Below are 72089 nucleotides of genomic sequence, written 5' to 3'. Positions count from 1 at the left end.
AAGAAAAGCACAAAAACAAGAAAGTTTAACTTCTAAGGAAATTTTGTTTTAAAGACAAAACTTGAATAAGACTAAAGCAATGAAAAACACTTTTAAAGACTCTATGGAAAGCATTTGAACAAGCCAAGATTATACCTCAAATTATGCATACACCAAGAAAGATCATAACCAAGTTAAAACATGGAACTAATTTGCCAATATCACCCAAAATCCAAGTATAAAATTTGGTAGCATAACACCTAGTAAAAATGGCCAAATGGATTCACCAAGCATTGTAAAAGCTCTCGGCCAAACTGTTTTTGATCTTGAAAACACTTTTTCTTTTCAAAACTAGGTACTTAAAATGATGAGAAGGATGTTTTAGGGTGTCTTGAACACTTAGTTCCTTAAAATTAGGTCAAAATCAATTTCAAGGAGCGTACAACAACACAAGGCATAGATCTTAAGCAATAGTTCAAAAACTTAGAAACAAAAACAAGAAAACTCAAAGAAGCATATGACAAGAGACTCAAGCAAAAGTTAGACACATTTAAAGACTCAACATGACATACACAAAGACACAAACATGTAGCTATCATGCATTTAAACTCATGGATTTGAGGCTCAAAGACTAAGCATCCAAAGACATGTTATCCAACCACATTTAGGAGCTTAAAGAGGTGCAAAACCGAAGCCAAAATTGCCACAACATAACCTGAAAACGTTGTTTTTCGTATTCTCGGCAGCTCTGACCTTTGCTCACTCATTTGATCATAACTCACTCCACAGAACTCCAAATGCGTTGGTTCTTTTTTTTCTGGAAACTAGACACAAAGAGCTTTCTTTTGACACTAAAAACGTAATTTTTGGACTGCTGAGCTGGTGCAGTTTAATCTTTTAAAATCGTGAACAGTTTCTGCCAGCACTATTTTTATGTGGACCATTCAAAGATAGCTACACAAGACAAGGTTAGAACATGAAAACACCATATTCAAGATAACCTAGGCTCTAGATACCAAATGATGAAGGATTATCTTGTTCCTTTTTATGATTATTGAATATGGTGTGAGTTGATTAAGAAAGCTAAGTGAAATCCCCACTGGACATTAAGATAGCAAGCTATCTAGATGTGAAGGTTCCTTTCACAAAACTCAATAGAAGAAGATAATGGATTGATTCAAAACAAAAAGGAAATGGAAAGCACATAAACCATAGAAAACCAAGAACAATTAAAGGAAGAAGAAAACATAAAATGGAAAGGAAAGAAATGGTAAAAATGTGAGAAGCACGCCACTACAAGGCTAGGCTAGCAGCCATGACAACCTTGAAGATGAGTGGATGTGTGCCGCCACTTGCTATGCAAGGTAAGGCTTAAAAGTATTCACTCCCAAGGGAGGAAACTCTCACAAATGGTTGAGACACAAGAGTGTTTTTACTTCAAAATGTTCAACCCTTTTACATGTCTAGGAGCACCCCTTATATAGAAGAGTTTAGGGGCGTCTAAGCAAATAAAAGATACCTAAGGATGTCTCTACAAAAACCTAACCCTAGCTTCTAGAAACTAGGTCAAATAAGGTTACAAAAATAAGAGACAAAAGAGCTAACTATGGTGTGTGCAAGGCTAATTTCGTTCTAGGACAAAAGGAGACCAAGAATGTGTCTCATATGTCTCTAGAAAGTGGCCATAGTGTGCTAAAAACAAAGGAGACCAAAGGTACATAGGTACACTTGCTTTATGCCTTTTTCTTTATGCTTTATGCCTTTGTGCAGTTTATATTTCTTCTTTTGTATTTTCTCCTTCAGCCTATGTTGATCCTTACTGGCTTGTCCTTGTGTCATAAATTTCAACTTCATTTCATGTCCCTCATGCCACAAAACGAACGTTCATCAAGATTGAGTGTTTTAAAATGAAGCCATGCCCATCTCAAAAGAAGATGACAAGAGTTTGTGGGAGCAATATCACATAATACTTCTTTCACACATTGTCATGTACTGAATTTGATCCTTGCTTGATTCAGATCAAAGCTTGGTGGTAACTAGAGTTTCTCCACCAATCTTTGGCTTACATAATTGTTGTCGCTTTCGTAAACAAATGCAACTAAACATGGGTGGGCTTCGATTAAACACCTTGCTTCTCTACTTCCTTTTCCATCATCTTTATCTTTTCTTCCTTTTCTTTTTCTTCAATTTCCCTTCCTTCTGCAGTTTATATTTCTACTTTTTCTGTTTTCTCCTTCAGCCTATGTTGATCAGTACTGGCTAGTCTTGGTGTCATAAATTTCAACTTCATTTCATGTCCCTCCTGCCTCAAATAAAGGGAACGTTCATCAAGATTGAGTGTTTTAAAATGAAGCCATGGCCATCTCAAAAGAAGATGACAAGAGTTCGTGGGAACAATATCACATAATACTTCTTTCATACATTGTCATGTACTGAATTTGATCCTTGCTTGATTCGGATGAAACCTTGGTGGTAACTAGAGTTTCTCCACCAATCTTTGGCTTAAAACATTGTTGTCGCTTTTGTAAACGAATGCAACTAAACATGGGTAGCCTTCGATTAAACCTTGTTTCTCTTCTTCATTTTCCATTAACATTATCTTTTCTTCCTTTTCTTTTTCTTCAATTTCTCTTCCTTCTGCAGTTTATATTTCTTCCTTTGTATTTTCTCCTTCAGCCTATGTTGATCCTTACTAGCTTGTCTTTGTGTCATAAATTTCCACTTCATTTCATGTCCCTCATGCATAAAAAAAAAGGAACGTTTATCAAGATTGAGCGTTTTAAAATGAAGCCATGCACATCTCAAAAGAAGATGACAAGAGTTTGTGGGAGCAATATGACATAATACTTCTTTCACACATTGTCATGTACTGAATTTGATCCTTGCTTGATTCGGATGAAACCTTGGTGGTAACTAGAGTTCCTCCACCAATCTCTGGCTTACAACATTGTTGTCGCTTTAGTAAACGAATGCAACTAAACATGGCTGGCCTTCGATTAAGCACCTTGTTTCTCTACTTCCTTTTCCATCATCTTTTTCTTTTCTTCCTTTTCTTTTTATTCAATTTGTCTTCCTTCTGCAGTTTATATTTCTTCTTTTCTATTTTCTTCTTCAGCCTATGTTGATCCTTACTGGCTTGTCCTTGTGTCATAAATTTCAACTTCATTTCATGTCCCTCATGCCACAAAGCGAACGTTCATCAAGATTGAGTGCTTTAAAATGAAGCCATGCCCATCTCAAAAGAAGATGACAAGAGTTCGTGGGAGCAATATCACATAATACTTCTTTCACACATTATCCTGTACTGAATTTGATCCTTGGTTGATTCAGATCAAAGCTTGGTGGTAACTAGAGTTTCTCCACCAATCTTTGGCTTACAACATTGTTGTCGCTTTCGTAAACATATGCAACTAAACATGGGTGGCCTTCGATTAAACACCTTGTTTCTCTACTTCCTTTTCCATCATCTTTATCTTTTCTTCCTTTTCTTTTTCTTCAATTTCCCTTCCTTCTGCAGTTTATATTTCTTCTTTTTCTATTTTCTCCTTTAGCCTATGTTGATCATTACTGGCTTGTCTTGGAGTCATAAATTTCAACTTCATTTCATGTCCCTCATGCCTCAAATAAAGGGAACGTTCGTCAAGATTGAGCGTTTTAAAATGAAGCCATGCCCATCTCAAAAGAAGATGACAAGAGTTCGTGGGAGCAATATCACACAATACTTCTTTCACACATTGTCCTGTACTGAATTTGATCCTACGTTGATTCAGATGAAAGCTTGGTGGTAACTAGAGTTTCTCCACCAATCTTTGGCTTAAAACATTGTTGTCGCTTTCGTAAACGAATGCAACTAAACGTGGGTAGCCTTCGATTAAACCTTGTTTCTCTACTTCCTTTTCCATCAACTTTACCTTTTCTCCCTTTTCTTTTTCTTCAATTTCTCTTCCTTCTGTAGTTTATATTTCTTCTTTTGTATTTTCTCCTTCAGCCTATGTTGATCATTACTGGCTTGTCCTTGTGTCATAAATTTGAACATCATTTCATGTCGCTCATGCCTCAAAAGGAACGTTCATCAATATTGAGCGTTTTAAAATGAAGCCATGCCCATCTCAAAAGAAGATGACAAGAGATCGTGGGAGCAATATCACATAATACTTCTTTCACACATGATCCTGTACTGAATTTGATCCTTGCTTGATTCGGATGAAAGCGTGGTGGTAACTAGAGTTTCTCCACCAATCTTTGGCTTACAACATTGTTGTCGCTTTCGTAAACGACTACAACTAAACATGGGTGGCCTTCGATTAAACACCTTCTTTCTCTACTTCCTTTTCCATCGTCTTTATCTTTTCTTTCTTTTCTTTTTCTTCAATTTCCCTTCCTTCTGCAGTTTATATTTCTTCTTTTTCTATTTTCTCCTTCAGCCTATGTTGATCATAACTGGCTTGTCCTTGTGTCATAAATTTCAACTTCATTTCATGTACCTCATGCCTCAAGTAAAGGGAACGTTCATCAAGATTGAGTGCTTTAAAATAAAGCCATGCCCATCTCAAAAGAAGATGACAAGAGTTCATGGGAACAATATCACATAATACTTCTTTCACACATTGTCATGTACTGAATTTGATCCTTGCTTGATTCGGATGAAAGCTTGGTGGTAACTAGAGTTTCTCCACCAATCTTTGGCTTAGAACATTGTTGTTGCTTTCGTAAACGAATGCAACTAAACAGGGGTGGCCTTCGATTAAACACCTTGTTTCTCTACTTCCTTTTCCATCGTCTTTATCTTTTCTTCCTTTTCTTTTTCTTCAATTTCCCTTCCTTCTGCAATTTATATTTCTTCTTTTTCTATTTTCTCCTTCAGCCTATGTTGATCATTACTGGCTTGTGTTGGTGTCATAAATTTCAACTTCATTTCATGTCCCTCATGCCTCAAGTAAAGGGAACGTTCATCAAGATTGAGTGCTTTAAAATGAAGCCATGCCCATCTCAAAAGAAGATGACAAGAGTTCGTGGGAGCAATATCACACAATACTTCTTTCACACATTGTCCTATATTGAATTTGATCCTTGGTTGATTCAGATGAAAGCTTGGTAGTACTAGAGTTTCTCCACCAATCTTTGGCTTAAAACATTGTTGTCGCTTTGGTAAACGAATGCAAATAAACATGGATGGCCTTCAATTAAACGCCTTGTTTCTCTACTTCCTTTTCCATCCTCTTTATCTTTTCTTCCCTTTCTTTTTCTTCAATTTCCCTTCCTTCTGCAGTTTATATTTCTTCTTTTTCTATTTTCTCCTTCAGCCTATGTTGATCATTACTGGCTTGTCTTGGTGTCATAAATTTCAACTTCATTTCATGTCCCTCATGACTCAAATAAAGGGAACATTCATCAGGATTGAGCGTTTTAAAATGAAGCCATGCCCATCTCAAAAGAAGATGACAAGAGTTCGTGGGAGCAATATCACACAATACTTCTTTCACACATTGTCCTATACTGAATTTGATCCTTGGTTTATTCAGATGAAAGCTTGGTGGTAACTAGAGTTTCTCCACCAATCTTTGGCTTACAACATTGTTGTTGCTTTCGTAAACGAATGCAACTAAACAGGGGTGGCCTTCGATTAAACACCTTGTTTCTCTACTTCCTTTTCCATCATCTTTATCTTTTCTTCCTTTTCTTTTTCTTCAATTTCCCTTCCTTCTGCAGTTTATATTTCTTCTTTTTCTATTTTCTCCTTCAGCCTATGTTGATCCTTATTGGCTTGACTTGGTGTCATAAAGTTCAACTTCATTTCATGTCCCTCATGCCTCAAAGCGAACGTTCATCAAGATTGAGCGTTTTAAAATTAAGCCATGCCCATCCCAAAAGAAGATGACAAGAGTTTGTGGGAGCAATATCACATAATACTTCTTTCATACATTGTCATGTACTGAATTTGATCCTTGCTTGATTCGGATGAAACCTTGGTGGTAACTAGAGTTCCTCCACCAATCTTTGCCTTACAACAATGTTGTCGCTTTCGTAAACGAATGCAACTAAACATGGGTGGCCTTCGATTAAACACCTTGTTTCTCTACTTCCTTTTCCATCAACTTTATCTTTTCTCCCTTTTCTTTTTCTTCAATTTCTCTTCCTTCTGCAGTTTATATTTCTTCTTTTGTATTTTCTCCTTCAGCCTATGTTGATCCTTACTGGCTTGTCCTTGTGTCATAAATTTCAACTTCATTTCATGTCCCTCATGCCACAAAGCGAACGTTCATCAAGATTGAGTGTTTTAAAATGAAGCTATGCCCATCTCAAAAGAAGATGACAAGAGTTCGTGGGAGCAATATCACATAATACTTCTTTCATACATTGTCATGTACTGAATTTAATCCTTGCTTGATTCAGATCAGAGCTTGGTGGTAACTAGAGTTTCTCCACCAATCTTTGGCTTACAACATTGTTGTCGCTTTCGTAAACAAATGCAACTAAACATGGGGGGCCTTCGATTAAACACCTTGTTTCTCTACTTCCTTTTCCATCAACTTTACCTTTTCTCCCTTTTCTTTTTCTTCAATTTCTCTTCCTTCTGCAGTTGATATTTCTTCTTTTGTATTTTCTCCTTCAGCCTATGTTGATCATTACTGGCTTGTCCTTGTGTCATAAATTTGAACATCATTTCATGTCGCTTATGCCTCAAAAGGAACGTTCATCAATATTGAGCGTTTTAAAATGAAGCCATGCCCATCTCAAAAGAAGATGACAAGAGATCGTGGGAGCAATATCACATAATACTTCTTTCGCACATGATCCTGTACTGCATTTGATCCTTGCTTGATTCGGATGAAAGCGTGGTGGTAACTAGAGTTTCTCCACCAATCTTTGGCTTACAACATTGTTGTCGCTTTCGTAAACAAATGCAACTAAACATGGGTGGCCTTCGATTAAACACCTTGTTTCTCTACTTCCTTTTCCATCATCTTTATCTTTTCTTCCTTTTCTTTTTCTTCAATTTCCCTTCCTTCTGCAGTTTATATTTATACTTTTTCTGTTTTCTCCTTCAGCCTATGTTGATCATTACTGGCTAGTCTTGGTGTCATAAATTTCAACTTCATTTCATGTCCCTCCTGCCTCAAATAAAGGGAACGTTCATCAAGATTGAGTGTTTTAAAATGAAGCCATGGCCATCTCAAAACAAGATGACAAGAGTTCGTGGGAACAATATCACATAATACTTCTTTCATACATTGTCATGTACTGAATTTGATCCTTGCTTGATTCGGATGAAACCTTGGTGGTAACTAGAGTTTCTCCACCAATCTTTGGCTTAAAACATTGTTGTCGCTTTCGTAAACGAATGCAACTAAACATGGGTAGCCTTCGATTAAACCTTGTTTCTCTACTTCATTTTCCATCAATTTATCTTTTCTTCCTTTTCTTTTTCTTCAATTTCTCTTCCTTCTGCAGTTTATATTTCTTCTTTTGTATTTTCTGCTTCAGCCTATGTTGATCCTTACTAGCTTGTCTTTGTGTCATAAATTTCCACTTCATTTCATGTCCCTCATGCATAAAAAAAAGGAACGTTTATCAAGATTGAGCGTTTTAAAATGAAGCCATGCACATCTCAAAAGAAGATGACAAGAGTTTGTGGGAGCAATATGACATAATACTTCTTTCACACATTGTCATGTACTGAATTTGATCCTTGCTTGATTCGGATGAAACCTTGGTGGTAACTAGAGTTTCTCCACCAATCTTTGGCTTACAACATTGTTGTCGCTTTCGTAAACAAATGCAACTAAACATGGGGGGCCTTCGATTAAACACCTTGTTTCTCTACTTCCTTTTCCATCAACTTTACCTTTTCTCCCTTTTCTTTTTCTTCAATTTCCCTTCCTTCTGCAGTTTATATTTCTTCTTTTTCTATTTTCTCCTTTAGCCTATGTTGATCATTACTAGCTTGTCTTGGTGTCATAAATTTCAACTTCATTTCATGTCCCTCATGCCTCAAATAAAGGGAACGTTCATCAAGATTGAGCGTTTTAAAATGAAGCCATGCCCATCTCAAAAGAAGTTGACAAGAGTTCGTGGGAGCAATATCACACAATACTTCTTTCACATATTGTCCTGTACTGAATTTGATCCTTGGTTGATTCAGATGAAAGCATGGTGGTAACTAGAGTTTCTCCACCAATCTTTGGCTTAAAACATTGTTGTCGCTTTCGTAAACGAATGCAACTGAACGTGGGTAGCCTTCGATTCAACCTTGTTTCTCTACTTCCTTTTCCATCAACTTTATCTTTTCTCCCTTTTCTTTTTCTTCAATTTCTCTTCCTTCTGCAGTTTATATTTCTTCTTTTGTATTTTCTCCTTCAGCCTATGTTGATCCTTACTGGCTTGTCCTTGTGTCATAAATTTCAACTTCATTTCATGTCCCTCATGCCACAAAGCGAACGTTCATCAAGATTGAGTGTTTTAAAATGAAGCCATGCCCATCTCAAAAGAAGATGACAAGAGTTCGTGGGAGCAATATCACATAATACTTCTTTCATACATTGTCATGTACTGAATTTGATCCTTGCTTGATTCAGATCAGAGCTTGGTGGTAACTAGAGTTTCTCCACCAATCTTTGGCTTACAACATTGTTGTCGCTTTCGTAAACAAATGCAACTAAACATGGGTGGCCTTCGATTAAACACCTTGTTTCTCTACTTCCTTTTCCATCAACTTTACCTTTTCTCCCTTTTCTTTTTCTTCAATTTCTCTTCCTTCTGCAGTTTATATTTCTTCTTTTGTATTTTCTCCTTCAGCCTATGTTGATCATTACTGGCTTGTCCTTGTGTCATAAATTTGAACATCATTTCATGTCGCTTATGCCTCAAAAGGAACGTTCATCAATATTGAGCGTTTTAAAATGAAGCCATGCCCATCTCAAAAGAAGATGACAAGAGATCGTGGGAGCAATATCACATAATACTTCTTTCCAATGATCCTGTACTGAATTTGATCCTTGCTTGATTCGGATGAAAGCGTGGTGGTAACTAGAGTTTCTCCACCAATCTTTGGCTTACAACATTGTTGTCACTTTCGTAAACGACTGCAACTAAACAGGGGTGGCCTTCGATTAAACACCTTCTTTCTCTACTTCCTTTTCCATCGTCTTTATCTTTTCTTTCTTTTCTTTTTCTTCAATTTCCCCTTCTTCTGTAGTTTATATTTCTTCTTTTTCTATTTTCTCCTTCAGCCTATGTTGATCATAACTGGCTTGTCCTTGTGTCATAAATTTCAACTTCATTTCATGTCCCTCATGCCTCAAAGGGAACGTTCATCAAGATTGAGTGCTTTAAAATGAAGCCATGCCCATCTCAAAAGAAGATGACAAGAGTTCGTGGGAGTAATATCACACAATACTTCTTTCACACATTATCCTGTACTGAATTTGATCCTTGGTTGATTCAGATCAAAGCTTGGTGGTAACTAGAGTTTCTCCACCAATCTTTGGCTTACAACATTGTTGTCGCTTTCGTAAACAAATGCAACTAAACATGGGTGGCCTTCGATTAAACACCTTGTTTCTCTACTTCCTTTTCCATCATCTTTATCTTTTCTTCCTTTTCTTTTTCTTCAATTTCCCTTCCTTCTGCAGTTTATATTTATACTTTTTCTGTTTTCTCCTTCAGCCTATGTTGATCATTACTGGCTAGTCTTGGTGTCATAAATTTCAACTTCATTTCATGTCCCTCCTGCCTCAAATAAAGGGAACGTTCATCAAGATTGAGTGTTTTAAAATGAAGCCATGGCCATCTCAAAAGAAGATGACAAGAGTTCGTGGGAACAATATCACATAATACTTCTTTCATACATTATCATGTACTGAATTTGATCCTTGCTTGATTCGGATGAAACCTTGGTGGTAACTAGAGTTTCTCCACCAATCTTTGGCTTAAAACATTGTTGTCGCTTTCGTAAACGAATGCAACTAAACATGGGTAGCCTTCGATTAAACCTTGTTTCTCTACTTCATTTTCCATCAATTTATCTTTTCTTCCTTTTCTTTTTCTTCAATTTCTCTTCCTTCTGCAGTTTATATTTCTTCTTTTGTATTTTCTCCTTCAGCCTATGTTGATCCTTACTGATGAATATCATCCTAAGGACTCATAGTTTGGGCCATTGACTAGGCCATTCCTTTTATTTGTTTTTTTTTAAATAGATTAATAAATGTATAGGATTACTATTTCTGTGGTGTAGTTAGTAATTTTCATGGGTTTGTATTCTAGGCCCAATCTTTAAAAATACTGTTTCATTATTTTCCTTGTATTTTGTTTGGGTACCGTAGGTCTGCTCCACCAGCACGAGAAATACATCAGCGTGCAATGTTGGGACTGAAGTATATCAGGGACGCTTCACCAGCTTGGGCCTGCAACGAGCAGCCCACCTTCACTTTTATGTTTCTCCAACGCGTTCCAGCTAATAGATGCACACAAGACCCTTGCTTCCACAAGACACACCTTCGAAAGGGTTCTTTTTCTCCCACACAGAGAGCCTTCAACATTACAACCCTTAGTTGCTAGGGTTTTTGTTTTCTCTCTTCACGCGTGCCACCCTTAGCTAGGGACTTTGTTCACGCTTTCCTTCTTTTAGTTTTTTTTGTCGTTTGGTTATTTCTGTTTCATTAGGGTTTTCGAGCTGCCTTTCTTTTCTATAAAAGGCAGGCTCTTTTGTTTGTAATGGTTAACTTTGAATATATATGAGAGTGATTAGCCTTTTAGCTTCTCTCCTTTCACCTTCAGAGTTCAACTAGAACCAGAGTTAGGGTTCTCCTCCTAACTTTGCTTCACCGTCAGCACCGAGCTCCATGATCAGTAGCGTCATTTGTTTCCATCGTTTCTTCACTTCCGCTGCATCTTTCACCGATCATTCACCATTTCCGCTGCGAGAACGAGAGTTTGGCAACGTTCTACCGAACTGGCTCTCATCATGTGGTAATCAGAGTTCCAGTTTCCAGCTTGGAGCATGGAGGTCTTCAAAGATGAGTATCTCTGTTCATTTTCTTCTTCAGATGTTTGCTTCTATCTTGTCCTTAATTTTGATTGAGTTTTTGCGTCTTTGTTGAATCTGTGCCGTGGTGAATTTAGTGCTGAAATTGATTCATTGCTTTGTTCTAATTTCCTGAATCAATACTGATGATATGAATGTCTTTAAGCTTCCTACTCTGCCGTTCAAATGCATGTCAATTAGGTCTAATTTTAATTTCTTTCCTAGCTTTCAGTTTTATAATCTCGTGTTTTGTCTTCAGGAATGTTTAGTTGCTTTATTTGTCACTGAATTCCATAGTAGTAGTCCTTATGTGTTGCTTTCTTCTAATAGCCGAACTGTCATGTATTGATGATTAGTTTTTGCATTTTGTTGAGTTCTGATTTGTTCTTAGATCATGAACAAATAATCTGCAATTCTTGTTTCTATGTGTTTTCCGCTGCCAATTTGTTATTTCATTTGTTGTTTTGCTTCCAAAATTGCTCTCTGTGCTTTTGAATTTTTGTGTCTGTTCTGCAGTGTGTATCTGGTGGCCAAGGATTGTTGTGACCAAAGCATTTCATGCGTATTCCATCACAGTCTAATCTGATTTGTATCAGAATTTATGTGTGGAAATGCAAGCTTAGTCATGTGAATGCATAGGCTATGTTAGATCTTGTGTTGAGCAGCTTGTCTTCATTACTGGAGTCATGTTCGTGCTTGATAAATGTTTTTAATGCTATTGCTGGCCTAGTATATTTGTTTAAGTTTGAGTGCTGTATCAGTCTGCCATTCAGATTTCAGATTTGCTTTAATCAACTCATACACATTTTGAAAATATTGCTTGGTTGTTGGAGTTGTTTGAATCTGAATTCCAAACCGCAGTTGTGTCTATTTGCTTTGAATACCAGTCCTTGTGTTCATTTTTTTTCCAGTACTGGTTTAATATCCATTGTTCTTCCTTTCCTCCATTTGTCTACTTGGCCATGTGTGTTTAGCCCCAGCATGAAAAAAAAAATACTGCTCTGGTTTAATAGTTGCATTTGACTTCTTCATGATCTATTGAGTTGAATCAATTGTTCTAGTGATGTTTTTTATTTGTTCACTGAACTGAGGCATGATGAGTCAGTTTTCTATTCCTTCATGTGGCTTGATAACATTGTGACGTGAACATTGGTTTCACTGTTAAACATTGGATTTGCCTATATCAGTTTCAGTGCCCTGCATCCTTTCACTGATTCTTGTTGCATTAATTTTTCTTGATGTCTTAGATTCAGCTTTGCCATGTAATTTGTTGAGCTGCAGCTGCTGTTTTCTCAGATTGTGATCATTGAAATTGCTACTTGTTGCTCTGTCATAAATTTAGTTCTGCTATATCAATTTTTGTATTGCAGTTTCTGTGTGGTAAGCTTCTGTTATAAGATTTTCACTGCACTGGCCAAGCATACTCTGGTTGCCTTTTGTTGTGTCTTGTTTCTTTGTTTCTTTTTTGTTTCTTTCCAATTGTTTTTGAGTTGAATCATTTCAATCTGTCATATGCCATTGACCATTTGAATGGAATTGGATAATTGCTTTGAAGTGAACTGTGGTTTAAAACATTAGTTGCATATGTGATCTATGTGAGTTGAAAAGAAAATCTGTAAAAAAAAAAAACAAAGAAAGAAAATATGATGAGAAAATCTGAAAGAAAGATATTGTTTGAGTTATTTGGGTGAAAAGAAAGTGAGGCAAAATAGTTCACAACTTTACTCTTGAATATCCATTTCAAATACAATTTGCTTATGTTCTTGATTCAACTAGTTTTGTGTCTTTTTGATTTTAGTTTTGTTAATCTTGTTCTAGACACATTCCTTAGGTTTTACTTTGTGTGCTATCCTTTGTTCCTTTGCCTTTTTTTCTTGCTTGTCCTTCTTGCTTATTCAATTGAGTTTGTCCATTTAATTCTATCACTTGATGTTGTCCAACTCTTCCATTTGAGCTTTTCTTGATTTTCTGATTTGTTATTCTTATGTGGAAGACTGTGAGTGATTTTACTTCAGTTGGCATGAAACTCACTGCTTTGGCAACTTTGTAGGTGATTACCTTTCTCTTGAAGGTAGAGCTGCAGGATGAATTGTGAAAAAAAAAACATTGAGATAGCATTCCGAGAGGACTTGTGCAGTGAGCTGGGACTTAAAGAAGGAGTGCAAACACGTGAGAGCATCCATTTTGTGGCTGGACTGAGAGAAACAGAGAAAAATTTGGGCTTGAGTGAGAGTGCTACATTAAGACAACACACTAGCCACACTAGTTTTAGTTTCTGTTTTCTCTCTGCAGTATCACGGACTTTGTTGAATTCCTTCTAAGTTTTCTGTTTTGTTTTTTTGTTCATTTGGCTTAGGTGGGAAAATGCTTTAGAGCAATTCCATCCTTAGCATTTAATTGTAATAGTTTAAGCGTGTTTAGTGTGAGGTTCAAGGGGTTCCAAAGGCCACTTGAATCTTCACTTAGGATTTTTTTTCGTCTAGTTTATGTTTTCAGTCTTTATGTTTTATGTTTTCAATGTCCAGGTTTTGTTTTGTGTGATTTGTATGCTTGTATTTCTGTTTTAGGTCCCGTGATATCTAGGTGACATGTGTTTACCACCTAGTAGATCTTCTTTTGGTCTTTAGATTTCACTTTGTTCACACACTTTGTCAAATTGTTCTTACAATCTGTTTTTATTTGAATTTTTCTTGAGAATTTTTGTGAAAGACTTCTAGAGATCTCTGGCTAGGAAGGGCTTGGTTCCTAAGCTTGTTCATGTGACTCACCTCCCTTTCCTAGGAGTATCTCTAGAACTCTTTTTCACTACTTTCTCTTTAGAAATTCATCAACTTTGTGAAAAAAAAAAAAAATTTTGTTTTAATAAGTGTTTTTAGCAAAATGAGTTTTCATTCGTACAGTGAATTGCATTTAGGTAGTCATTGTGAGGATAAAATGCATCATATACCTGAGAGTACATTTCCTTTCTTTGTTGAGGACATAAATGCATTATCATACATATCTTGGGAGAGGGAAATAGATGATTTGGTGCATTCATTCCATCTTAGACATAGTAAATACTATTTTCTTACTTTGTGCATTTCTAGTTTTGTAGGACATGCAAGAGAGTGGTGGAAATATAGGCAGTCTAGAGTGGAAAAAGGAAGAAAATCTCCTATTCAAAATTGGAGTGAGTTGAGAGCATGCATGAGAAGAACATTCATATCACCTTCTTTTGATTTTGATCGTGAGATAGAGAAAAAGAAAGAATAAGAATTCAGAGAAGAGAGCAAAAAGAAAGAGAGAAATTTGAGCAAGAATTGAGAGAAGAAGAGGAACAACTGAGAAAAGAGAAGAAGGAAAAAGAGAGAAAAGAATTTGAAGACAAAGAGAGAGTAAGACAAGAGAAAGAGTTTAAAACAAAAGAGGAAGAGATTGAGAGAAAAGAAAGAAAAGAAATCATGCTTAGAGAAGTAGAGACACAACATCCTACAATTTCTTGTATAGACTTCAAGGGAGTAACTCCATCTTTCAACTCTCCCTTATTTGTCATTAAAGCTTTTGCCTTAGTTCTCCCGAATACTGTTTTTTCTCCTTCACCAATCATTCCATACTCTTCAAAAGATTTGCAAAAATCAACCTTTGACTTAGAGTTATCTTTTAGGTAACAATTAAGTCAAAGGGAAAAACAATATTTTTGTGAAGTGGGCCTCATTGAAAATGTTTCCAAATATAGAAGCCCATTTTCATGTGTCTTAAAAGAATATACTCTGCATGGTATTCAGTATTTTAATAAAAATTTATTTGATGATTCTTGCAGAAGTGTTTTTGATCCTGGAGGAATCAAGCTTTCAAAGCTGTGGGCCTTAAAGAAGCCTCTTGATCTGAGGACAGATCCTCTTCAAGAGGGAGGGGATGATGAATATCATCCTAAGGACTCATAGTTTGGGCCATTGACTAGGCCATTCCTTTTATTTGTTTTTTTTAAATAGATTAATAAATGTATAGGATTACTATTTCTGTGGTGTAGTTAGTAATTTTCATGGGTTTGTATTCTAGGCCCAATCTTTAAAAATACTGTTTCATTATTTTCCTTGTATTTTGTTTGGGTACCGTAGGTCTGCTCCACCAGCACGTGAAATACATCAGCGTGCAATGTTGGGACTGAAGTATATCAGGGACGCTTCACCAGCTTGGGCCTGCAACGAGCAGCCCACCTTCACTTTTATGTTTCTCCAACGCGTTCCAGCTAATAGATGCACACAAGACCCTTGCTTCCACAAGACACACCTTCGAAAGGGTTCTTTTTCTCCCACACAGAGAGCCTTCAACATTACAACCCTTAGTTGCTAGGGTTTTTGTTTTCTCTCTTCACGCGTGCCACCCTTAGCTAGGGACTTTGTTCACGCTTTCCTTCTTTTAGTTTTTTTTGTCGTTTGGTTATTTCTGTTTCATTAGGGTTTTCGAGCTGCCTTTCTTTTCTATAAAAGGCAGGCTCTTTTGTTTGTAATGGTTAACTTTGAATATATATGAGAGTGATTAGCCTTTTAGCTTCTCTCCTTTCACCTTCAGAGTTCAACTAGAACCAGAGTTAGGGTTCTCCTCCTAACTTTGCTTCACCGTCAGCACCGAGCTCCATGATCAGTAGCGTCATTTGTTTCCATCGTTTCTTCACTTCCGCTGCATCTTTCACCGATCATTCACCATTTCCGCTGCGAGAACGAGAGTTTGGCAACGTTCTACCGAACTGGCTCTCATCACTTACTAGCTTGTCTTTGTGTCATAAATTTCCACTTCATTTCATGTCCCTCATGCATAAAAAAAAGGAACGTTTATCAAGATTGAGCGTTTTAAAATGAAGCCATGCAAATCTCAAAAGAAGATAACAAGAGTTTGTGGGAGCAATATGACATAATACTTCTTTCACACATTGTCATGTACTGAATTTGATCCTTGCTTGATTCGGATGAAACCTTGGTGGTAACTAGAGTTCCTCCACCAATCTCTGGCTTACAACATTGTTGTCGCTTTAGTAAACGAATGCAACTAAACATGGCTGGCCTTCGATTAAACACCTTGTTTCTCTACTTCCTTTTCCATCATCTTTATCTTTTCTTCCTTTTCTTTTTATTCAATTTGTCTTCCTTCTGCAGTTTATATTTCTTCTTTTCTATTTTCTCCTTCAGCCTATGTTGATCCTTACTGGCTTGTCCTTGTGTCATAAATTTCAACTTCATTTCATGTCCCTCATGCCAAAAAGCCAACGTTCATCAACATTGAGCGTTTTAAAATGAAGCCATGCCCATCTCAAAAGAAGATCACAAGAGTTCGTGGGAGCAATATCACATAATACTTCTTTCACACATTATCCTGTACTGAATTTAATCCTTGGTTGATTCAGATCAAAGCTTGGTGGTAACTAGAGTTTCTCCACCAATTTTTGGCTTACAACATTGTTGTCGCTTTCGTAAACAAATGCAACTAAACATGGGTGGCCTTCGATTAAACACCTTGTTTCTCTACTTCCTTTTCCATCATCTTTATCTTTTCTTCCTTTTCTTTTTCTTCAATTTCCCTTCCTTCTGCAGTTTATATTTCTTCTTTTTCTATTTTCTCCTTGAGCCTATGTTGATCATTACTGGCTTGTCTTGGTGTCATAAATTTCAACTTCATTTAATGTCCCTCATGCCTCAAATAAAGGGAACGTTCATCAAGATTGAGCGTTTTAAAATGAAGCCATGCCCATCTCAAAAGAAGATGACAAGAGTTTGTGGGAGCAATATCACATAATACTTCTTTCACACATTGTCATGTACTGAATTTGATCCTTGGTTGATTCAGATGAAAGCTTGGTGGTAACTAGAGTTTCTCCACCAATCTTTGGCTTAAAACATTGTTGTCGCTTTCGTAAACGAATGCAACTAAACGTGGGTAGGCTTCGATTCAACCTTGTTTCTCTACTTCCTTTTCCATCAACTTTATCTTTTCTCCCTTTTCTTTTTCTTCAATTTCTCTTCCTTCTGCAGTTTATATTTCTTCTTTTGTATTTTCTCCTTCAGCCTATGTTGATCCTTAATGGCTTGTCCTTGTGTCATAAATTTCAACTTCATTTCATGTCCCTCATGCCACAAAGCGAACGTTCATCAAGATTGAGTGTTTTAAAATGAAGCCATGCCCATCTCAAAAGAAGATGACAAGAGTTCGTGGGAGCAATATCACATAATACTTCTTTCACACATTGTCATGTACTGAATTTGATCCTTGCTTGATTCAGATCAAAGCTTGGTGGTAACTAGAGTTTCTCCACCAATCTTTGGCTTACAACATTGTTGTCGCTTTCGTAAACAAATGCAACTAAACATGGGTGGCCTTCGATTAAACACCTTGTTTCTCTACTTCCTTTTCCATCATCTTTATCTTTTCTTCCTTTTCTTTTTCTTCAATTTCCCTTCCTTCTGCAGTTTATATTTCTACTTTTTCTATTTTCTCCTTCAGCCTATGTTGATCATTACTGGCTAGTCTTGGTGTCATAAATTTCAACTTCATTTCATGTCCCTCCTGCCTCAAATAAAGGGAACGTTCATCAAGATTGAGTGTTTTAAAATGAAGCCATGGCCATCTCAAAAGAAGATGACAAGAGTTCGTGGGAACAATATCACATAATACTTCTTTCATACATTGTCATGTACTGAATTTGATCCTTGCTTGATTCGGATGAAACCTTGGTGGTAACTAGAGTTTCTCCACCAATCTTTGGCTTAAAACTTTGTTGTCGCTTTCGTAAACGGATGCAACTAAACATGGGTAGCCTTCGATTAAACCTTGTTTCTCTACTTCATTTTCCATCAACTTTATCTTTTCTTCCTTTTCTTTTTCTTCAATTTCTCTTCCTTCTGCAGTTTATATTTCTTCTTTTGTATTTTCTCCTTCAGCCTATGTTGATCCTTACTAGCTTGTCTTTGTGTCATAAATTTCAACTTCATTTCATGTCCCTCATGCATAAAAAAAAAGGAACGTTTATCAAGATTGAGCGTTTTAAAATGAAGCCATGCACATCTCAAAAGAAGATGACAAGAGTTTGTGGGAGCAATATGACATAATACTTCTTTCACACATTGTCATGTACTGAATTTGATCCTTGCTTGATTCGGATGAAACCTTGGTGGTAACTAGAGTTCCTCCACCAATCTCTGGCTTACAACATTGTTGTCGCTTTAGTAAACGAATGCAACTAAACATGGCTGGCCTTCGATTAAATACCTTGTTTCTCCACTTCCTTTTCCATCATCTTTATCTTTTCTTCCTTTTCTTTTTATTCAATTTGTCTTCCTTCTGCAGTTTATATTTCTTCTTTTCTATTTTCTCCTTCAGCCTATGTTGACCCTTACAGGCTTGTCCTTGTGTCATAAATTTCAACTTCATTTCATGTCCCTCATGCCACAAAGCGAACGTTCATCAAGATTGAGCGTTTTAAAATGAAGCCATGCCCATCTCAAAAGAAGATGACAAGAGTTCGTGGGAGCAATATCATATAATACTTCTTTTACACATTATCCTGTACTGAATTTGATCCTTGGTTGATTCAGATCTAAGCTTGGTGGTAACTAGAGTTTCTCCACCAATCTTTGGCTTACAACATTGTTGTCGCTTTCGTAAACAAATGCAACTAAACATGGGTGGCCTTCGATTAAACACCTTGTTTCTCTATTTCCTTTTCCATCATCTTTATCTTTTCTTCCTTTTCTTTTTCTTCAATTTCCCTTCCTTCTGCAGTTTATATTTCTTCTTTTTCTATTTTCTCCTTTAGCCTATGTTGATCATTACTGGCTTGTCTCGGAGTCATAAATTTCAACTTCATTTCATGTCCCTCATGCCTCAAATAAAGGGAACGTTCGTCAAGATTGAAAGTTTTAAAATGAAGCCATGCCCATCTCAAAAGAAGATGACAAGAGTTCGTGGGAGCAATATCACACAATACTTCTTTCACACATTGTCCTGTACTGAATTTGATCCTAGGTTGATTCAGATGAAAGCTTGGTGGTAACTAGAGTTTCTCCACCAATCTTTGGCTTAAAACATTGTTGTCGCTTTCGTAAACGAATGCAACTAAACATGGGTAGCCTTCGATTAAACCTTGTTTCTCTACTTCCTTTCCATCAACTTTACCTTTTCTCCCTTTTCTTTTTCTTCAATTTCTCTTCCTTCTGCAGTTTATATTTCTTCTTTTGTATTTTCTCCTTTAGCCTATGTTGATCATTACTGGCTTGTCCTTGTGTCATAAATTTGAACATCATTTCATGTCGCTCATGCCTCAAAAGGAACGTTCATCAATATTGAGCGTTTTAAAATGAAGCCATGCCCATCTCAAAAGAAGATGACAAGAGATCGTGGGAGCAATATCACATAATACTTCTTTCACACATGATCCTGTACTGAATTTGGTCCATGAATGGTAAAGGAAAGTGGTCCTTCCTAGTGGCCTGGTTTAGTCTTCTGTAATCAATACAGACCCTCCAGCTATTCTGAATACGAGTAGGAATCAACTCGTTCTTCTCATTCTTGACCACGGTGATCCCAGATTTCTTGGGGACCACATGTACAGGACTCACCCAAGTGCTGTCAGAAATAGGATATATAATACCTGCTTGTAGCAACTTGGTGACTTCTTTCTTCACAACCTCCATCAGCTGAGGATTCAGTCTCCTCTGAGGTTGCCTCACTGGCTTAGCATCCTCCTCCAAGAGTATTCTGTGCATGCAGAAAGAAGGACTAATACCAGGAATATCTGCCAAAGTCCAGCCTATTGCTCGCTTGTGATCTTTGATAACCTGCAATAGCTTTTGTTCCTGCTCGTCAGTAAGCAAGGCAGATATAATAATAGGGAGTTTCCCATCCCTCTCAAGATAAACATATTTCAAATGAGATGGTAAAGGTTTCAACTCCAAAGTGGGTGGTTGTTCCACAGATGGCAACATTTTACTACCTAAGGTAATTTCAGCCACCTCAGCATCACACTTGGACGCCACAGAGGTATCAAATAGTGACACCGCGTCCTCAACATCACCTGTTTTGCAATTTTCTCTTTCGTCTAAAATTGAGCCCGAAATATTCGAAAAAGAAAAATCTAAAGAAGAAGAAAAACCAGATAAAACGTCCAAAAGCATAATTGTTCACTACATTACTCAATAAATCAATACAAAACAAAGAATGGTCTTCAATTGGGTGCTTCATGGCTTCTAGCACGTTGAATTGCACCTTCTCATCTCCTATCTCCATAGTCAAGGATCCTGCATGCACGTCTATCTTGGTACGTGCTGTCATCATGAATGGTCTTCCCAAGATAATTGTGGTTGAACCCATTCCTTCATCATCCTTCATATCCAAGATGTAGAAATCTGCAGGAAAAATTAACTTGTCCACACGGACAAGCACATCTTCTAGCACACCTGCAGGGTTAACTGTGCTACGGTTGGCCAATTGAATGACCACACCAGTAGACTTAAGAGGTCCAAGATGAAGTGAAGTAAAAATAGATAAAGGCATTACATTAATAGAAGCTCCTAAATCTAACATAGCATTGTCAAACTTAGTACTACCTATAATGCAGGGAACAGAAAACATACCTGGATCCTTACACTTTTGCGGCATTCTGACTGCAGGCTTCTTGATTAAGCTAGAGACGTTTCTTCCCATGTTCACTACCTCTTTGTCCATAATACGCCTTTTATGTGTACATAATTCTTTGAGAAACTTGGCGTATTTAGGAATTTGTCTCACAGCATCCAACAAAGGAATGTTCATCTCCACTTTCTTGAAAGTATTCAGGATTTCTTTGTCTAACTCCTCCATCTTTTTAGTTTTTGGTTTCAAACGGTTTGGATAGGGAGGAGGAGGAGAATAAGGAGAAGGATTTTCAGAGGAAGTATTAGGGGATACCAACCTGGAGTTATCACTGGGTGCAGGCATCTCAGATGTTGCTTGTGTTGCTTCATCAGATCTTCCTCTTTCATCATTAGGTACAACTTCATTGTCCTTATCTTCATCTTCTTGGGCATCACCAAGACCTTGTATTTGCTTTCCCGATCTTAAAGTAATAGCACTTACATTTCGCGGGTTGATTACAGTTTGTGCAGGCAAATTGCTCGAGCCTTGTTGAGACTTCATCTGATTTAACTCATTTGCCATTTGTCCAATCTGATTTTGCAAATTTTGATTGGTTGCTTCCATTGTCTGTTTCAACTCATTGATTTGTCCCTTCATCATGTCAGCCATCATTTTCATCATTGCCTCCATGTTTGAATCACCAGAGGTTGCCGCTAGTTGTGGTTGTTGCCTCTGTTGAGGTGGAACATAGACTTGTTGGTGTTGAGGCTGTTGATTTCCCCATTTCTGGCTGGGATATTCCTTCCAATCTGGGTTGTACTTGTTGGAGGACAGATCATGGTTGTATTGCTGCCGAGGTGGTCTATTATTGCCATAGATGTTTGCAGCATATGCCTGAGGTTGTTCATTGTCTAACGTCCCTATCTCTTTTAACATAGAACAAGCCTCTGTAGGATGATTAGTAGAAGTACAAATTCCACATAAAGTAGAAGGGATAGGCTTTTTCTGTAAGCCTGTCAAGGTCCTTACCATGGCTGCCAAGTCATCCAACTTCCCTTCTAATTTCTTGTGATCTGCAACATATGAAGCTTCTACTCCATGGTTTCCCTTCAATAAAGTTATATAATTACTCCTTGTGGAAAATTGTTGATGGTTTGACGCCATAGTTTCAATCAATTGTCTTGCATTTGTTGGCGTTTTGTCCACCAATGACCCTCCACTTGCAGCATCTATCATTTGTCTATCCATGATACTCAATCCCTCATAAAAGTATTGAATGAGGAGATGCTCGTTTATTTGGTGATGAGGACATGAAGCACATAACTTTTTGAATCTTTCCCAATACTCGTGAAGACTTTCTCTTTCTTGTTGCCTTATCCCATAAATATCTTTGCGAATAGCAGCAACTCTAGATGCTGGAAAAAACTTTTCCAAAAATAATCTTTTCAGAGTCTCCCAAGTATTGATGGATCTTGGCGGAAGGCAGTATAACCAATTCTTAGCGACATCTTGCAATGAGAATGGAAAAGCCTTAAGCTTGATATGTTCCTCTGTCACTGTTGTAGGTCTCATGGATGAACAAACAACATGAAATTCCTTCAGATGATGGTACGGGTCTTCTCCTGCTAATCCATGGAATTTGGGTAAAAGATGGATTAACCCAGACTTAAGCTCACATTCTCCATCTGGATATTGGATGCACATGTTTTGTGTAATTGCTGCATCTGGTGAAGCCAATTCTCTTATTGTTCTTTCTTCCATTCTATCTTCTTGAATTTCTGGTTCAGGTGATGGATCAGAAGATATGTTAATCACCGGAGGTGATTCTAGCGGTACACTTTCAGTGGTAGGTTCATCTGATGATGGTGCTCCTTCAGTAGAACACCTGAGTTCAAGTCTCCTACGTGATTTACGCAAGTTCCTTTCAAGTTCTGAATCAAGTTGATAAAATTGACCCGAATTGGCCCGAGTCATGCACTATGCAAGTCCACCTGAAAGTGTTTCCCTGTGTGTTTTTTTTTCTTCCTATTCTTGTTTTGGAGAAAGATTTCAAGAAAGAAATGAGTTAAGATGTCGTTGGGTCTACTCCCAGGAAAGAGAGGTGCGTCACAGTGGACAACTTAAATACCAAGTCTTTCCTAGACAGAGTTTTCCAAACTAGTCTCAAAAATTTCTTAAAAGAAATTCTTAATCAAAACAAAAATAGAACTTTGCTTGGAATATATTAACAGAAAACTAGATACTACAAAATAACAAACTATATCAAACGTATATGCGTAAAAAAAAATAAAATAAAAAAAAATAAAATAAAATAAAATAAAAAAATAAAATAAAATAAAATAAAATAAAATAAATAAATAAAAACAGAATCAAAATAAAAGAAATACTAACCGTATTCCCCGGCAACGGCGCCAAATTTGATATCGCTGTCGTTAGGCGATCAAATTACCACTACTTTAGCAACTTCAGTATTGCCAGTTTGTAGTGAAGAAAATAGTTAGGGTTAAGATAACCCTGAGTCGTCTCACAACGAATACGGAATTGATCTCAAATATTTGATTCTCAAAAATGCAATTAAAACTAGCAACTATAAAATAGGGGGGTTTTGATATGCAAAGATAATGACACGGAAGATTGTAAACACAATAATAGTAAATAGGTTAATTCCACTGCTTTTTCTAAATAAGATTCTTCATTGGTTATCTAGAGATTATTGTTAAATTAATTATTGTTGTTGTTTTACAAATCAATCAATGTAAAGACTCAATTCATTTGTTGGCATCCTCACTTTTAATCAAAGTACAGTCTCAATTAAAAGTGAGAATTATTAGATTGTCCATAGTAAATTCAATCAAAGTACAGTCTCAATTAATTTTACTATGCCTAATCATGTCTATTCCTTTGTTTCTTTACCAAATAGAAAACTTAATTAATCAAAGTAAAGTCTTGACTAATTTTAGTTAAAGTAATTACCTCTAATCAAATTAAAGTCTCAATTATTGGCAAAAACTTATTTAATCAAATGAAAGTTTCAAAACAAAATCAAAGTAAAGTCTCAATTTAATTTAAAAACCTTTTAACTCATATGATTAGCATGCATGTAGATTTAAAATCATTATTTTCTATTCAATTTAGAAGCAAAGGACATAGATAAACAAAAACCACAACAATAATCAAAATAACAAAACATATAAATTTATCTAACCTCAGAATCCATTTAAGAAATTACAGTGGAATCAACCCTTAAAGCTTAGCCCTCCATGGCTTTGATGGAATACATGATGATATGAAAGAAAGAAAATAAAAGAAAGAATGAGAGATGTGGTGGAGATGGTATCTGCCAAAACCAGAGAGTTCTAAGTGTCTAAGCTGTAAGCTGTCAATTGTCAGTCCCCTCTTCTGCTCCCTTAAGTCTCTTTATATAGGCTTCCACTGGACTTTGGGCTTTATCTGTCAGTTGCTAAAATCTTTTATTTTTATTTAATTAATTAGCAACTTAATTCCTGTCCAATTTCCAATTCTGCCCCTCTTATTTAAGCATTTTTACAAAATTGACCAGAATTGACTGCTGACTTTGACCAGTTGACCAGAGTTGACCAGTTGACCAGTTTGACTGTCCTATCAGACGCTGACACGTGGCGCAGAGTACTCTCTCTCCAGAATTAGGGTTTCTCTCACACTTTGGCTGCCAAGATGCAATGACGGCGGCTTCTGCCGTTTTCCGACGAGGACGCGGTGGTGGAGGCGTGAACACTGTTGTTGTTTCGCATTTTTAGATCTGTGGAAGTTCAGTGGTTGTTCATCTCCTTCCCGGCGCTGCGTTTGATCTGCAACAGTGCAGAGACGAGTGTGGCTGCTGGTGGTGGCTGACGGAGCTGCGCAGGTCGCGCTGGCGGTGTGCTCGCGGTGGTTGCAGGTGCGCGAACAGTGGCTGCTGCAGTTGCGTGAAGGTTGTAGGAAAGACAGAGGCGGCACGGTGGCGCGGTGGTGCGAGAATGATGGCGCGCTGTTGCAGTTCTGTGTGGAGATGGTGGTGGCGCCGCCGTTGCTGCAGAAGTTGCTCGCGAGGGAGTGGTCGACGAACGGTGCAGTTGATGGAACGTTCATGGTGGCTGCGGGAGAGATGGAGGAGTAAATGGAGGTGCGGTGGTTCTGCAGGAGATTGTGGCGGAACTCCGGCGAGTTGACGGTGGAAGGGGCTGCCATGGCTGAGGCACGAGGAAGAAGAACTCGCTCCATGGCTGCTGCGTGATCTGTGGTGGCCGGAAAAGGTGATGGCGGCGGCGGCTGCCATGGTGGGTGGAAGGAGAGGAGAAAATTAGGGTTAGGGTTTTGGGAGATGAAGATGATGACGTGGCAGAATCTGACACGTGGCTTGTTCTGGTTGGCTAATTTTAAGAGGTGGGGATTGCCACATGGCATGATCTGGTTTAGTGGAGTTTAAGTGGTAGGAGGGGTGCAACTTAGTGAAAACTGGGGGTGTAGAACAGGTTTTTGTGGTCCACTTGAGCAAGGAGTGTGCAAATAAAAACTGGGGGTGCATTTAGCTCCTGATTTATTCTTTTTCAAAATTTCTTGATTTTGGACTTATTTTGTAACTTTGAATATTTCAAAATCACACTATTAATTGACCAAAAATAAATTCCAGCTGCATTAACAAACGTTAAAATATCCAATAATATTTTATGCAACTAAAATCAATTTTTACGCCACTTTTACCAAACTTACTCAATAAATCCAATAATCACAAATCCTAATTAAATCAATCTTTAAGCACAGAAAATTCAATTAAATCCCCAAATTTAAATATTAAATGACGGCAAAAATTGGAACTCATCACTCATGCCTCAAAGGGAACGTTCATCAATATTGAGCATTTTAAAATGAAGCCATGCCCATCTCAAAAGAAGATGACAAGAGTTCGTGGGAGCAATATCACACAATACTTCTTTCACACATTGTCCTGTACTGAATTTGATCCTTGGTTGATTCAGATGAAAGCTTGGTGGTAACTACAGTTTGTCCACCAATCTTTGGCTTACAACATTGTTGTCGCTTTCGTAAACAAATGCAACTAAACATGGGTGGCCTTCGATTAAACACCTTGTTTCTCTACTTCCTTTTCCATCATCTTTATCTTCTCTTCCTTTTCTTTTTCTTCAATTTCCCTTCCTTCTGCAGTTTATATTTCGTCTTTTTCTATTTTCTCCTTCAGCATATGTTGATCATTACTGGCTTGTCTTGGTGTCATAAATTTCAACTTCATTTCATGTCCCTCATGCCTCAAATAAAGGGAACGTTCATCAAGATTGAGCATTTTAAAATGAAGTCATGCCCATCACAAAAGAAGATGACAAGAGTTCGTGGGAACAATATCACATAATACTTCTTTCACACATTGTCCTGTACTGAATTTGATCCTTGCTTGATTCAGATGAAAGCTTGGTGGTAACTAGAGTTTCTCCACCAATCTTTGGCTTACAACATTGTTGTCGCTTTCGTAAACGAATGCAACTAAACAGGGGTGGCCTTCGATTAAACACCTTGTTTCTCTACTTCCTTTTCCATCATCTTTATCTTTTCTTCCTTTTCTTTTTCTTCAATTTCCCTTCCTTTTGCAGTTTATATTTCTTCTTTTTCTATTTTCTCCTTCAGCCTATGTTGATCATTACTAGCTTGTCTTGGTCTCATAAATTTCAACTTCATTTCATGTCCCTCATGCCTCAAATAAAGGGAACGTTCATCAAGATTGAGCGTTTTAAAATGAAGCCATGCCCATCTCAAAAGAAGATGACAAGAGTTCGTGGGAGCAATATCACACAATACTTCTTTCACACATTGTCCTGTACTGAATTTGATCCTTGGTTGATTCAGATGAAAGCTTGGTGGTAACTAGAGTTTCTCCACCAATCTTTGGCTTACAACATTGTTGTCGCTTTTGTAAACGAATGCAACTAAACAGGGGTGGCCTTCGATTAAACACCATGTTTCTCTACTTCCTTTTCCATCATCTTTATCTTTTCTTCCTTTTCTTTTTCTTCAATTTCCCTCCCTTCTGCAGTTTATATTTCTTCTTTTGTATTTACTCCTTCAGCCTATGTTGATCCTTACTGGCTTGTCCTTGTGTCATAAATTTGAACTTCATTTCATGTCGCTCAGGCCTCAAAGGGAACGTTCATCAATATTGAGCGTTTTAAAATGAAGCCATGCCCATCTCAAAAGAAGATGCCAAGAGTTCGTGGGAGCAATATCACACAATACTTCTTTCACACATTGTCCTGTACTGAATTTGATCCTTGGTTGATTCAGATGAAAGCTTGGTGGTAGCTACAGTTTGTCCACCAATCTTTGGCTTACAACATTGTTGTCGCTTTCGTAAACAAATGCAACTAAACATGGGTGGCCTTCGATGAAACATCTTCTTTCTCTTCTTCCTTTTCCATCATCTTTATCATCTCTTCCTTTTCTTTTTCTTCAATTTCCCTTCCTTCTGCAGTTTATATTTCGTCTTTTTCTATTTTCTCCTTCAGCCTATGTTGATCATCACTGGCTTGTCTTGGTGTCATAAATTTCAACTTCATTTCGTGTCCCTCATGCCTCAAATAAAGGGAACGTTCATCAAGATTGAGGGTTTTAAAATGAAGCCATGCCCATCTCAAAAGAAGATGACAAGAGTTCGTGGGAGCAATATCACACAATACTTCTTTCACACATTGTCCTGTACTGAATTTGATCCTTGGTTAATTCAGATGAAAGCCTTGTGGCAACTAGAGTTTCTCCACCAATCTTGGGCTTACAACATTGTTGTCGCTTTTGTAAACAAATGCAACTAAACATGGGTGGCCTTCGATTAAACACCTTGTTTCTCTACTTCCTTTTCCATCATCTTTATCTTTTCTTCCTTTTCTTTTTCTTCAATTTCGCTTCCTTTTGCAGTTTATATTTCTTCTTTTTCTATTTTCTCCTTCAGCCTATGTTGATCATTACTGACTTGTCTTGGTCTCATAAATTTCAACTTCATTTCATGTCCCTCATGCCTCAAATAAAGGGAACGTTCATCAAGATTGAGCGTTTTAAAATGAAGCCATGCCCATCTCAAAAGAAGATGACAAGTGTTCGTGGGAGCAATATCACACAATACTTCTTTCACACATTGTCCTGTACTGAATTTGATCCTTGGTTGATTCAGATGAAAGCTTGGTGGTAACTAGAGTTTCTCCACCAATCTTTGGCTTACAACTTTGTTGTCGCTTTCGTAAACAAATGCAACTAAACATGGGTGGCCTTCGATTAAACATCTTCTTTCTCTACTTCCTTTTCCATCATCTTAATCATTTCTTCCTTTTCTTTTTCTTCAATTTCCCTTCCTTCTGCAGTTTATATTTCTTCTTTTTCTATTTTCTCCTTTAGCCTATGTTGATCATCACTGGCTTGTCTTGGTGTCATAAATTTCAACTTCATTTCATGTCCCTCATGCCTCAAATAAAGGGAACGTTCATCAAGATTGAGCGTTTTAAAATGAAGTCATGCCCATCTCAAAAGAAGATGACAAGAGTTCGTGGGAACAATATCACATAATACTTCTTTCACACATTGTCCTGTACTGAATTTGATCCTTGCTTGATTCAGATGAAAGCTTGGTGGTAACTAGAGTTTCTCCACCAATCTTTGGCTTACAACATTGTTGTCGCTTTTGTAAACGAATGCAACTAAACATGGGTCGCCTTCGATTAAACACCTTGTTTCTCTACTTCCTTTTCCATCATCTTTATCTTTTCTTCCTTTTCTTTTTCTTCAATTTCCCTTTCTTCTGCAGTTTATATTTCTTCTTTTTCTATTTTCTCCTTCAGCCTATGTTGATCATTACTGGCTTGTCTTGGTCTCATAAATTTCAACTTCATTTCATGTCCCTCATGCCTCAAATAAAGGGAACGTTCATCAAGATTGAGCGTTTTAAAATGAAGCCATGCCCATCTCAAAAGAAGATGACAAGAGTTCGTGGGAGCAATATCACACAATACTTCTTTCACACATTGTCCTGTACTGAATTTGATCCTTGGTTGATTCAGATGAAAGCTTGGTGGTAACTAGAGTTTCTCCACCAATCTTTGGCTTACAACATTGTTGTTGCTTTTGTAAACGAATGCAACTAAACAGGGGTGGCCTTCGATTAAACACCATGTTTCTCTACTTCCTTTTCCATCATCTTTATCTTTTCTTCTTTTTCTTTTTCTTCAATTTCCCTCCCTACTGCAGTTTATATTTCTTCTTTTGTATTTACTCCTTCAGCCTATGTTGATCCTTACTGGCTTGTCCTTGTGTCATAAATTTGAACTTCATTTCATGTCGCTCAGGCCTCAAAGGGAACGTTCATCAATATTGAGCGTTTTAAAATGAAGCCATGCCCATCTCAAAAGAAGATGAAAAGAGTTCGTGGGTGCAATATCACACAATACTTCTTTCACACATTGTCCTGTACTGAATTTGATCCTTGGTTGATTCAGATGAAAACTTGGTGGTAACTAGAGTTTGTCCACCAATCTTTGGCTTACAACTTTGTTGTCGCTTTCGTAAACAAATGCAACTAAACATGGGTGGCCTTCGATTAAACATCTTCTTTCTCTACTTCCTTTTCCATCGTCTTTATCATTTCTTCCTTTTCTTTTTCTTCAATTTCCCTTCCTTCTGCAGTTTATATTTCTTCTTTTTCTATTTTCTCCTTCAGCCTACGTTGATCATTACTGGCTTGTCTTGGTGTCATAAATTTCAACTTCATTTCATGTCCCTCATGCCTCAAATAAAGGGAACGTTCATCAAGATTGAGCGTTTTAAAATGAAGTCATGCCCATCTCAAAAGAAGATGACAAGAGTTCGTGGGAACAATATCACATAATACTTCTTTCACACATTGTCCTATACTAAATTTGATCCTTGCTTGATTCAGATGAAAGCTTGGTGGTAACTAGAGTTTCTCCACCAATCTTTGGCTTACAACATTGTTGTCGCTTTTGTAAACGAATGCAACTAAACATGGGTGGCCTTCGATTAAACACCTTGTTTCTCTACTTCCTTTTCCATCATCTTTATCTTTTCTTCCTTTTCTTTTTCTTCAATTTACCTTCCTTCTGCAGTTTATATTTCTTCTTTTTCTATTTTCTCCTTCAGCCTATGTTGATCATTACTGGCTTGTCTTGGTGTCATAAATTTCAACTTCATTTCATGTCCCTCATACCTCAAATAAAGGGAACGTTCATCAAGATTGAGCGTTTTAGAATGAAGCCATGCCCATCTCAAAAGAAGATGACAAGAGTTCGTGGGAGGAATATCACACAATACTTCTTTCACACATTGTTCTATACTGAAATTGATCCTTGATTGATTCAGATGAAAGCTTGGTGGTAACTAGAGTTTCTCCACCAATTTTGGGCTTACAACATTGTTGTCGCTTTCGTAAACAAATGCAACCAAACATGGGTAGCCTTCGATTAAACCTTGTTTTTCTACTTCCTTTTCAATCAACTTTATCTTTTCTTCCTTTTCTTTTTCTTCAATTTCTCTTCCTTCTGCAGTTTATATTTCTTCTTTTGTATTCCTTCCTTCAGCCTATGTTGATCCTTACTGGCTTGTCCTTGTATCATAAATTTGAACTTCATTTCATGTCGCAAATGCCACAAAGGGAACGTTTATCAAGATTGAGCATTTTAAAATGAAGCCATGCCCATCTCAAAAGAAGATGCCAAGAGTTCGTGGGAGCAATATCACACAATACTTCTTTCACACATTGTCCTGTACTGAATTTGATCCTTGGTTGATTAGATGAAAGCTTGGTGGTAACTAGAGTTTGTCCACCAATCTTTGGCTTACAACTTTGTTGTCGCTTTCGTAAACAAATGCAACTAAACATGGGTGGCCTTCGATTAAACATCTTCTTTCTCTACTTCCTTTTCCATCATCTTTATCATTTCTTCCTTTTCTTTTTCTTCAATTTCCCTTCCTTCCGCAGTTTATATTTCGTCTTTTTCTATTTTCTCCTTCAGCCTATGTTGATCATTACTGGCTTATCTTGGTGTCATAAATTTCAACTTCATTTCATGTCCCTCATGCCTCAAATAAAGGGAACGTTCATCAACATTGAGCGTTTTAAAATGAAGCCATGCCCATCTCAAAAGAAGATGACAAGAGTTCGTGGGAGCAATATCACAGAATACTTCTTTCACACATTGTCCTATACTGAATTTGATCCCTGGTTGATTCAGATGAAAGCTTGGTGGTACTAGAGTTTCTCCACCACTCTTTGGCTTAAAATATTGTTGTCGCTTTCGTAAACGAATGCAACTAAACATGGGTGCCCTTCGATTAAACGCCTTGTTTCTCTACTTCTTTTTCCATCATCTTTATCTTTTCTTCCTTTTCTTTTTCTTCAATTTCCCTTCCTTCTGCAGTTTATATTTCTTCTTTTTCTATTTTCTCCTTCAGCCTATGTTGATCATTACTGGCTTGTCTTGGTGTCATAAATTTCAACTTCATTTCATGTCCCTCATACCTCAAATAAAGGGAACGTTCATCAAGATTGAGCGTTTTAAAATGAAGCCATGCCCATCTCAAAAGAAGATGACAAGAGTTCGTGGGAGGAATATCACACAATACTTCTTTCACACATTGTTCTGTACTGAAATTGATCCTTGATTGATTCAGATGAAAGCTTGGTGGTAACTAGAGTTTCTCCACCAATTTTGGGCTTACAACATTGTTGTCGCTTTCGTAAACAAATGGAACCAAACATGGGTAGCCTTCGATTCAACCTTGTTTCTCTACTTCCTTTTCCATCAACTTTATCTTTTCTTCCTTTTCTTTTTCTTCAATTTCTCTTCCTTCTGCAGTTTATATTTCTTCTTTTGTATTCCTTCCTTCAGCCTATGTTGATCCTTACTGGCTTGTCCTTGTATCATAAATTTGAACTTCATTTCATGTCGCTCATGCCACAAAGGGAACGTTTATCAAGATTGAGCATTTTAAAATGAAGCCATGCCCATCTCAAAAGAAGATGACAAGAGTTCGTGGGAGCAATATCACACAATACTTCTTTCACACATTGTCCTGTACTGAATTTGATCCTTGGTTGATTCAGATGAAAGTTTGGTGGTAACTAGAGTTTCTCCACCAATCTTTGGCTTACAACATTGTTGTCGCTTTTGTAAACGAATGCAACTAAACAGGGGTGGCCTTCGATTAAACACCATGTTTCTCTACTTCCTTTTCCATCATCTTTATCTTTTCTTCCTTTTCTTTTTCTTCAATTTCCCTCCCTTCTGCAGTTTATATTTCTTCTTTTGTATTTTCTCCTTCAGCCTATGTTGATCCTTACTGGCTTGTGTTGGTGTCGTAAATTTCAACTTCATTTCATGTCGCTCAGGCCTCAAAGGGAACGTTCATCAATATTGAGCGTTTTAAAATGAAGCCATGCGCATCTCAAAAGAAGATGACAAGAGTTCGTGGGAGCAATATCACACAATACTTCTTTAACACATTGTCCTGTACTGAATTTGATCCTTGGTTGATTCAGATGAAAGCTTGGTGGTAACTAGAGTTTGTCCACCAATCTTTGGCTTACAACTTTGTTGTCGCTTTCGTAACCAAATGCAACTAAACATGGGTGGCCTTCGATTAAACATCATCTTTCTCTACTTGCTTTTCCATCATCTTTATCATTTCTTCCTTTTCTTTTTCTTCAATTTCCCTTCCTTCTGCAGTTTATATTTCGTCTTTTTCTATTTTCTCTTTCAGCCTATGTTGATCATTACTGGCTTGTCTTGGTGTCATAAATTTCAACTTCATTTCATGTCCCTCATGCCTCAAATAAAGGGAACGTTCATCAAGATTGAGCGTTTTAAAATGAAGTCATGCCCATCTCAAAAGAAGATGACAAGAGGTCGTGGGAACAATATCACATAATACTTCTTTCACACATTGTCCTGTACTGAATTTGATCCTTGCTTGATTTAGATGAAAGCTTAGTGGTAACTAGAGTTTCTCCACCAATCTTTGGCTTACAACATTGTTGTCGCTTTTGTAAACGAATGCAACTAAAGATGGGTCGCCTTCGATTAAACACCTTGTTTCTCTACTTCCTTTTCCATCATCTTTATCTTTTCTTCCTTTTCTTTTTCTTCAATTTCCCTTCCTTCTGCAGTTTATATTTCTTCTTTTTCTATTTTCTCCTTCAGCCTATGTTGATCATTACTGGCTTGTCTTGGTGTCATAAATTTCAACTTCATTTCATGTCCCTCACACCTCAAATAAAGGGAACGTTCATCAAGATTGAGCGTTTTAAAATGAAGCCATGCCCATCTCAAAAGAAGATGACAAGAGTTCGTGGGAGCAATATCACACAATACTTCTTTCACACATTGTTCTGTACTGAAATTGATCCTTGATTGATTCAGATGAAAGCTTGGTGGTAACTAGAATTTCTCCACCAATTTTGGGCTTACAACATTGTTGTCGCTTTCGTAAACAAATGCAACCAAACATGGGTAGCCTTCGATTAAACTTTGTTTCTCTACTTCCTTTTCCATCAAATTTATCTTTTCTTCCTTTTCTTTTTCTTCAATTTCTCTTCCTTCTACAGTTTATATTTCTTCTTTTGTATTCCTTCCTTCAGCCTATGTTGATCCTTACTGGCTTGTCCTTGTATCATAAATTTGAACTTCATTTCATGTTGCTCATGCCACAAAGGGAACGTTTATCAAGATTGAGCATTTTAAAATGAAGCCATGCCCATCTCAAAAGAAGATGACAAGAGTTCGTGGGAGCAATATCACACAATACTTCTTTCACACATTGTCCTGTACTGAATTTGATCCTTGGTTGATTCAGATGAAAGCTTGGTGGTAACTAGAGTTTCTCCACCAATCTTTGGCTTACAACATTGTTGTCGCTTTTGTAAACGAATGCAACTAAACAGGGGTGGCCTTCGATTAAACACCATGTTTCTCTACTTCCTTTTCCATCATCTTTATCTTTTCTTCCTTTTCTTTTTCTTCAATTTCCCTCCCTTCTACAGTTTATATTTCTTCTTTTGTATTTTCTCCTTCAGCCTATGTTGATCCTTACTGGCTTGTGTTGGTGTCGTAAATTTTAACTTCATTTCATGTCGCTCAGGCCTCAAAGGGAACGTTCATCAATATTGAGCGTTTTAAAATGAAGCCATGCGCATCTCAAAAGAAGATGACAAGAGTTCGTGGGAGCAATATCACACAATACTTCTTTAAGACATTGTCCTGTACTGAATTTGATCCTTGGTTGATTCAGATGAAAGCCTTGTGGTAACTAGAGTTTCTCCACCAATCTTGGGCTTACAACATTGTTGTCGCTTTCGTAAACAAATGCAACTAAACATGGGTGGCCTTCGATTAAACACCTTGTTTCTCTACTTCCTTTTCCATCATCTTTATCTTTTCTTCCTTTTCTTTTTCTTCAATTTCCCTTCCTTTTGCAGTTTATATTTCTTCTTTTTCTATTTTCTCCTTCAGCCTATGTTGACCATTCACTTTGAAGCTCTTATCTGTGGACTGGCTTTTGATTTCAACTGCACCATAAGGATAAACATTAGTGACAACAAAAGGACCAATCCACTTTGATCTCAACTTACCCCCCATGAGTCCAAGTCTGGAGTTATACAGTAAAACTTGCTGACCAACAACAAACTCCTTTCTAGCAATGGAGCTATCATGGAATCTCTTGGTCTTCTCCTTGTAGAACATAGAGTTCTGATATGCCTCCAAACGGATCTCATCCAACTCGTTCAACTGCAGCTTCCTTTCCTCCCCAGCTTGATCAAGAGAGAAGTTGCATGACTTGACAGCCCAGTAGGCTCGATGCTCTATCTCCACTGGAAGGTGGCATGGCTTACCAAAGACAACCCGATAAGGAGACATCCCTATAGGTGCCTTGTAAGCAGTCCTGTGAGCCCATAGAGCGTCCTCAAGTCTATTGCTCCAATCCTTCCTGTTGGGCTGCACAATCTTCTCCAAGATCCTCTTGATTTCTCTGTTTGAGATCTCAGCTTGCCCATTAGTTTGGGGGTGATATGGTGTAGAAAGTTTGTGCACAACCCCATACTTTTGAAGCAAAACCCCCAAGGATCTATTGCAAAAATGGGTGCCCTGGTCACTAACAATAGCTCGAGGAACTCCAAACCTGCAAAATATGTGAGACCTAACAAAGTCCACAACAACTCGAGCATCATTAGTTCTAGTGGCTTTGGCTTCCACCCATTTTGAAACATAATCAACAGCAAGTAAGATGTAAATGAAACCAAAAGAGACAGGGAAAGGGCCCATGAAATCTATACCCCAGACATCAAACACCTCACAAAATAGCATGGGTTGTTGAGGCATCTGTTGTCTCCAAGAAATGGCTCCTCCTGCTCGTTGGCATTCCTCACATGTGCTACAAATCCTCCACGCATCTTTGAAGATGGTGGGCCAATAAAATCCGCAATCTAGCACCTTACGAGCTGTCCTTTGTGTGCCAAGGTGACCACCAGGTGCAGATGAATGACAAAATTTGAGGACTGAGTCAATCTCATGGTCCGGAATGCATCTCCTGGTAACCTGATCACTGCATATTTTCCACAGATAGGGGTCATCCCAAATGTAATACCTAGCATCGCTCTTGAGTTTATCACATTGAGCTCTGGATGCTAGGGGAGGAAAAACAGAAGCAGCAAGATAATTAACAATGTTAGCAAACCAAGGTGAGGAAGAAGTAGAGAGTGTCAACAAATTTCATCGGGAAAGTCATCCCGGATCGATGAAGCGTCATCAGTAGACCTCTCAATCCTGCTTAGGTGGTCTGCAACCAGGTTTTGTGCTCCGCTCCTATCACGGATCTCCAAATCAAATTCTTGGAGCCAGAGCATCCATCTTATCAGCCGAGGTTTTGATTCTGCCTTCTTCAACAGGTACTTAAGAGCTGCATGGTCAGTAAACACAACAACAGGAGAACCAAGCATGATGAAGGCATGACCACCTCCTTAGAAGCTCCATCAAGAAGGATCACTAGAAGCATGTCTAGAGGGGAGTCTTCTATTCCATCACCTTTATCTTTGTTTTGCATTACTTTAGTTTGAATTCCCTAAGTTGGTTTCTAGTTGATTTATTTTGGTTGACTTGTTGACTTTGATCCAAATTTGACCTTTGACCAAGATTAGATTAACTTAAACAAACATGTTAATCCTTGTTTGTCTTGTTTTGTAGGTAATTAAGAGAAAGTAGAGCATGGCTAGGTGGCACTTGGTGATTGGAGCACTTGGATGAAGTGGAAGAGAGAGGAAAGCAAAAAGCATAAAGCAAAAGCAAAAGTAGACATGTACCTTGTCTCCTTTTGCCTTTGTGGTTTATGCCTTAGAAGGTCACTTGGTCTCCTTCCTCTTTTGGCCTAGAATCCTCATGGGAATGCCTCCACCAATCATCTTCCTTCACTTGGCCAAGACTCACTCTCACATTAGGTTTAGGGTTTGCTAGTTAATCCTTTTTCATGTTTTTGTATTTGCTAAAGGACCCCTATGAACTCCTATTTAAAGGGTGCTCCTTGTCTTGTAAAAGGGTTGATCATTTTGTTTCTAAACTATTGTGTTTCAACCTTTAAATTTTCGTGAGCTCTCCTTCCTAGAAGTGAACTCACCTTTGCCTTATCTTGCTTGCAAGTGGCGGCACCATCACTCATCTCTAGGGCTTGGTTGGCTTAGATCCCCCCCTATGAGTGGCGTGCTTCTTCCATGCTTCATCTTCTATGCTTTCCATTTTTAATGTTTCTTCTTTCATTTTGGTTCTTTAAGTGTTGTTAATGTTGTGTGAGTTTAAGCTTGAATCCAACTCTCTTCTTCCTTTCATGAGCTTGAGAAATGAACCTTCACATCTAGATAGCTTGCTATCTTAATGTCCAGTGGGAATTTTCAAAAAGCTTTCTTAAATAACTTCACCATATTCATAACTCTAAAAGGAAACAAGATAATCCTTCATCAAAGCAGATAAGATCGAAACTTTTCAAGTGCAAAAACTACCGCAAGGAGCTCTTTTTCTATTGTGGTGTAATTTGATTGGGCAACATCTATGTCCTGGAGGCATAGTAGATTACCCTCGGCTGCTTATCAATCCTTTGAGCTAGAACAGCCCCTAATGCATAGTTGGATGCATCACACATAAGCTCAAATGGGGCTGTCCAATCAGGCGCCTGAATGATTGGAGTTGTGGTCAGGGCCTTCTTGAGGCAATCAAAAGCCTCTTTGCATCCTTCATCAAAGATGAAGTCAACATCCTTTTGCAATAGGTTGGACAGTGGGAGGGCCTTCTTACTGAAGTCTTGAATGAAGCACCTGTAAAACCCTGCATGGCCAAGAAAAGAACGAACCTCTCGTACAGAAGAGGGGTAAGGCAATTGTGAAATAATTGAGATCTTGGCAGGTTCAACTTCAATGCCCTTTTTTGAAATTATGTGCCCCAATACTATGCCTTGTTCTACCATGAAATGACATTTCTCAAAATTGAGAACAAGGTTAGATTGGATGCACCTGTTTAAAACTCTGTCCAAACTATCCAAACATGAATCAAATGAGGACCCATATACAGTAAAGTCGTCCATAAACACCTCTATGCATTTTTCTAGAAAATCACTAAAAATGCTTAGCATGCACCGCTGGAATGTGCCAGGGGCATTGCATAGGCCAAACGACATCCTCCTATAGGCAAAAGTGCCAAAGGGGCAGGTGAATGTGGTTTTCTCTTGGTCCTCAGGTGCAATGTGAATTTGAAAATAACCAGAAAACCCATCAAGAAAGCAATAGTGGGACTTACCTGCCAAGCGCTCAAGCATCTGATCGATAAAAGGCAGGGGGAAGTGGTCTTTTCTGGTTTCTTGATTTAGCCTTCTGTAGTCAATGCAAACCCTCCAATTATTTTGCACTCTTGTTGGAATTAGCTCCTCTTTTTCATTCTTGACTATAGTGAGGCCAGTCTTCTTTGGAACAACATGGATGGGGCTAACCCACTGACTGTCAGAAATGGGGTAGATGATCCCAGCTTGTAGAAGCTTGGTCACCTCCTTCTTTACAACATCCGAGATGACAGGGTTGAGTCGCCTTTGTGGCTGTCTCACTGGCTTTGCTCCATCTTCCAACAATATCTTGTGCATGCATGTTGATGGGCTAATACCAGGGATGTCAGCCAATGTCCATCCAATTGCCTTCTTATGCTTCTGAAGAACTTGCAACAACCTCTGCTCTTGTTCAGCAGTGAGGGAGGTGGAAATGATGACAGGCAGTTTGTCCTCCTCCTCTAAGTAGACATACCTGAGGTTGTCTGGCAGTGGTTTTAACTCTAGAGTACTGGATGCTGGCTAAATATCAGGAACTAGAAGGGAAGGAGAAATGGGTTCCACAGCTTGTACTTGAGCATAACAATCAGATGTATATGTACTTCATGCAACATGGTTAGTGCAACCTGATTGTATAACATCAAAGTGAATAGGTACAACATCCAGAGAGTCAAACTCTGTACATTCAACATTATCCTCATCATATTGAGCATCATCAGAATCAGAATCAGAATCAAGAACATCAATGCATGCAAATTCAGATAACTCAGACACGGATGAATGTTTTAATGTATGCAAAGAGTGGAAATCAGAAATCAATCCATCAACAGCATCATCAATAATATCCACGTGAAAAACAGAATGATCCTCAGAAGGATGTTTCATGGCATCCAGAATGTTGAATCGCACAACAATATCATCAAACTCCATAGACAAAGTACCTGCATGGACATCAATTTTGGTTCGTGCAGTTTTCAAAAATGGTCTGCCTAAAATGATTGGTGCAGAACCATGTGAAAATCCCTCTTCCATATCAAGAATGTAAAAATCAGCAGGGAAAATCAATTCACCAACACGAACTAAAACATCATCAACCAAACCTGCTGGGTGGGCAACGCTTCTATTTGCCAACTGAATCACCACACCCGTAGGTTGCAGGGGTCCAAGAGAAAGAGATTTAAAAATAGATAGAGGCATAACATTTATTGAGGCACCAAGATCAAGCATTGCATTTTCAAATTTATTGTTACCTATGATGCAAGGTACACAAAATGTACCTAGGTCCTTGCACTTCTCAGGAATCTGAGGAACAGATTTACCTATCAATGCTGACACGTTTCTGCCCATGCTGATCTTTTCGTTTCCCTTTAGCCTCCTCTTGTGCGTGCATAGCTCCTTCAAGAACTTTGCATATCTAGGAATCTGTTTAATGGCATCCAACAGAGGTATGTTCACCTCAACCTTCCTAAAAGTTTCCAAGATCTCACTGTCAACCTCTTCCATCTTTTTGCTTGGAATGGCTCTTGGAGGGAAAGGAAGAGGTATGGAAGGTGCAGCAGTAGAGGTGGAAGGTGTAGAAGTCGCACCAGATATGGAAGGACCAGCTGCATGAGCATCACGCTTTCTCTGAAGTGTGGCAGGGTCGGCTTCCTTTAGAGGTGTAGGCTCGGAAGTGGGAACTTCAATATTCTTCCCAGATATCAAAGTAATGGCACTCACATTCCTAGGATTTTCCACCGTCTGTGATGGAAGCTTGTCAGAATTCTGAGCCTGTGCCTGGTTTAGTTGAGTGGCCATCTGCCCCATTTGATTTGTCAAACTCTGGATTGAGGCCCTAGTCTCCTGCTAAAATTGCATATTTTGAAGGGTCATCATCCTGACTAACTCCTCCAATGAAGTAGAAGAAGAAGGTGCAGGTGCTGCAGCAGGAGCTGGTGTGGGTACAGGTGGAACAGGAGCAGCTTGTGGTGCAGGTGCAACTCTTTGTTATGGAGGTGGTTGCACATTTTGAAATTGTTGGGGCTGCTGGTTACCCTGGTTTCCCCATCTCAAATTAGGGTGATTCCTCCATCCTGGATTATATCTGTTGGTTGACAAATCATGGTGGTTTTGTTGTTGCTGTTGGGGCCTATTGTTGTTGAAAATATTTGCTGCATAGGCCTGAGGGGTATCCACTGGTGTAGAAGAAGAAGCCTGTTGTTGCAATGCTGGGCAAGAGTCTGTAAAGTGATCAACAGATGTACAAAGGCCACAAACTCTTGCAGCTGGAGCTCTCTGATTGGAAGCAAGTTGGTTGACCAGTGTGGTAAGAGCATCAATCTTACTCTCCAACTTCTTCGTGTACTCGGCTGCTCCTACATCATGAACACCTCTAACAACTATGGCATCACTCCTTGTGCCAAATTGTTGAGAATTTGAAGCCATGTTCTCTATTAATTGTCTGGCTACAGCTGGGGTTATGTTACCAAGGGCACCACCACTTGCAGCATCAATCATATTTCGATCCATGTGGTGCAAGCCTTCATAAAAATACTGCAGGAGGAGATGTTCAGAAATCTGATGGTGTGGACAGCTTGAACAGAGATTCTTGAACCTCTCCCAGTACTCATAAAGGGTCTCCCCAGATTACTGCTTGATGCCAGAAATCTCCTTCCGTATGGCTGTTGTCCTTGAAGCAGGAAAGAACTTGGCAAGGAACAATCTCTTCAGGTCATCCCAGCTTGTGATGGACCTGGGTGCTAGGTAGTACAGCCAGTCTTTGGCATTACCCTCCAAAGAATGAGGGAAAGCCTTCAAGTATACATGGTCCTCTTGTACATCTGCAGGCTTCATGGTGGAACAGACGACATGAAACTGCTTCAAGTGTTTGCACGGGTCCTCACCTGCAAGACCATGAAACTTTGGCAACAAGTGTATCAAACAAGTTTTCAGCACATATGGAACCTCCTCCTTAGGGTATTGTATGCATAAACTATCATAAGTGAACTCTGGTGCAGTGAGCTCACTCATGGTTCTCTCATGAGGTGGAGGAGGTTGAGCCATGTTATCAGTATGAAAATGCTCAGAATATACAGTATGCTCAGAATGCAAAGAATGAGGAGTGTCAGGAATGTGATGAGAATCAGAAGAATCAGGAAATGTCACTGAATATTCAGCATGCAAAGATGGATTCCTAGGATGCCTACTTCCTCTGTGGAATGTCCTATCAATCTCAGGGTCAAATGGTTGTAATTCACTTGGGTTTCCCCTAGTCATGCACCAAAAAGCACTAATTGTAGTGATATTGGCATAACAAAGGGTATAACTACAAGTATACTCAAATGACCTTCAAATGACTTGAAAATTGGTAGGATATTCCTTTGAGTTGTCAAACAGAAGCACAAAAAAAATCAGATCAAAACTCAAAGCACAAGTATTTTTGACAATTTTTCAAAAGTAAGAAAAATGAAGAAAAATCACAAAAAACACTGCTGAAATGTAGAAAATGGCATTTTCTGGAGATTCTGAGTTTGCAAACCGGCGGAGCGGGTTACAAGAAGGTGGGAAATCAAATTCTATCCCAAATCCATATAAAATAATAGTGATTCTGATAACCAGAGCAAAAGTTATGGTCCTCTGAAGTTTCACTAAAAATCAGTCCAAAAATTTTTTGAATCTCTTAACTCAGACCATACCAACTGCTCTAGCTATTTTTCCTATCAAGTTCAACGTCTTAGAAGTGGGGGAAAAAATTTCAAGTCAAAACAAGCTCCGTAGCTACCAAAACAAAAATCCAGAAGTTAAATGCCAGATTCGGACACTATTCAAACACTATTCACTACTACAATTGACACTATTCATGCGCGCCGCGACACTATTCACTACACTACACAGAAACACACAGGAATGGAAACAGGCACTGAACTTAACACAACATTAACATCACAATGAACATATACCAACTCAACCACACTTGAACTACACACACACACCAAAACACAAAACACAAACACACTGGAAATTTTACTTTGAACGAAACGATTGGTCCCCGGCAACGGCACCAAATTTGATAGAGGCCGTACCCCACCAAATTAAAACATATTAAATGCAGTACATGAAAGTGAACCAAGTCGTCTCCCAACGACCAATATTTTCATTCAAAGCGACTTTTCCAGATGAACACAACAATAAAACACAGGGGGGGGGGGGGTTGGCAGATTCACACAAGTTTGCTAAATTGTAATCAAAACTGAATTAAACACACAATTCAAAACGTACTGGTCCTTTGATTCCACTAAAAATCAACCAATCACAGGTTACTAAATCAAGTCTCTTACCCAATTTACTCTCATGAAATCCGAATTAATCAACTATGCGAAAATTAACACAGCTTCAACCATTAAGCATAACACACATCCTTCTTTCAATTTCACACACTCACACACAGATTAAGCAACTGTGGCCAAAACCCGAACTCACTAAGCATGACAAGGATTCTGAAATTGTGGAAAACATAAACTCATGATTAAGCATCACAAATTCCATTTCATTCAAAGCTACGAAATTGAATAGGATGAAGAGAAATTAGGAATTGGAGTGCACTGCAAAACATCAACCTCATGGTTTCAAATCAGTTTCTTCAAGGAACCAATACGAAAAACTTAGCTAGACATGGAAAATGAACAATCACTCACTTCGAATCTGAAACAGAAATTGCAATTTAACCGTTCAAATGACTTCAAATTGATATTGAAAGCTTAAAATGGTGCAGCAAACGAAATGGGCAAGGGATAAGAGAAGAGCAACAAAAACAGCCACCAAAAACGAAAATGCTTCAATATAAAGTTACCCAAACGGTAGAAAACGTTAATACAACTTCAATGTGCTGTCCAAGACTCATAAATCGTGAAAAACCAATGGAAAACGTGAAAAATTCGTCTGTGCCACCATGGGTCACCTTCCAAAACTTTAAAACAACAAAAATGGAGGTTTTTGAGAGTGGAGAAGAAGAAGGAGAGGCTGGCCTCGTTTCATGCAGACCTAATTCGTGGTCATATCACCCTTGCCACTCATAATTACAAAACTGCCACTCTGCCACTCAGATTTACTAAAATGCCACTCTGGGCCTCAAATGTTGACCCATTGACTTTGCTGACGTGTAAATGACATGGAAATGATGTGGCAATGATGTGGAAATTCTCTTCAACTAAATATTAATGTCCAAGCTCCAAAATTTGCTTCACCCAAATACCTAAAAATAATTAAAAACAAAAATTAGGCCAAATAATGTGAAATTAGTCCAAATTCGGAACAGTGGCCCAATAAAGCCCAACAGATGAAAAACACTCTAATGATGAACAATTAAGCACTAATCAACTGTCTAATGGGTGCACAAAGGCTAGTGGAATAGAAGAAAATAATGACTCATCAAAGAGTTTGTGGGAGCAATATCACATAATACTTCTTTCACACATTGTCCTGTACTGAATTTAATCCTTGCTTGATTCGGATGAAAGCGTGGTGGTACTAGAGTTTCTCCACCAATCTTTGGCTTAAACCATTGTTGTCGCTTTCGTAAACGAATGCAACTAAACAGGGGTGGCCTTCGATTAAACACCTTGTTTCTCTACTTCCTTTTCCATCATCTTTATCTTTTCTTCCTTTTCTTTTTCTTCAATTTCCCTTCTTTCTGCAGTTTATATTTCTTCTTTTTCTATTTTCTCCTTCAGCCTATGTTGATCATTATTGGCTTGTCTTGGTGTCATAAATTTCAACTTCATTTCATGTCCCTCATGACTCAAATAAAGGGAACGTTCATCATGATTGAGCGTTTTAAAACGAAGCCATGCCCATCTCAAAAGAAGATGACAAGAGTTCGTGGGAGCAATATCACACAATACTTCTTTCACACATTGGCCTGTACTGAATTTGATCCTAGGTTGATTTAGATGAAAGCTTGGTGGTACTAGAGTTTCTCCACCAATCTTTGGCTTAAAACATTGTTGTCGCTTTCGTAAACGAATGCAACTAAACATGGGTGGCCTTCGATTAAACGCCTTGTTTCTCTACTTCCTTTTCCATCATCTTTATCTTTTCTTCCTTTTCTTTTTCTTCAATTTCCCTTCTTTCTGCAGTTTATATTTCTTCTTTTTCTATTTTCTCCTTCAGCCTTTGTTGATCATTACTGGCTTGTCTTGGTGTCATAAATTTCAACTTCATTTCATGTCCCTCATGACTCAAATAAAGGGAACGTTCATCAGGATTGAGCGTTTTAAAACGAAGCCATGCCCATCTCAAAAGAAGATGACAAGAGTTCGTGGGAGCAATATCACACAATACTTCTTTCACACATTGTCCTGTACTGAATTCGATCCTTGGTTGATTCATATGAAAGCTTGGTGGTAACCAGAGTTTCTCCACCAATCTTTGGCTTACAACATTGTTGTCGCTTTCGTAAACAAATGCAACTAAACATGGGTGGCCTTCGATGAAACATCTTCTTTCTCTACTTCCTTTTCCATCATCTTTATCATCTATTCCTTTTCTTTTTCTTCAATTTCCCTTGCTTCTGCAGTTTATATTTCGTCTTTTTCTTTTTTCTCCTTCAGCCTATGTTGACCATGACTGGCTTGTCTTGGTGTCATAAATTTCAACTTCATTTCATGTCCCTCATGCCTCAAATAAAGGGAACGTTCATCAAGATTGAGCATTTTAAAATGAAGTCATGCCCATCTCAAAAGAAGATGACAAGAGTTCGTGGGAACAATATCACATATTACTTCTTTCACACATTGTCCTGTACAGAATTTGATCCTTGCTTGATTCAGATGAAAGCTTGGTGGTAACTAGAGTTTCTCCACCAATCTTTGGCTTACAACATTGTTGTCGCTTTTGTAAACGAATGCAACTAAACATGGGTGGCCTTCGATTAAACACCTTGTTTCTCTACCTCCTTTTCCATCATCTTTATCTTTTCTTCCTTTTCTTTTTCTTCAATTTCCCTTCCTTCTGCAGTTTATATTTCTTCTTTTTCTATTTTCTCCTTCAGCCTATGTTGATCATTACTGGCTTGTGTTGGTGTCATAAATTTCAACTTCATTTCATGTCCCTCATACCTCAAATAAAGGGAACATTCATCAAGATTGAGCATTTTAAAATGAAGCCATGCCCATCTCAAAAGAAGATGACAAGAGTTCGTGGGAACAATATCACATAATACTTTTTTCACACATTGTCGTGTACTGAATTTGATCCTTGCTTGATTCGGATGAAAGCGTGGTTTTAACTAGAGTTTCTCCACCAATCTTTGGCTTAAAACATTGTTGTCGCTTTTGTAATCGAATGCAAATAAATAGGGGTGGCCTACGACTAAACCTTGTTTCTCGACTTCCTTTTCCATCAACTTTATCTTTTCTTCCTTTTCTTTTCCTTCAATTTCTCTTCCTTCTGCCGTTTATATTTCTTCTTTTGTATCTTCTCCTTCAGCCTATGTTGATCCTTACTGGCTTGTCCTTGTGTGATAAATTTGAACTTCATTTCATGTCGCTCATGCCTCAAAGGGAACGTTCATCAATATTGAGCGTTTTAAAAAGAAGCCATGCCCATCTCAAAAGAAGATGACAAGAGTTCGTGGGAGCATTATCACACAATACTTCTTTCGCACGTTGTCCTCTACTGAATTTGATCCTTGGTTGAATCAGATGAAAGCTTGGTGGTAACCAGAGTTTCTCCACCAATCTTTGGCTTACAACATTGTTGTCGCTATCGTAAACAAATGCAACTAAACATGGGTGGCCTTCGATTAAACACCTTGTTTCTCTAATTCCTTTTCCATCATCTTTATCATTTCTTCCTTTTCTTTTTCTTCAACTTCCCTTCCTTCTGCAGTTTATATTTCGTGTTTTTCTATTTTCTCCTTCAGCCTATGTTGATCATTACTGGCTTGTCTTGGTGTCATAAATTTCAACTTCATTTCATGTCCCTCATGCCTTAAATAAAGGGAACATTCATCAAGATTGAGCATTTTAAAATGAAGCCATGCCCATCTCAAAAGAAGATGACAATAGTTCGTGGGAGCAATATCACATAATACTTCTTTCACACATTGTCCTGTACTGAATTTGATCCTTGCTTGATTCAGATGGAAGCTTGGTGGTAACTAGAGTTTCTCCAGCAATCTTTGGCTTACAACATTGTTGTCGCTTTTGTAAACGAATGCAACTAAACATGGGTGGCCTTCGATTAAACACCTTGTTTCTCTACTTCCTTTTCCATCATCTTTATGTTTTCTTCCTTTTCTTTTTCTTCAATTTCCATTCCTTCTGCAGTTTATATTTCTTCTTTTTCTATTTTCTCCTTTAGCCTATGTTGATCATTACTGGCTTGTCTTGGTGTCATAAATTTCAACTTCATTTCATGTCCCTCATGCCTCAAATAAAGGGAACGTTCATCAAGATTGAGCATTTTAAAATGAAGCCATGCCCATCTCAAAAGAAGATGACAAGAGTTCGTGGGAGCAATATCACACAATACTTCTTTCACATATTGTCCTGTACTGAATTTGATCCTTGGTTGATTCAGATGAAAGCTTGGTGGTAATTAGAGTTTCTCCACCAATGTTGGGCTTACAACATTGTTGTCGCTTTCGTAAACAAATGCAACTAAACATGGGTGGCCTTCGATTAAACACCTTTTTTCTCTACTTCCTTTTGCATCATCTTTATCATTTCTTCCTTTTCTTTTTCTTCAATTTCCCTTCCTTCTGCAGTTTATATTTCGTCTTTTTCTATTTTCTCCTTCAGCCTATGTTGATCATTACTGGCTTGTTTTGGTGTCATAAACTTCAACTTCATTTCATGTCCCTCATGCCTCAAATAAAGGGAACGTTCATCAAGATTGAGCGTTTTAAAATGAAGCCATGCCCATCTCAAAAGAAGATGACAAGAGTTCGTGGGAACAATATCACATAATACTTTTTTCACACATTGTCGTGTACTGAATTTGATCCTTGCTTGATTCGGATGAAACCTTGGTGTTAACTAGAGTTTCTCCACCCATCTTTGGCTTAAAACATTGTTGTCGCTTTCGTAATCGAAGGCAAATAAATAGGGGTGGCCTACGACTAAACCTTGTTTCTCAACTTCCTTTTCCATCAACTTTATCTTTTCTTCCTTTTCTTTTCCTTCAATTTCTCTTCCTTCTGCCGTTTATATTTCTTCTTTTGTATCTTCTCCTTCAGCCTATGTTGATCCTTACTGGCTTGTCCTTGTGTGATAAATTTGAACTTCATTTCATGTCGCTCATGCCTCAAAGGGAACGTTCATCAATATTGAGCGTTTTAAAATGAAGCCATGCCCATCTCAAAAGAAGATGACAAGAGTTCGTGGGAGCAATATCACTTAATACTTCTTTCACACATTATCCTGTACTGAATTTGATCCTTGCTTGATTCGGATGAAAGTGTGGTGGTAACTAGAGTTTCTCCACCAATCTTTGGCTTACAACATTGTTGTCGCTTTCGTAAACAAATGCAACTAAACATGGGTGGCCTTCGATTAAACACCTTCTTTCTTTACTTCCTTTTCCATCATCTTTATCTTTTCTTCCTTTTCTTTTCTTCAATTTCCCTTCCTTCTGCAGTCTATATTTCTTCTTTTTCTACTTTCTCCTTCAGCCTATGTTGATCATTATTGGCTTGTCTTGGTGTCATAAATTTCAACTTCATTTCATGTCCCTCATGCCTCAAAGGGAACGTTCATCAAGATTGAGTGTTTTAAAAGAAACCCATGCCCATCTCAAAAGACGACGACAAGAGTTCGTGTGAACAATATCACATAATACTTCTTTCACACATTGTCATGTACTGAATTTGATCCTTGGTTGATTCAGATGAAAGCTTGGTGGTACTAGAGTTTCTCCACCAATCTTTGGCTTAAAACATTGTTGTCGCTTTCGTAAACGAATGCAACTAAACAGGGGTGGCCTTCGATTAAACACCTTGTTTCTCTACTTCCTTTTCGATCATATTTATCTTTTCTTCCTTTTCTTTTTCTTCAATTTCCCTTCTTTCTGCAGTTTATATTTCTTCTTTTTCTATTTTCTCCTTCAGCCTATGTTGATCATTACTGGCTTGTCTTGGTGTCATAAATTTCAACTTCATTTCATGTCCCTCTTGCCTCAAATAAAGGGAACGTTCATCAAGATTGAGCGTTTTAAAATGAAGCCATGCCCATCTCAAAAGAAGATGACAAGAGTTCGTGGGAGCAATATCACACAATACTTCTTTCACACAGTTTCCTGTACTGAATTTGATCCTTGGTTGATTCAGATGAAAGCTTGGTGGTAACTAGAGTTTCTCCACCAATCTTTGGCTTACAACATTGTTGTCACTTTTGTAAACGAATGCAACTAAACAGGGTTGGCCTTCGATTAAACACCATGTTTCTCTACTTCCTTATCCATCATCTTTATCTTTTCTTCCTTTTCTTTTTCTTCAATTTCCCTCCCTTCTGCAGTTTATATTTCTTCTTTTGTATTTTCTCCTTCAGCCTATGTTGATCCTTACTGGCTTGTCCTTGTGTCATAAGTTTCAACTTCATTTCATGTCGCTCATGCCTCAAAGGGAACGTTCATCGATATTGAGCGTTTTAAAATGAAGCCATTCCCATCTCAAAAGAAGATGACAAGAGTGTGTGGGAGCAATATCACACAATACTTCTTTCACACATTGTCCAATACTGAATTTGATCCTTGGTTGATTCAGATGAAAGCTTGGTGGTACTAGAGTTTCTCCACCAATCTTTGGCTTAAAACATTGTTGTCGCTTTCGTAAACGAATGCAACTAAACATGGGTGGCCTTCGATTAAACGCCTTGTTTCTCTACTTCCTTTTCCATCATCTTTATCTTTTCTTCCTTTTCTTTTTCTTCAATTTCCCTTCCTTCTGCAGTTTATATTTCTTCTTTTTCTATTTTCTCCTTCAGCCTATGTTGATCATTCTTGGCTTGTCTTGGTGTCATAAATGTCAACTTCATTTCATGTCCCTCATGACTCAAATAAAGGGAACGTTCATCAAGATTGAGCATTTTAAAACGAAGCCATGCCCATCTCAAAAGAAGATGACAAGAGTTCGTGGGAGCAATATCACACAATACTTCTTTCACACATTTTCCTGTACTGAATTTGATCCTTGGTTGATTCAGATGAAAGCTTGGTGGTAACTAGAGTTTCTCCACCAATCTTTGGCTTACAACATTGTTGTCACTTTTGTAAACGAATGCAACTAAACAGGGGTGGCCTTCGATTAAACACCATGTTTCTCTACTTCCTTATCCATCATCTTTATCTTTTCTTCCTTTTCTTTTTCTTCAATTTCCCTCTCTTCTGCAGTTTATATTTCATCTTTTGTATTTTCTCCTTCAGCCTATGTTGATCCTTACTGGCTTGCCCTTGTGTCATAAATTTGAACTTCATTTCATGTCGCTCATGCCTCAAAGGGAACGTTCATCGATATTGAGCGTTTTAAAATGAAGTCATGCCCATCTCAAAAGAAGATGACAAGAGTTCGTGGGAGCAATATCACACAATACTTCTTTCACACATTGTCCTATACTGAATTTGATCCTTGGTTGATTCAGATGAAAGCTTGGTGGTACTAGAGTTTCTCCACCAATCTTTGGCTTAAAACATTGTTGTCGCTTTCGTAAACGAATGCAACTAAACATGGGTGGCCTTCGATTAAACGCCTTGTTTCTCTACTTCCTTTTCCATCATCTTTATCTTTTCTTCCTTTTCTTTTTCTTCAATTTCCCTTCCTTCTGTAGTTTATATTTCTTCTTTTTCTATTTTCTCCTTCAGCCTATGTTGATCATTACTGGCTTGTCTTGGTGTCATAAATTTCAACTTCATTTCATGTCCCTCATGACTCAAATAAAGGGAACGTTCATCAAGATTGAGCGTTTTAAAATGAAGTCATGCCCATCTCAAAAGAAGATGACAAGAGTTCGTGGGAGCAATATCACACAATACTTCTTTCACACATTTTCCTGTACTGAATTTGATCCTTGGTTGATTCAGATGAAAGCTTGGTGGTAACTAGAGTTTCTCCACCAATGTTGGGCTTACAACATTGTTGTCGCTTTCGTAAACAAATGCAACTAAACATGGGTGGCCTTCGATTAAACACCTTGTTTCTCTACTTCCTTTTCCATCATCTTTATCTTTTCTTCCTTTTCTTTTTCTTCAATTACCCTTCCTTTTGCAGTTTATATTTCTTCTTTTTCTATTTTCTCCTTCAGCCTATGTTGACCATTCACTTTGAAGCTCTTATCTGTGGACTGGCTTTTGATTTCAACTGCACCATAAGGATAAACATTAGTGACAACAAAAGGACCAATCCACTTTGATCTCAACTTACCCCCCATGAGTCCAAGTCTGGAGTTATACAGTAAAACTTGCTGACCAACAACAAACTCCTTTCTAGCAATGGAGCTATCATGGAATCTCTTGGTCTTCTCCTTGTAGAACATAGAGTTCTGATATGCCTCCAAACGGATCTCATCCAACTCGTTCAACTGCAGCTTCCTTTCCTCCCCAGCTTGATCAAGAGAGAAGTTGCATGACTTGACAGCCCAGTAGGCTCGATGCTCTATCTCCACTGGAAGGTGGCATGGCTTACCAAAGACAACCCGATAAGGAGACATCCCTATAGGTGCCTTGTAAGCAGTCCTGTGAGCCCATAGAGCGTCCTCAAGTCTATTGCTCCAATCCTTCCTGTTGGGCTGCACAATCTTCTCCAAGATCCTCTTGATTTCTCTGTTTGAGATCTCAGCTTGCCCATTAGTTTGGGGGTGATATGGTGTAGAAAGTTTGTGCACAACCCCATACTTTTGAAGCAAAACCCCCAAGGATCTGTTGCAAAAATGGGTGCCCTGGTCACTAACAATAGCTCGAGGAACTCCAAACCTAAAAAATATGTGAGACCTAACAAAGTCCACAACAACTCGAGCATCATTAGTTCTAGTGGCTTTGGCTTCCACCCATTTTGAAACATAATCAACAGCAAGTAAGATGTAAGTGAAACCAAAAGAGACAGGGAAAGGGCCCATGAAATCTATACCCCAGACATCAAACACCTCACAAAATAGCATGGGTTGTTGAGGCATCTGTTGTCTCCAAGAAATGGCTCCTCCTGCTCGTTGGCAGTCCTCACATGTGCTACAAATCCTCCACGCATCTTTGAAGATGGTGGGCCAATAAAATCCGCAATCTAGCACCTTACGAGCTGTCCTTTGTGTGCCAAGGTGACCACCAGGTGCAGATGAATGACAAAATTTGAGGACCGAGTCAATCTCATGGTCCGGAATGCATCTCCTGGTAACCTGATCACTGCATATTTTCCACAGATAGGGGTCATCCCAAATGTAATACCTAGCATCGCTCTTGAGTTTATCACATTGAGCTCTGGATGCTAGGGGAGGAAAAACAGAAGCAGCAAGATAATTAACAATGTTAGCAAACCAAGGTGAGGAAGAAGTAGAGAGTGTCAACAAATTTCATCGGGAAAGTCATCCCGGATCGGTGAAGCGTCATCAGTAGACCTCTCAATCCTGCTTAGGTGGTCTGCAACTAGGTTTTGTGCTCCGCTCCTATCACGGATCTCCAAATCAAATTCTTGGAGCCAGAGCATCCATCTTATCAGCCGAGGTTTTGATTCTGCCTTCTTCAACAGGTACTTAAGAGCTGCATGGTCAGTAAACACAACAACAGGAGAACCAAGCAGATAAGATCGAAACTTTTCAAGTGCAAAAACTACCGCAAGGAGCTCTTTTTCTATTGTGGTGTAATTTGATTGGGCAACATCTATGTCCTGGAGGCATAGTAGATTACCCTCGGCTGCTTATCAATCCTTTGAGCTAGAACAGCCCCTAATGCATAGTTGGATGCATCACACATAAGCTCAAATGGGGCTGTCCAATCAGGCGCCTGAATGATTGGAGTTGTGGTCAGGGCCTTCTTGAGGCAATCAAAAGCCTCTTTGCATCCTTCATCAAAGATGAAGTCAACATCCTTTTGCAATAGGTTGGACAGTGGGAGGGCCTTCTTACTGAAGTCTTGAATGAAGCGCCTGTAAAACCCTGCATGGCCAAGAAAAGAACGAACCTCTCGTACAGAAGAGGGGTAAGGCAATTGTGAAATAATTGAGATCTTGGCAGGGTCAACTTCAATGCCCTTTTTTGAAATTATGTGCCCCAATACTATGCCTTGTTCTACCATGAAATGACATTTCTCAAAATTGAGAACAAGGTTAGATTGGATGCACCTGTTTAAAACTCTGTCCAAACTATCCAAACATGAATCAAATGAGGACCCATATACAGTAAAGTCGTCCATAAACACCTCTATGCATTTTTCTAGAAAATCACTAAAAATGCTTAGCATGCACCGCTGGAATGTGCCAGGGGCATTGCATAGACCAAACGACATCCTCCTATAGGCAAAAGTGCCAAAGGGGCAGGTGAATGTGGTTTTCTCTTGGTCCTCAGGTGCAATGTGAATTTGAAAATAACCAGAAAACACATCAAGAAAGCAATAGTGGGACTTACCTGCCAAGCGCTCAAGCATCTGATCGATAAAAGGCAGGGGGAAGTGGTCTTTTCTGGTTTCTTGATTTAGCCTTCTGTAGTCAATGCAAACCCTCCAACTATTTTGCACTCTTGTTGGAATTAGCTCCTCTTTTTCATTCTTGACTACAGTGAGGCCAGTCTTCTTTGGAACAACATGGATGGGGCTAACCCACTGACTGTCGGAAATGGGGTAGATGATCCCAGCTTGTAGAAGCTTGGTCACCTCCTTCTTTACAACATCCGAGATGACAGGGTTGAGTCGCCTTTGTGGCTGTCTCACTGGCTTTGCTCCATCTTCCAACAATATCTTGTGCATGCATGTTGATGGGCTAATACCAGGGATGTCAGCCAATGTCCATCCAATTGCCTTCTTATGCTTCTGAAGAACTTGCAACAACCTCTGCTCTTGTTCAGCAATGAGGGAGGTGGAAATGATGACAGGCAATTTGTCCTCCTCCTCTAAGTAGACATACCTGAGGTTGTCTGGCAGTGGTTTTAACTCTAGAGTACTGGATGCTGGCTGAATATCAGGAACTAGAAGGGAAGGAGAAATGGGTTCCACAGCTTGTACTTGAGCATAACAATCAGATGTATATGTACTTCCTGCAACATGGTTAGTGCAACCTGATTGTATAACATCAAAGTGAATAGGTACAACATCCAGAGAGTCAAACTCTGTACATTCAACATTATCCTCATCATATTGAGCATCATCAGAATCAGAATCAGAATCAAGAACATCAATGCATGCAAATTCAGATAACTCAGACACGGATGAATGTTTTAATGTATGCAAAGAGTGGAAATCAGAAATCAATCCATCAACAGCATCATCAATAATATCCACGTGAAAAACAGAATGATCCTCAGAAGGATGTTTCATGGCATCCAGAATGTTGAATCGCACAACAATATCATCAAACTCCATAGACAAAGTACCTGCATGGACATCAATTTTGGTTCGTGCAGTTTTCAAAAATGGTCTGCCTAAAATGATTGGTGCAGAACCATGTGAAAATCCCTCTTCCATATCAAGAATGTAAAAATCAGCAGGGAAAATCAATTCACCAACACGAACTAAAACATCATCAACCAAACCTGCTGGGTGGGCAACGCTTCTATTTGCCAACTGAATCACCACACCCGTAGGTTGCAGGGGTCCAAGAGAAAGAGATTTAAAAATAGATAGAGGCATAACATTTATTGAGGCACCAAGATCAAGCATTGCATTTTCAAATTTATTGTTACCTATGATGCAAGGTACACAAAATGTACCTAGGTCCTTGCACTTCTCAGGAATCTGAGGAACAGATTTACCTATCAATGCTGACACGTTTCTGCCCATGCTGATCTTTTCGTTTCCCTTTAGCCTCCTCTTGTGCGTGCATAGCTCCTTCAAGAACTTTGCATATCTAGGAATCTGTTTAATGGCATCCAACAGAGGTATGTTCACCTCAACCTTCCTAAAAGTTTCCAAGATCTCACTGTCAACCTCTTCCATCTTTTTGCTTGGAATGGCTCTTGGAGGGAAAGGAAGAGGTATGGAAGGTGCAGCAGTAGAGGTGGAAGGTGTAGAAGTCGCACCAGATATGGAAGGACCAGCTGCATGAGCATCACGCTTTCTCTGAAGTGTGGCAGGGTCGGCTTCCTTTAGAGGTGTAGGCTCGGAAGTGGGAACTTCAATATTCTTCCCAGATATCAAAGTAATGGCACTCACATTCCTAGGATTTTCCACCGTTTGTGATGGAAGCTTGTCAGAATTCTGAGCCTGTGCCTGGTTTAGTTGAGTGGCCATCTGCCCCATTTGATTTGTCAAACTCTGGATTGAGGCCCTAGTCTCCTGCTAAAATTGCATATTTTGAAGGGTCATCATCCTGACTAACTCCTCCAATGAAGTAGAAGAAGAAGGTGCAGGTGCTGCAGCAGGAGCTGGTGTGGGTACAGGTGGAACAGGAGCAGCTTGTGGTGCAGGTGCAACTCTTTGTTATGGAGGTGGTTGCACATTTTGAAATTGTTGGGGCTGCTGGTTACCCTGGTTTCCCCATCTCAAATTAGGGTGATTCCTCCATCCTGGATTATATCTGTTGGTTGACAAATCATGGTGGTTTTGTTGTTGCTGTTGGGGCCTATTGTTGTTGAAAATATTTGCTGCATAGGCCTGAGGGGTATCCACTGGTGTAGAAGAAGAAGCCTGTTGTTGCAATGCTGGGCAAGAGTCTGTAAAGTGATCAACAGATGTACAAAGGCCACAAACTCTTGCAGCTGGAGCTCTCTGATTGGAAGCAAGTTGGTTGACCAGTGTGGTAAGAGCATCAATCTTACTCTCCAACTTCTTCGTGTACTCGGCTGCTCCTACATCATGAACACCTCTAACAACTATGGCATCACTCCTTGTGCCAAATTGTTGAGAATTTGAAGCCATGTTCTCTATTAATTGTCTGGCTACAACTGGGGCTATGTTACCAAGGGCACCACCACTTGCAGCATCAATCATATTTCGATCCATGTGGTGCAAGCCTTCATAAAAATACTGCAGGAGGAGATGTTCAGAAATCTGATGGTGTGGACAGCTTGAACAGAGATTCTTGAACCTCTCCCAGTACTCATAAAGGGTCTCCCCAGATTACTGCTTGATGCCAGAAATCTCCTTCCGTATGGCTGTTGTCCTTGAAGCAGGAAAGAACTTGGCAAGGAACAATCTCTTCAGGTCATCCCAGCTTGTGATGGACCTGGGTGCTAGGTAGTACAGCCAGTCTTTGGCATTACCCTCCAAAGAATGAGGGAAAGCCTTCAAGTATACATGGTCCTCTTGTACATCTGCAGGCTTCATGGTGGAACAGACGACATGAAACTGCTTCAAGTGTTTGCACGGGTCCTCACCTGCAAGACCATGAAACTTTGGCAACAAGTGTATCAAACAAGTTTTCAGCACATATGGAACCTCCTCCTTAGGGTATTGTATGCATAAACTATCATAAGTGAACTCTGGTGCAGTGAGCTCACTCATGGTTCTCTCATGAGGTGGAGGAGGTTGAGCCATGTTATCAGTATGAAAATGCTCAGAATATACAGTATGCTCAGAATGCAAAGAATGAGGAGTGTCAGGAATGTGATGAGAATCAGAAGAATCAGGAAATGTCACTGAATATTCAGCATGCAAAGATGGATTCCTAGGATGCCTACTTCCTCTGTGGAATGTCCTATCAATCTCAGGGTCAAATGGTTGTAATTCACTTGGGTTTCCCCTAGTCATGCACCAAAAAGCACTAATTGTAGTGATATTGGCATAACAAAGGGTATAACTACAAGTATACTCAAATGACCTTCAAATGACTTGAAAATTGGTAGGATATTCCTTTGAGTTGTCAAACAGAAGCACAAAAAAAATCAGATCAAAACTCAAAGCACAAGTATTTTTGACAATTTTTCAAAAGTAAGAAAAATGAAGAAAAATCACAAAAAACACTGCTGAAATGTAGAAAATGGCATTTTCTGGAGATTCTGAGTTTGCAAACCGGCGGAGCGGGTTACAAGAAGGTGGGAAATCAAATTCTATCCCAAATCCATATAAAATAATAGTGATTCTGATAACCAGAGCAAAAGTTATGGTCCTCTGAAGTTTCACTAAAAATCAGTCCAAAAATTTTTTGAATCTCTTAACTCAGACCATACCAACTGCTCTAGCTATTTTTCCTATCAAGTTCAACGTCTTAGAAGTGGGGGAAAAAATTTCAAGTCAAAACAAGCTCCGTAGCTACCAAAACAAAAATCCAGAAGTTAAATGCCAGATTCGGACACTATTCAAACACTATTCACTACTACAATTGACACTATTCATGCGCGCCGCGACACTATTCACTACACTACACAGAAACACACAGGAATGGAAACAGGCACTGAACTTAACACAACATTAACATCACAATGAACATATACCAACTCAACCACACTTGAACTACACACACACACCAAAACACAAAACACAAACACACTGGAAATTTTACTTTGAACGAAACGATTGGTCCCCGGCAACGGCACCAAATTTGATAGAGGCCGTACCCCACCAAATTAAAACATATTAAATGCAGTACATGAAAGTGAACCAAGTCGTCTCCCAACGACCAATATTTTCATTCAAAGCGACTTTTCCAGATGAACACAACAATAAAACACAGGGGGGGGGTTGGCAGATTCACACAAGTTTGCTAAATTGTAATCAAAACTGAATTAAACACACAATTCAAAACGTACTGGTCCTTTGATTCCACTAAAAATCAACCAATCACAGGTTACTAAATCAAGTCTCTTACCCAATTTACTCTCATGAAATCCGAATTAATCAACTATGCGAAAATTAACACAGCTTCAACCATTAAGCATAACACACATCCTTCTTTCAATTTCACACACTCACACACAGATTAAGCAACTGTGGCCAAAACCCGAACTCACTAAGCATGACAAGGATTCTGAAATTGTGGAAAACATAAACTCATGATTAAGCATCACAAATTCCATTTCATTCAAAGCTACGAAATTGAATAGGATGAAGAGAAATTAGGAATTGGAGTGCACTGCAAAACATCAACCTCATGGTTTCAAATCAGTTTCTTCAAGGAACCAATACGAAAAACTTAGCTAGACATGGAAAATGAACAATCACTCACTTCGAATCTGAAACAGAAATTGCAATTTAACCGTTCAAATGACTTCAAATTGATATTGAAAGCTTAAAATGGTGCAGCAAACGAAATGGGCAAGGGATAAGAGAAGAGCAACAAAAACAGCCACCAAAAACGAAAATGCTTCAATATAAAGTTACCCAAACGGTAGAAAACGTTAATACAACTTCAATGTGCTGTCCAAGACTCATAAATCGTGAAAAACCAATGGAAAACGTGAAAAATTCGTCTGTGCCACCATGGGTCACCTTCCAAAACTTTAAAACAACAAAAATGGAGGTTTTTGAGAGTGGAGAAGAAGAAGGAGAGGCTGGCCTCGTTTCATGCAGACCTAATTCGTGGTCATATCACCCTTGCCACTCATAATTACAAAACTGCCACTCTGCCACTCAGATTTACTAAAATGCCACTCTGGGCCTCAAATGTTGACCCATTGACTTTGCTGACGTGTAAATGACATGGAAATGATGTGGCAATGATGTGGAAATTCTCTTCAACTAAATATTAATGTCCAAGCTCCAAAATTTGCTTCACCCAAATACCTAAAAATAATTAAAAACAAAAATTAGGCCAAATAATGTGAAATTAGTCCAAATTCGGAACAGTGGCCCAATAAAGCCCAACAGATGAAAAACACTCTAATGATGAACAATTAAGCACTAATCAACTGTCTAATGGGTGCACAAAGGCTAGTGGAATAGAAGAAAATAATGACTCATCAAAGAGTTTGTGGGAGCAATATCACATAATACTTCTTTCACACATTGTCCTGTACTGAATTTAATCCTTGCTTGATTCGGATGAAAGCGTGGTGGTACTAGAGTTTCTCCACCAATCTTTGGCTTAAACCATTGTTGTCGCTTTCGTAAACGAATGCAACTAAACAGGGGTGGCCTTCGATTAAACACCTTGTTTCTCTACTTCCTTTTCCATCATCTTTATCTTTTCTTCCTTTTCTTTTTCTTCAATTTCCCTTCTTTCTGCAGTTTATATTTCTTCTTTTTCTATTTTCTCCTTCAGCCTATGTTGATCATTATTGGCTTGTCTTGGTGTCATAAATTTCAACTTCATTTCATGTCCCTCATGACTCAAATAAAGGGAACGTTCATCATGATTGAGCGTTTTAAAACGAAGCCATGCCCATCTCAAAAGAAGATGACAAGAGTTCGTGGGAGCAATATCACACAATACTTCTTTCACACATTGGCCTGTACTGAATTTGATCCTAGGTTGATTTAGATGAAAGCTTGGTGGTACTAGAGTTTCTCCACCAATCTTTGGCTTAAAACATTGTTGTCGCTTTCGTAAACGAATGCAACTAAACATGGGTGGCCTTCGATTAAACGCCTTGTTTCTCTACTTCCTTTTCCATCATCTTTATCTTTTCTTCCTTTTCTTTTTCTTCAATTTCCCTTCTTTCTGCAGTTTATATTTCTTCTTTTTCTATTTTCTCCTTCAGCCTATGTTGATCATTACTGGCTTGTCTTGGTGTCATAAATTTCAACTTCATTTCATGTCCCTCATGACTCAAATAAAGGGAACGTTCATCAGGATTGAGCGTTTTAAAACGAAGCCATGCCCATCTCAAAAGAAGATGACAAGAGTTCGTGGGAGCAATATCACACAATACTTCTTTCACACATTGTCCTGTACTGAATTCGATCCTTGGTTGATTCATATGAAAGCTTGGTGGTAACCAGAGTTTCTCCACCAATCTTTGGCTTACAACATTGTTGTCGCTTTCGTAAACAAATGCAACTAAACATGGGTGGCCTTCGATGAAACATCTTCTTTCTCTACTTCCTTTTCCATCATCTTTATCATCTATTCCTTTTCTTTTTCTTCAATTTCCCTTGCTTCTGCAGTTTATATTTCGTCTTTTTCTTTTTTCTCCTTCAGCCTATGTTGACCATGACTGGCTTGTCTTGGTGTCATAAATTTCAACTTCATTTCATGTCCCTCATGCCTCAAATAAAGGGAACGTTCATCAAGATTGAGCATTTTAAAATGAAGTCATGCCCATCTCAAAAGAAGATGACAAGAGTTCGTGGGAACAATATCACATATTACTTCTTTCACACATTGTCCTGTACAGAATTTGATCCTTGCTTGATTCAGATGAAAGCTTGGTGGTAACTAGAGTTTCTCCACCAATCTTTGGCTTACAACATTGTTGTCGCTTTTGTAAACGAATGCAACTAAACATGGGTGGCCTTCGATTAAACACCTTGTTTCTCTACCTCCTTTTCCATCATCTTTATCTTTTCTTCCTTTTCTTTTTCTTCAATTTCCCTTCCTTCTGCAGTTTATATTTCTTCTTTTTCTATTTTCTCCTTCAGCCTATGTTGATCATTACTGGCTTGTGTTGGTGTCATAAATTTCAACTTCATTTCATGTCCCTCATACCTCAAATAAAGGGAACATTCATCAAGATTGAGCATTTTAAAATGAAGCCATGCCCATCTCAAAAGAAGATGACAAGAGTTCGTGGGAACAATATCACATAATACTTTTTTCACACATTGTCGTGTACTGAATTTGATCCTTGCTTGATTCGGATGAAAGCGTGGTTTTAACTAGAGTTTCTCCACCAATCTTTGGCTTAAAACATTGTTGTCGCTTTTGTAATCGAATGCAAATAAATAGGGGTGGCCTACGACTAAACCTTGTTTCTCGACTTCCTTTTCCATCAACTTTATCTTTTCTTCCTTTTCTTTTCCTTCAATTTCTCTTCCTTCTGCCGTTTATATTTCTTCTTTTGTATCTTCTCCTTCAGCCTATGTTGATCCTTACTGGCTTGTCCTTGTGTGATAAATTTGAACTTCATTTCATGTCGCTCATGCCTCAAAGGGAACGTTCATCAATATTGAGCGTTTTAAAAAGAAGCCATGCCCATCTCAAAAGAAGATGACAAGAGTTCGTGGGAGCATTATCACACAATACTTCTTTCGCACGTTGTCCTCTACTGAATTTGATCCTTGGTTGAATCAGATGAAAGCTTGGTGGTAACCAGAGTTTCTCCACCAATCTTTGGCTTACAACATTGTTGTCGCTATCGTAAACAAATGCAACTAAACATGGGTGGCCTTCGATTAAACACCTTGTTTCTCTAATTCCTTTTCCATCATCTTTATCATTTCTTCCTTTTCTTTTTCTTCAACTTCCCTTCCTTCTGCAGTTTATATTTCGTGTTTTTCTATTTTCTCCTTCAGCCTATGTTGATCATTACTGGCTTGTCTTGGTGTCATAAATTTCAACTTCATTTCATGTCCCTCATGCCTTAAATAAAGGGAACATTCATCAAGATTGAGCATTTTAAAATGAAGCCATGCCCATCTCAAAAGAAGATGACAATAGTTCGTGGGAGCAATATCACATAATACTTCTTTCACACATTGTCCTGTACTGAATTTGATCCTTGCTTGATTCAGATGGAAGCTTGGTGGTAACTAGAGTTTCTCCAGCAATCTTTGGCTTACAACATTGTTGTCGCTTTTGTAAACGAATGCAACTAAACATGGGTGGCCTTCGATTAAACACCTTGTTTCTCTACTTCCTTTTCCATCATCTTTATGTTTTCTTCCTTTTCTTTTTCTTCAATTTCCATTCCTTCTGCAGTTTATATTTCTTCTTTTTCTATTTTCTCCTTTAGCCTATGTTGATCATTACTGGCTTGTCTTGGTGTCATAAATTTCAACTTCATTTCATGTCCCTCATGCCTCAAATAAAGGGAACGTTCATCAAGATTGAGCATTTTAAAATGAAGCCATGCCCATCTCAAAAGAAGATGACAAGAGTTCGTGGGAGCAATATCACACAATACTTCTTTCACATATTGTCCTGTACTGAATTTGATCCTTGGTTGATTCAGATGAAAGCTTGGTGGTAATTAGAGTTTCTCCACCAATGTTGGGCTTACAACATTGTTGTCGCTTTCGTAAACAAATGCAACTAAACATGGGTGGCCTTCGATTAAACACCTTTTTTCTCTACTTCCTTTTGCATCATCTTTATCATTTCTTCCTTTTCTTTTTCTTCAATTTCCCTTCCTTCTGCAGTTTATATTTCGTCTTTTTCTATTTTCTCCTTCAGCCTATGTTGATCATTACTGGCTTGTTTTGGTGTCATAAACTTCAACTTCATTTCATGTCCCTCATGCCTCAAATAAAGGGAACGTTCATCAAGATTGAGCGTTTTAAAATGAAGCCATGCCCATCTCAAAAGAAGATGACAAGAGTTCGTGGGAACAATATCACATAATACTTTTTTCACACATTGTCGTGTACTGAATTTGATCCTTGCTTGATTCGGATGAAACCTTGGTGTTAACTAGAGTTTCTCCACCCATCTTTGGCTTAAAACATTGTTGTCGCTTTCGTAATCGAAGGCAAATAAATAGGGGTGGCCTACGACTAAACCTTGTTTCTCAACTTCCTTTTCCATCAACTTTATCTTTTCTTCCTTTTCTTTTCCTTCAATTTCTCTTCCTTCTGCCGTTTATATTTCTTCTTTTGTATCTTCTCCTTCAGCCTATGTTGATCCTTACTGGCTTGTCCTTGTGTGATAAATTTGAACTTCATTTCATGTCGCTCATGCCTCAAAGGGAACGTTCATCAATATTGAGCGTTTTAAAATGAAGCCATGCCCATCTCAAAAGAAGATGACAAGAGTTCGTGGGAGCAATATCACTTAATACTTCTTTCACACATTATCCTGTACTGAATTTGATCCTTGCTTGATTCGGATGAAAGTGTGGTGGTAACTAGAGTTTCTCCACCAATCTTTGGCTTACAACATTGTTGTCGCTTTCGTAAACAAATGCAACTAAACATGGGTGGCCTTCGATTAAACACCTTCTTTCTTTACTTCCTTTTCCATCATCTTTATCTTTTCTTCCTTTTCTTTTCTTCAATTTCCCTTCCTTCTGCAGTCTATATTTCTTCTTTTTCTACTTTCTCCTTCAGCCTATGTTGATCATTATTGGCTTGTCTTGGTGTCATAAATTTCAACTTCATTTCATGTCCCTCATGCCTCAAAGGGAACGTTCATCAAGATTGAGTGTTTTAAAAGAAACCCATGCCCATCTCAAAAGACGACGACAAGAGTTCGTGTGAACAATATCACATAATACTTCTTTCACACATTGTCATGTACTGAATTTGATCCTTGGTTGATTCAGATGAAAGCTTGGTGGTACTAGAGTTTCTCCACCAATCTTTGGCTTAAAACATTGTTGTCGCTTTCGTAAACGAATGCAACTAAACAGGGGTGGCCTTCGATTAAACACCTTGTTTCTCTACTTCCTTTTCGATCATATTTATCTTTTCTTCCTTTTCTTTTTCTTCAATTTCCCTTCTTTCTGCAGTTTATATTTCTTCTTTTTCTATTTTCTCCTTCAGCCTATGTTGATCATTACTGGCTTGTCTTGGTGTCATAAATTTCAACTTCATTTCATGTCCCTCTTGCCTCAAATAAAGGGAACGTTCATCAAGATTGAGCGTTTTAAAATGAAGCCATGCCCATCTCAAAAGAAGATGACAAGAGTTCGTGGGAGCAATATCACACAATACTTCTTTCACACAGTTTCCTGTACTGAATTTGATCCTTGGTTGATTCAGATGAAAGCTTGGTGGTAACTAGAGTTTCTCCACCAATCTTTGGCTTACAACATTGTTGTCACTTTTGTAAACGAATGCAACTAAACAGGGTTGGCCTTCGATTAAACACCATGTTTCTCTACTTCCTTATCCATCATCTTTATCTTTTCTTCCTTTTCTTTTTCTTCAATTTCCCTCCCTTCTGCAGTTTATATTTCTTCTTTTGTATTTTCTCCTTCAGCCTATGTTGATCCTTACTGGCTTGTCCTTGTGTCATAAGTTTCAACTTCATTTCATGTCGCTCATGCCTCAAAGGGAACGTTCATCGATATTGAGCGTTTTAAAATGAAGCCATTCCCATCTCAAAAGAAGATGATAAGAGTTTGTGGGAGCAATATCACACAATACTTCTTTCACACATTGTCCAATACTGAATTTGATCCTTGGTTGATTCAGATGAAAGCTTGGTGGTACTAGAGTTTCTCCACCAATCTTTGGCTTAAAACATTGTTGTCGCTTTCGTAAACGAATGCAACTAAACATGGGTGGCCTTCGATTAAACGCCTTGTTTCTCTACTTCCTTTTCCATCATCTTTATCTTTTCTTCCTTTTCTTTTTCTTCAATTTCCCTTCCTTCTGCAGTTTATATTTCTTCTTTTTCTATTTTCTCCTTCAGCCTATGTTGATCATTCTTGGCTTGTCTTGGTGTCATAAATGTCAACTTCATTTCATGTCCCTCATGACTCAAATAAAGGGAACGTTCATCAAGATTGAGCATTTTAAAACGAAGCCATGCCCATCTCAAAAGAAGATGACAAGAGTTCGTGGGAGCAATATCACACAATACTTCTTTCACACATTTTCCTGTACTGAATTTGATCCTTGGTTGATTCAGATGAAAGCTTGGTGGTAACTAGAGTTTCTCCACCAATCTTTGGCTTACAACATTGTTGTCACTTTTGTAAACGAATGCAACTAAACAGGGGTGGCCTTCGATTAAACACCATGTTTCTCTACTTCCTTATCCATCATCTTTATCTTTTCTTCCTTTTCTTTTTCTTCAATTTCCCTCTCTTCTGCAGTTTATATTTCATCTTTTGTATTTTCTCCTTCAGCCTATGTTGATCCTTACTGGCTTGTCCTTGTGTCATAAATTTGAACTTCATTTCATGTCGCTCATGCCTCAAAGGGAACGTTCATCGATATTGAGCGTTTTAAAATGAAGCCATGCCCATCTCAAAAGAAGATGACAAGAGTTCGTGGGAGCAATATCACACAATACTTCTTTCACACATTGTCCTATACTGAATTTGATCCTTGGTTGATTCAGATGAAAGCTTGGTGGTACTAGAGTTTCTCCACCAATCTTTGGCTTAAAACATTGTTGTCGCTTTCGTAAACGAATGCAACTAAACATGGGTGGCCTTCGATTAAACGCCTTGTTTCTCTACTTCCTTTTCCATCATCTTTATCTTTTCTTCCTTTTCTTTTTCTTCAATTTCCCTTCCTTCTGTAGTTTATATTTCTTCTTTTTCTATTTTCTCCTTCAGCCTATGTTGATCATTACTGGCTTGTCTTGGTGTCATAAATTTCAACTTCATTTCATGTCCCTCATGACTCAAATAAAGGGAACGTTCATCAAGATTGAGCGTTTTAAAATGAAGTCATGCCCATCTCAAAAGAAGATGACAAGAGTTCGTGGGAGCAATATCACACAATACTTCTTTCACACATTTTCCTGTACTGAATTTGATCCTTGGTTGATTCAGATGAAAGCTTGGTGGTAACTAGAGTTTCTCCACCAATGTTGGGCTTACAACATTGTTGTCGCTTTCGTAAACAAATGCAACTAAACATGGGTGGCCTTCGATTAAACACCTTGTTTCTCTACTTCCTTTTCCATCATCTTTATCTTTTCTTCCTTTTCTTTTTCTTCAATTACCCTTCCTTTTGCAGTTTATATTTCTTCTTTTTCTATTTTCTCCTTCAGCCTATGTTGACCATTCACTTTGAAGCTCTTATCTGTGGACTGGCTTTTGATTTCAACTGCACCATAAGGATAAACATTAGTGACAACAAAAGGACCAATCCACTTTGATCTCAACTTACCCCCCATGAGTCCAAGTCTGGAGTTATACAGTAAAACTTGCTGACCAACAACAAACTCCTTTCTAGCAATGGAGCTATCATGGAATCTCTTGGTCTTCTCCTTGTAGAACATAGAGTTCTGATATGCCTCCAAACGGATCTCATCCAACTCGTTCAACTGCAGCTTCCTTTCCTCCCCAGCTTGATCAAGAGAGAAGTTGCATGACTTGACAGCCCAGTAGGCTCGATGCTCTATCTCCACTGGAAGGTGGCATGGCTTACCAAAGACAACCCGATAAGGAGACATCCCTATAGGTGCCTTGTAAGCAGTCCTGTGAGCCCATAGAGCGTCCTCAAGTCTATTGCTCCAATCCTTCCTGTTGGGCTGCACAATCTTCTCCAAGATCCTCTTGATTTCTCTGTTTGAGATCTCAGCTTGCCCATTAGTTTAGGGGTGATATGGTGTAGAAAGTTTGTGCACAACCCCATACTTTTGAAGCAAAACCCCCAAGGATCTGTTGCAAAAATGGGTGCCCTGGTCACTAACAATAGCTCGAGGAACTCCAAACCTAAAAAATATGTGAGACCTAACAAAGTCCACAACAACTCGAGCATCATTAGTTCTAGTGGCTTTGGCTTCCACCCATTTTGAAACATAATCAACAGCAAGTAAGATGTAAGTGAAACCAAAAGAGACAGGGAAAGGGCCCATGAAATCTATACCCCAGACATCAAACACCTCACAAAATAGCATGGGTTGTTGAGGCATCTGTTGTCTCCAAGAAATGGCTCCTCCTGCTCGTTGGCAGTCCTCACATGTGCTACAAATCCTCCACGCATCTTTGAAGATGGTGGGCCAATAAAATCCGCAATCTAGCACCTTACGAGCTGTCCTTTGTGTGCCAAGGTGACCACCAGGTGCAGATGAATGACAAAATTTGAGGACCGAGTCAATCTCATGGTCCGGAATGCATCTCCTGGTAACCTGATCACTGCATATTTTCCACAGATAGGGGTCATCCCAAATGTAATACCTAGCATCGCTCTTGAGTTTATCACATTGAGCTCTGGATGCTAGGGGAGGAAAAACAGAAGCAGCAAGATAATTAACAATGTTAGCAAACCAAGGTGAGGAAGAAGTAGAGAGTGTCAACAAATTTCATCGGGAAAGTCATCCCGGATCGGTGAAGCGTCATCAGTAGACCTCTCAATCCTGCTTAGGTGGTCTGCAACTAGGTTTTGTGCTCCGCTCCTATCACGGATCTCCAAATCAAATTCTTGGAGCCAGAGCATCCATCTTATCAGCCGAGGTTTTGATTCTGCCTTCTTCAACAGGTACTTAAGAGCTGCATGGTCAGTAAACACAACAACAGGAGAACCAAGCAGATAAGATCGAAACTTTTCAAGTGCAAAAACTACCGCAAGGAGCTCTTTTTCTATTGTGGTGTAATTTGATTGGGCAACATCTATGTCCTGGAGGCATAGTAGATTACCCTCGGCTGCTTATCAATCCTTTGAGCTAGAACAGCCCCTAATGCATAGTTGGATGCATCACACATAAGCTCAAATGGGGCTGTCCAATCAGGCGCCTGAATGATTGGAGTTGTGGTCAGGGCCTTCTTGAGGCAATCAAAAGCCTCTTTGCATCCTTCATCAAAGATGAAGTCAACATCCTTTTGCAATAGGTTGGACAGTGGGAGGGCCTTCTTACTGAAGTCTTGAATGAAGCGCCTGTAAAACCCTGCATGGCCAAGAAAAGAACGAACCTCTCGTACAGAAGAGGGGTAAGGCAATTGTGAAATAATTGAGATCTTGGCAGGGTCAACTTCAATGCCCTTTTTTGAAATTATGTGCCCCAATACTATGCCTTGTTCTACCATGAAATGACATTTCTCAAAATTGAGAACAAGGTTAGATTGGATGCACCTGTTTAAAACTCTGTCCAAACTATCCAAACATGAATCAAATGAGGACCCATATACAGTAAAGTCGTCCATAAACACCTCTATGCATTTTTCTAGAAAATCACTAAAAATGCTTAGCATGCACCGCTGGAATGTGCCAGGGGCATTGCATAGACCAAACGACATCCTCCTATAGGCAAAAGTGCCAAAGGGGCAGGTGAATGTGGTTTTCTCTTGGTCCTCAGGTGCAATGTGAATTTGAAAATAACCAGAAAACACATCAAGAAAGCAATAGTGGGACTTACCTGCCAAGCGCTCAAGCATCTGATCGATAAAAGGCAGGGGGAAGTGGTCTTTTCTGGTTTCTTGATTTAGCCTTCTGTAGTCAATGCAAACCCTCCAACTATTTTGCACTCTTGTTGGAATTAGCTCCTCTTTTTCATTCTTGACTACAGTGAGGCCAGTCTTCTTTGGAACAACATGGATGGGGCTAACCCACTGACTGTCGGAAATGGGGTAGATGATCCCAGCTTGTAGAAGCTTGGTCACCTCCTTCTTTACAACATCCGAGATGACAGGGTTGAGTCGCCTTTGTGGCTGTCTCACTGGCTTTGCTCCATCTTCCAACAATATCTTGTGCATGCATGTTGATGGGCTAATACCAGGGATGTCAGCCAATGTCCATCCAATTGCCTTCTTATGCTTCTGAAGAACTTGCAACAACCTCTGCTCTTGTTCAGCAATGAGGGAGGTGGAAATGATGACAGGCAATTTGTCCTCCTCCTCTAAGTAGACATACCTGAGGTTGTCTGGCAGTGGTTTTAACTCTAGAGTACTGGATGCTGGCTGAATATCAGGAACTAGAAGGGAAGGAGAAATGGGTTCCACAGCTTGTACTTGAGCATAACAATCAGATGTATATGTACTTCCTGCAACATGGTTAGTGCAACCTGATTGTATAACATCAAAGTGAATAGGTACAACATCCAGAGAGTCAAACTCTGTACATTCAACATTATCCTCATCATATTGAGCATCATCAGAATCAGAATCAGAATCAAGAACATCAATGCATGCAAATTCAGATAACTCAGACACGGATGAATGTTTTAATGTATGCAAAGAGTGGAAATCAGAAATCAATCCATCAACAGCATCATCAATAATATCCACGTGAAAAACAGAATGATCCTCAGAAGGATGTTTCATGGCATCCAGAATGTTGAATCGCACAACAATATCATCAAACTCCATAGACAAAGTACCTGCATGGACATCAATTTTGGTTCGTGCAGTTTTCAAAAATGGTCTGCCTAAAATGATTGGTGCAGAACCATGTGAAAATCCCTCTTCCATATCAAGAATGTAAAAATCAGCAGGGAAAATCAATTCACCAACACGAACTAAAACATCATCAACCAAACCTGCTGGGTGGGCAACGCTTCTATTTGCCAACTGAATCACCACACCCGTAGGTTGCAGGGGTCCAAGAGAAAGAGATTTAAAAATAGATAGAGGCATAACATTTATTGAGGCACCAAGATCAAGCATTGCATTTTCAAATTTATTGTTACCTATGATGCAAGGTACACAAAATGTACCTAGGTCCTTGCACTTCTCAGGAATCTGAGGAACAGATTTACCTATCAATGCTGACACGTTTCTGCCCATGCTGATCTTTTCGTTTCCCTTTAGCCTCCTCTTGTGCGTGCATAGCTCCTTCAAGAACTTTGCATATCTAGGAATCTGTTTAATGGCATCCAACAGAGGTATGTTCACCTCAACCTTCCTAAAAGTTTCCAAGATCTCACTGTCAACCTCTTCCATCTTTTTGCTTGGAATGGCTCTTGGAGGGAAAGGAAGAGGTATGGAAGGTGCAGCAGTAGAGGTGGAAGGTGTAGAAGTCGCACCAGATATGGAAGGACCAGCTGCATGAGCATCACGCTTTCTCTGAAGTGTGGCAGGGTCGGCTTCCTTTAGAGGTGTAGGCTCGGAAGTGGGAACTTCAATATTCTTCCCAGATATCAAAGTAATGGCACTCACATTCCTAGGATTTTCCACCGTCTGTGATGGAAGCTTGTCAGAATTCTGAGCCTGTGCCTGGTTTAGTTGAGTGGCCATCTGCCCCATTTGATTTGTCAAACTCTGGATTGAGGCCCTAGTCTCCTGCTAAAATTGCATATTTTGAAGGGTCATCATCCTGACTAACTCCTCCAATGAAGTAGAAGAAGAAGGTGCAGGTGCTGCAGCAGGAGCTGGTGTGGGTACAGGTGGAACAGGAGCAGCTTGTGGTGCAGGTGCAACTCTTTGTTATGGAGGTGGTTGCACATTTTGAAATTGTTGGGGCTGCTGGTTACCCTAGTTTCCCCATCTCAAATTAGGGTGATTCCTCCATCCTGGATTATATCTGTTGGTTGACAAATCATGGTGGTTTTGTTGTTGCTGTTGGGGCCTATTGTTGTTGAAAATATTTGCTGCATAGGCCTGAGGGGTATCCACTGGTGTAGAAGAAGAAGCCTGTTGTTGCAATGCTGGGCAAGAGTCTGTAAAGTGATCAACAGATGTACAAAGGCCACAAACTCTTGCAGCTGGAGCTCTCTGATTGGAAGCAAGTTGGTTGACCAGTGTGGTAAGAGCATCAATCTTACTCTCCAACTTCTTCGTGTACTCGGCTGCTCCTACATCATGAACACCTCTAACAACTATGGCATCACTCCTTGTGCCAAATTGTTGAGAATTTGAAGCCATGTTCTCTATTAATTGTCTGGCTGCAGCTGGGGTTATGTTACCAAGGGCACCACCACTTGCAGCATCAATCATATTTCGATCCATGTGGTGCAAGCCTTCATAAAAATACTACAGGAGGAGATGTTCAGAAATCTGATGGTGTGGACAGCTTGAACAGAGATTCTTGAACCTCTCCCAGTACTCATAAAGGGTCTCCCCAGATTACTGCTTGATGCCAGAAATCTCCTTCCGTATGGCTGTTGTCCTTGAAGCAGGAAAGAACTTGGCAAGGAACAATCTCTTCAGGTCATCCCAGCTTGTGATGGACCTGGGTGCTAGGTAGTACAGCCAGTCTTTGGCATTACCCTCCAAAGAATGAGGGAAAGCCTTCAAGTATACATGGTCCTCTTGTACATCTGCAGGCTTCATGGTGGAACAGACGACATGAAACTGCTTCAAGTGTTTGCACGGGTCCTCACCTGCAAGACCATGAAACTTTGGCAACAAGTGTATCAAACAAGTTTTCAGCACATATGGAACCTCCTCCTTAGGGTATTGTATGCATAAACTATCATAAGTGAACTCTGGTGCAGTGAGCTCACTCATGGTTCTCTCATGAGGTGGAGGAGGTTGAGCCATGTTATCAGTATGAAAATGCTCAGAATATACAGTATGCTCAGAATGCAAAGAATGAGGAGTGTCAGGAATGTGATGAGAATCAGAAGAATCAGGAAATGTCACTGAATATTCAGCATGCAAAGATGGATTCCTAGGATGCCTACTTCCTCTGTGGAATGTCCTATCAATCTCAGGGTCAAATGGTTGTAATTCACTTGGGTTTCCCCTAGTCATGCACCAAAAAGCACTAATTGTAGTGATATTGGCATAACAAAGGGTATAACTACAAGTATACTCAAATGACCTTCAAATGACTTGAAAATTGGTAGGATATTCCTTTGAGTTGTCAAACAGAAGCACAAAAAAAAAACAGATCAAAACTCAAAGCACAAGTATTTTTGACAATTTTTCAAAAGTAAGAAAAATGAAGAAAAATCACAAAAAACACTGCTGAAATGTAGAAAATGGCATTTTCTGGAGATTCTGAGTTTGCAAACCGGCGGAGCGGGGTACAAGAAGGTGGGAAATCAAATTCTATCCCAAATCCATATAAAATAATAGTGATTCTGATAACCAGAGCAAAAGTTATGGTCCTCTGAAGTTTCACTAAAAATCAGTCCAAAAATTTTTTGAATCTCTTAACTCAGACCATACCAACTGCTCTAGCTATTTTTCCTATCAAGTTCAACGTCTTAGAAGTGGGGGAAAAAAATTTCAAGTCAAAACAAGCTCCGTAGCTACCAAAACAAAAATCCAGAAGTTAAATGCCAGATTCGGACACTATTCAAACACTATTCACTACTACAATTGACACTATTCATGCGCGCCGCGACACTATTCACTACACTACACAGAAACACACAGGAATGGAAACAGGCACTGAACTTAACACAACATTAACATCACAATGAACATATACCAACTCAACCACACTTGAACTACACACACACACCAAAACACAAAACACAAACACACTGGAAATTTTACTTTGAACGAAACGATTGGTCCCTGGCAACGGCACCAAATTTGATAGAGGCCGTACCCCACCAAATTAAAACATATTAAATGCAGTACATGAAAGTGAACCAAGTCGTCTCCCAACGACCAATATTTTCATTCAAAGCGACTTTTCCAGATGAACACAACAATAAAACACAGGGGGGGGTTGGCAGATTCACACAAGTTTGCTAAATTGTAATCAAAACTGAATTAAACACACAATTCAAAACGTACTGGTCCTTTGATTCCACTGAAAATCAACCAATCACAGGTTACTAAATCAAGTCTCTTACCCAATTTACTCTCATGAAATCCGAATTAATCAACTATGCGAAAATTAACACAGCTTCAACCATTAAGCATAACACACATCCTTCTTTCAATTTCACACACTCACACACAGATTAAGTAACTGTGGCCAAAACCCGAACTCACTAAGCATGACAAGGATTCTGAAATTGTGGAAAACATAAACTCATGATTAAGCATCACAAATTCCATTTCATTCAAAGCTACAAAATTGAATAGGATGAAGAGAAATTAGGAATTGGAGTGCACTGCAAAACATCAACCTCATGGTTTCAAATCAGTTTCTTCAAGGAACCAATACGAAAAACTTAGCTAGACATGGAAAATGAACAATCACTCACTTCGAATCTGAAACAGAAATTGCAATTTAACCGTTCAAATGACTTCAAATTGATATTGAAAGCTTAAAATGGTGCAGCAAACGAAATGGGCAAGGGATAAGAGAAGAGCAACAAAAACAGCCACCAAAAACGAAAATGCTTCAATATAAAGTTACCCAAACGGTAGAAAACGTTAATACAACTTCAATGTGCTGTCCAAGACTCATAAATCGTGAAAAACCAATGGAAAACGTGAAAAATTCGTGTGTGCCACCATGGGTCACCTTCCAAAACTTTAAAACAACAAAAATGGAGGTTTTTGAGAGTGGAGAAGAAGAAGGAGCGGCTGGCCTCGTTTCATGCAGACCTAATTCGTGGTCATATCACCCTTGCCACTCATAATTACAAAACTGCCACTCTGCCACTCAGATTTACTAAAATGCCACTCTGGGCCTCAAATGTTGACCCATTGACTTTGCTGACGTGTAAATGACATGGAAATGATGTGGCAATGATGTGGAAATTCTCTTCAACTAAATATTAATGTCCAAGCTCCAAAATTTGCTTCACCCAAATACCTAAAAATAATTAAAAACAAAAATTAGGCCAAATAATGTGAAATTAGTCCAAATTCGGAACAGTGGCCCAATAAAGCCCAACAGATGAAAAACACTCTAATGATGAACAATTAAGCACTAATCAACTGTCTAATGGGTGCACAAAGGCTAGTGGAATAGAAGAAAATAATGACTCATCAAAGAGTTTGTGGGAGCAATATCACAT

The 72089-nt window shown here is 38.8% G+C and overlaps 1 protein-coding gene, 3 non-coding genes and 2 pseudogenes across 4 annotated transcripts; 3 read left to right on the top strand and 3 right to left on the bottom strand.

Moving 5' to 3' along the window:
• Positions 1–15126: 15126 nt before the first annotated feature.
• LOC146886964 (uncharacterized) lies at positions 15127–22288 on the bottom strand. Its single transcript, XM_085671953.1, has 3 exons — positions 21002–22288; positions 20159–20947; positions 15127–15180 (listed from the first exon to the last, which is right to left on the bottom strand). Exons 1-3 carry the CDS (start codon positions 22286–22288, stop codon positions 15127–15129), a joined length of 2130 nt encoding a protein of 709 aa, XP_085528079.1.
• Positions 22289–34083: 11795 nt separating this feature from the next.
• Positions 34084–41155, bottom strand: LOC146886963 (uncharacterized; annotated as a pseudogene).
• On the top strand, positions 40013–40121 carry LOC114172274 (small nucleolar RNA R71). The gene has a single exon (XR_003601974.1). It is a non-coding gene; the product is annotated as a small nucleolar RNA R71 (small nucleolar RNA).
• Positions 41156–53879: 12724 nt separating the features above from the next.
• On the bottom strand, positions 53880–55756 carry LOC146886961 (uncharacterized; annotated as a pseudogene).
• Positions 54614–54722, top strand: LOC146886962 (small nucleolar RNA R71). Its single transcript, XR_014994712.1, has one exon. It is a non-coding gene; the product is annotated as a small nucleolar RNA R71 (small nucleolar RNA).
• A 13454-nt stretch (positions 55757–69210) lies between the features above and the next one.
• Positions 69211–69319, top strand: LOC114172275 (small nucleolar RNA R71). The gene has a single exon (XR_003601975.1). It is a non-coding gene; the product is annotated as a small nucleolar RNA R71 (small nucleolar RNA).
• Positions 69320–72089: the final 2770 nt, after the last annotated feature.

This window comes from Vigna unguiculata, chromosome 4 (assembly GCF_037176805.1).
Source record: "Vigna unguiculata cultivar grain cowpea cultivar isolate G323 ecotype 2 chromosome 4, ASM3717680v1, whole genome shotgun sequence".
NCBI classification, from domain to species: domain Eukaryota; kingdom Viridiplantae; phylum Streptophyta; class Magnoliopsida; order Fabales; family Fabaceae; genus Vigna; species Vigna unguiculata.
Note: the sequence above shows the minus strand (reverse complement) of the source record. Positions and strands in the feature narration are given on the sequence as shown.

Coding starts and splice junctions, on each gene's coding strand:
- LOC146886964 (XM_085671953.1), bottom strand. CDS start 22,288: ATGTGCATCCAATATCCAGATGGAGAATGTGAGCTTAAGTCTGGGTTA. Junction 20,948..21,001: donor AAGATAAGGACAATGAAGTT/GTACCTAATGAT, acceptor GCAACATCTGAG/ATGCCTGCACCCAGTGATAA. Junction 15,181..20,158: donor GTATTGATTTATTGAGTAAT/GTAGTGAACAAT, acceptor TGCTCGTTGCAG/GCCCAAGCTGGTGAAGCGTC.